Genomic DNA, 72,089 nt, shown 5'->3' with positions numbered 1-72,089 from the left:
TAATAAAGAAAAATAAGAAAAATGATTTCTATAGAGAGAAAGAGAACCTAGAAGATCAAGCCAAGAAAATGGTGGAGCAAGAGGCAACATACTGGCAGTAGAAGAAGGAAGTGGAATTGTAGCTAGCACAACTATATGGAATGAATGGATATTGAAGGATGCATAACACCAAAAGAGGGTTCCATATATAAGGATCATACCACCATCTATGTAGAAATGATAGATCGAGGTGAAAGAAGTCAAGAAGAGAAGAAACAAGAACATGAAAAAGCCTATGCATTTGTAAAAAAAATTGAAGACTACTTTTAAAGTAGCCCAAAAATAAAAATCACAAAGATAGATTAAATTGTGATTGCATTCAAGGATCGTTACCCCTATACGCTAGAGAAACATGAGATGGAATGCTTGAGGGCCATGAATGCTTGAGGGCAATGCTAAAGCTAAAGATAGCACAAGAATGGGAAATTTTGGAGATGACACATGCCAATTCAACTAGAAGTGGATATAAATTGCCTGATGATCCCACTGAACTGGTCATCAAGTACTTTTTGGAAGGGCAACCTAAGTTGAAGTGTTTTGGTTGCATCATTGACTATAAGAAAAATTATTGTGAATAAACCAACCCTAAAAAAATGGAGATGCAACCTACTATCCACCCAAAGGAAGCACATGGGCTGGCATGCCAATGATCCCAAATCACTTTGCCTTGGTGGAGAATTTTCCAAGGTTTTGTCCTCTCCATCCTTACAACCAAGTAGTTGAAGAATGGTTCGTGCAAGTGGACAAGGACATGTTAAGAATGCATTTGAAGGCCCTTGAGCTTGTAATCTAGCTCATGATGAATCTTCTTAGGGTCACCTTCCAATGTATTCACAAGAAAATATAGAGATAAACTTAATGCACCCATATCTTTTTTGGGTCAATTATAGATCTCAAGGATTGACATGTGAGCCCAATGACTTGTATGTGGATGAGAGAATAGTTCATGGTCTATACATGCATGCCCAAATCTTTCCAGATCACTACCTATTGGCACTTGAGGAGATGGTTCAAATAGAATTGTTCTAATACTTTAAGCATCATGATTTGTTCAATGTATTAGCTTAGCTAATGCATTGATTGGAAGCATTTCATCAAGCCATTAAATTATATCTAGGTTGGCAAGCAAACATATCTTGCTACAAAATGTATGAAGAACTAAACCAAGCCCAAGCTGCTTTGGAGCTAGCCCAAAAATTGCCCACAAGTTTCCAAAATGAATCAACCCTCCCTCTACAAAGTCCAGGTAAGGCTTGCCAATTGGCTTAACAACATGAACGTTAGAACTTGCACCATTAATCCCACCCTTTGCCACATGTAGCCCAAACCCAAGTCGTTGCTGCCCCACAACTTCATAGACCCTAAATCACCATGCTTCATCAAAACCCAATAGACTTTGATCCCTTGTGATAGATTTGTTTAGCCAAATCTAGTTAACTGCAACCCAATCCTTTATGCTTGGCTTTTAGTAGTGAAGGATTATCTATAGTCATGCAAAGACTCATCATGTATCATGTATATCATCTAATAGGGAAGGTCATAGGAAAATACCATTTGAACCAAGTGAAGGTGATTAGACTAGCTCTTAAGAAGTTTGGAAGCCCCAAAATGAAAAGACTTGGTTTATTTAACATAATGTGGTTGTAAAACTAGGGTTCTTATAAGCTCCAAATCCTGTTTCACCTCAAGGTTCTTTTGAATCTCAAAGAGAATATTAACACAAAGTAAATGATCCACTAGATTCTCCCAAATAGGTTTCACTACAAACACCTTTGAGGATGGAGAAATGTTAGAGCTCAAATTCCTATTCGGTGGTGCTCCAGTAACTCTCAAGAGCACATTAGGGAGTGAGGGATGTTCTGTTTCTATGTACAACTATATTTGAGGTTGAAGTACCTTTCTTAAGCAGTACATTCCACGGTGATGACCACCTATTAGGTTTTCATGAGGCGGGACCCCTGTTCCTAGGGTTTCCCCTGGTGAGAGTCTCAGAGTGTTCAACAGTTGTGCTACCAAATGTGTGTCACAAGTCACTTTAGTGTACATCTTTTTTAGAAATTTATTAGCCATTTATGGGATTGTGGGGTTTCCAAGATGGGTAGGGCATTTTTGGCATTTTCCCATATAGGCAACCCCCCCTTGTACTTTATTGCATATGTTCAGTGCTGCAGACTACTAGCATTTTGGGCCATCTTATCTCTCTAATTTTCTCTCTCTCTCTCTCTCTCTCTCTCTCTCTCTCTCTCTCTCTCTCTCTCTCTCTCTCTCTCCAAAAGCGTTTTCTTACAAACTTTCTCCAAGTTAAGACACAAAACACCATATATGCTCCTACTTCTTGAGTCGGGATCTCTTCCAATTGAGGTTATGGGCATGGAAAGGGTTGTGGAGTACATGATAAAGATGCGTCAAAACCCCTCACATCGACTTCCTACAATTGCATGGGAAGCAAGCAAAAAAGTTCAAAAGACGCATAAAAGCAAGATCTTGAGCACGGGATGGATGCAAGACATAAAGAAGTGGTTTGGGAGATGGGATGCATTACACTTGCTACATGATGCTTCAATTGACTCTCAAGTGAATGAAGATTTTCTACAATGCCAATGTATTACGGCTTGGGAGAAATCCGGTGGGTCACGCTTCATACATTACACCACCTATATTGCCCCCAACTACAAAACCATGTTCTTCGCTGAGAGAGGAAACCGTACTCACACTTACATGCTTGAGCCTATTCCCTTGTCCGCGATACGCACTATCGCAGCAATTCGGCTTAGCTCCCATTTCCTTCGATGCGAGATAGGGCATTGGGGCAATGGAGAAGAGTCAAATCGATTGTGCACATTATGCTCACTGCAAGTTCGAGAGTCTGAGTACCACACACTACTAGAGTGCTCAGCTTTTGATCACATCCGAACTTGCTTCTCTCACATTTTCAGCCATAACTTAGACCTACACACTTTCCTCTCCTAGCCAAAGTGTGGGCTCTCCATTGCGACTCTCATCACTACAATTTTGGAGCATCGAGAGTCACTCATCAACCGTACACATACTACATCACATGTAACTTTGGTCCCATAGGTCATATTTGAACTCCGAGGACGATAATAAAATCTATCTATCTATCTCTCTCTCTCTCTCTCTCTCTCTCTCTCTCATATTTCCTTCCGATCTCTCCTCTTGCTCTTGCACTTCCTTTCTCCTCTAATTCAATACCCACCACCAAAGGATCTTGCCTTTTGTGCAACAGAGCTCGTTTGGCCAAGGTGATACATGGTAGGAGGTCGATGATGAGGATATTTGATGTGATATATATGAGATTCATTACTTGCCTGGTCTCAAGAGGAGATTTTCTCCCGGTTGCAAATTAGATTATCACCTGATTCACCCTTTTCTCATGCACCTTTGACAAGAGTCACATTAGATTTATCTCTCTCTTGCTCTAGCACATCTCTTCTCCTCTCCTTGGATACCCTACATGGCAAGGAATCTTGATTTTGTGCACTTGAGCCCATTTGATGGGCGGTAAATGGTAGGAGGTCGATGACAAGGAGATCAGTCATGATAAATCAAAGATAATCTAGCTTCCTAGTCATGAGAGAAGGTTTGCTTGTGGATGAAGACAAGATCATCACCCGGTTCACCCTTTTTTGCTACACCTTTGACATGGTATCAGAGCCACATCGTGCTTTCGAATCAGATTGGTGATATGTGCGAGTTTTTGGTACTAAATTTTCACAAATGAAAGGAGATGGTTTGCTATTTTTTTTGCATTTCTCATTTATTTTGAGCTGATCTTGGAGGATTTTGACTGTAGTTGGAGGATTTGAAGGTTTCCCTTCCTCTACCTTGACCCAACCTCATCACATGCCCAAGTTCTCTCACGCAATGGAGAGGAGTGACGATTCTGACATGAACTTGGTGTGTGATGAAGCAGTATAACTTGAGATATCACTCAATGGTGGAGAATCACTTGTCAATGAGGATTGGGGAGATTGGTCCCAATTTTACTCCAATATAGGTGACCAACCAATCCGAAATTGAATGGTGACAACTATACTGTTTTAAAAGCTACCATGATGGTAGTATTTGAAGGCTTTGTTTTGAGAAACTCTCAAAAGCCAAAAGATCCTTCCAAAGTGAGGCGATGGGAGAGTGTCAATGCTTGAATCTAATCTTTCATAATCCTTAATAGTATACCATCTATATCACAAGCCACATCTGATTGATGAAGGACCCAAAGTTGATTTGGTATTAGCTTTCTTCTCTATTTGATTAAGTTTCTCCAATGAAGTGGATACACTTAGAGTTGTAGTTGAGGACCCTGGATGCAAAGCTCTCATCCACCATGAGGGATCACGTAAACAATATGCAGGAGCTTCAATAGGAGATACTTCATATGGGAAATTTTATCAGTTCAAAGGACATAGCCATCCAACTTTTGGCCTAGTTTCCCTCCTCAATATACCAATTTATATTCTTTGTTGGTTACTAGTGACCGGTTGAATATATTTCTCGAGAGACAGGATTTTTCCACTGGTGTTGGACCAGGTGGAGTGGTTCAATACCAGGCAAAAGCCAAGCTCCGAAGCCTTGGCCAATTATTCCAACAAAAACAACAACAAAAAGAAGCAAAATGGTAATAAGAAAAGCAACAAAAATTCAAAGAAGTTTAATGCCAAAAAGGATGCCTTGAAGGCAAATCAACATTGCAATAATTGAGAGGAAAAGGGGAATTATTGGTGGAAGTGTCCAAAGTGAGTTGGAGATGCTTTGACTTCTATGGTGGAAGTGGTGCAATCATCAATCTTTGTCCATTTAGAGATTCTACACTCCCAAGACTCTCCAAGGACATTGAAGGTTGACATGGCTCTTACAACTTGAGATGGTCGTGATCAAAATCTTGATAACGATACCTCACGGCACATGACACCTTCAAAAGATCTTTTGTTCAAAAAATTATGGTACTATAAAGGCTTACTAGATGTTGGGAGTAAGCATGGGAAATGCATTGCTTTCATTTGTGGGAAGCAACATAGAGAGGCTATTCAGAAGCACTCTACATGCCAAGTTACTTGACACCAACCTTTGTGGACCTATGCAGACTCCTTTCCTAGGTATAGTTCTTTACTTCATGTTGTTGGTGGATGATTTCAATAGCTTTTATTGGGTATATTTTTTAAAATATAAGCTAGAGGCATTATATTTTTTCAAGGATTGGCATGCTCTTGTGGAGAAGGATAGCAATGAAGTGTTGAAGAAAACTTGATCAAACAAAGATGGGGAGTTTACCTCCAAAGCATTCACTTATCTTTTACAGACCATGGCATCAAGTGCAAGGTTGCAAATACCGGATTTCCCTTAGATAATAAATTTGCAAAGCAAAAGAATAGGATAATGGTTGAGATGGCATGGACTATTCTTGAGTGTTGGACGGATACGCCGCGACGGACGTCAGCACAACAAGAACTCACCTAACAAGATTTGTCAGCTAGGGATGAAGCTCGACCCACAGGCGCGTGGAAGCAAGTATAAGGTGTCAACCTACACTCGACCGACTCCTAACTAATTCCTACAGAGGTCTCTACCCAATGTCTAAGTCACAGCCTTCAAGAGTGTATAAGAGGAAACTTCCTACAATGCTTTCTAGAGCTGAACACCCATCAAACAATCTCAAAACACCACAGAACTTGAAGGAGACCCTACTAACACCAATAGGTTGCTCTCCATAAGGTCTATGAACCAAAATCCCAACCCAAAACATCCGGTGCAAAATCACGTAGGATGTCTGGCCGAAATTTGCAGGTCTTCGTTTCCAAAATATAAAGTGCCTGTAGCTCTACTCAATGTGAACGCGTGTATATGCTGCAATGCAAAATCGGACAATGTATGCTCACCAAATCACCAGATGAAGCTCGTAGAAGGAGCTCGCAAAACCGGACCGTACGTGCGCAATGTAGGTATCAGCGCGTAGCTTTCATCGGGGGCAACACACTGCACTTCTCCGCACTCAATTCCGACCACCGGTGCACACGTAGCGTCAAGATGAAGCTCACACTCTCTCTCATACACAGTACGCTCACTCACAGACTTCAAAATTCCCTCCTTAAAAATGACAAAAGGGTTTTTTCATTAAGGTCAAAAAGTGGTATAAATACCTTACAATTCTCAAACCCTAAAGTTCCAAATCAACCATCTACTCAATCTAACTATCAAAACTAGGGTACAATCTGGAAACTTCTGTAAGCCCTAATATTTACAAGGTGAAATGTCGAGTTTTCTCAATAAATGAATAATTACAAAAAATGATAATCTGCCGAGAAGTCAGTTTTCGTAGAGTGTGTCCAGCTTCTAATACTCCCCCCTTCCTTGCTCATGTCGTCCCCGACATGGCCGTTGAGCTGCTTCTTCATCTTATGGTTTTGCGCATCTTGAGCAGCGACTCATATCTTGCATGTAAATCCAGCAGTGTTGGGCCAAATATATCAGTGTTTATGGTGAAGAATCCGGTGTAGAACGCTTCTTCAAAGGCCTGGAGGTGATAGGATGGCAGAAATATTATCCTTTGATACAATGCATGTATCACCTGCTTGGAAGGCTGACCAGACAGATCATATGCACACCTGTACGTATCTTGAAAGAAGAAGATATTGTCTGTCACCTGGCCCACTTTGAACGTCTCAAAAATTGCCAAAAGGGTTTTGCAGATCTTCCTCATCATTATGCAAGAAAGGTCAGGCGAGAGCCAGTGAACAATTTGATGGCACCCGTTAGGGTTTTCACCATGTATTAAACACTTATTCTCTCTCCTGCCTTCAAACCTGGCAGCTTCGGATAGTTCAGCCAAGTGGGTTGGCTTCTTTGTAGTATTTCCTGGGCCTTCCACGTCTGTATCCTTGGTAGAGGGCAGAAGCTTAGATTATCTCTGATGAGTTTGGGTGCCTCTACCAGATGGATAAGGTACTGTGGGTACTTAGTCAGCCATGCTTTTCTCCCCTGGGCAGGGAGTCGACTATTAACTTGGTCTCTTCAAGCTGGGAGATATCTGCTGTGTAGAGTGGCACTATTGGCTCTTCTCTTATCCTCTTGTTGATGGTTGCAGCTTCATATTTTAGCAAAGGATATGGGAGAGAGGGTTGTAGCCATTCACGACGGAGGTTGCTGGAGTAAATATTCTAAATGGTCATGGATTTAAAAACCCTCTGCTCCCATTCCAATGATTCCTTGGCCGTTTCTCTGATTTCTGCCTCTATGGCCTTGCGCAGCTTCTCTTCCTCTTCTTGCGTCAGATCTTGTGGCTCTTGAGAGGGTCCTACTAGGATGTCCTCTTGCATGGGTGTGTCCACAGGATCTGCCACATTCTCTAGGTCTATGCCTTCCATGGCTACCGGCCCTGTGCTTGCTTGCTCTTCTGCTTGCTGTCCTCTCGGCTCTTCTATCTGCTTTAGGAGAGTCTGTTTCTCCGCCTCGGCTTCTTCTCCCATTTTCACGAGGAGGTCATTCAATTCGGCGTTTACCTTTTCTGCCTCCTCGAGCTTTCTCTTGATAACTTCTAGCTCATCTTGCATTGCCTTTTGCTCTTCTTCCATGCGTGTTTGCATCACCACGGACCCTTCCGCCATCATCAACCTTTGCTTTTTCTCTAAATTTAACTCTTTCTGAAGCTCTTTCATCTGTTCTTCAAAGATTTTTCTTTTTGTAGTGGTGTGAGTCAAGCTAGTAGCTCTGACTCTGGCAGGAGATGCGCGTAGCCGCTGGATGGTTTCATCTTTAACTTTAAGCTGGTCCTTGAGCTCAAGGACCTCATCCTGGCTAGCCTCCTGGTCTATTTCTACCTTTTCCTTGGCATTTTTCATGGCCTCTACTTCCTTGGACTCCTCAGCAAGTTGTAGGGTTAGGTTATCCCTTTCCCTCTCTGCATCTGTCAATGACTTGCTGAGTTGTCTATACTCCTCTTCGGCTCCTTGCAGTCTTTGGGCTGTTGCCCTGATTTTCTCTTTCCATTTCCTGGCATCTTTGCAATGCCCTTGCCAGACTGGCTTGTAGCTCTGCTTCTCTCTCTATCTGCCTTTGGCTTTGCTTTTTTAAAGTGTCAACTTCCAGCTTTATTTGCACCTCAGTGGCTTTGAGAGTTGCCCTTTCACTTTTTGAGGCCATTGACTAGGCTCTAATCTCGGTAAGCTTTGTCATCACCACATCCCAATCATTGGTGAGCGGGTGTAGGTCCACTGTATCAGTGGCCATCTACTTTAGCTCTACTATCCGTATGCTTTGCATTTGCTCTTTGTTTCCCGTGCTTGCCAAGTCGAATGCGACTGTGGAAACCTCTTCTTTTGTGTATCCGGCCGCTAGCAGGTCTAGAAATGTGTTATATGACTCATTTGGCTCTGGTTGCCCACTTTTAGGCTTAGCTTTTTCCTTTGGTTCCTGCTCCTGGCTTTTCTCTTGCTTGGCCTCTTCTTGTTCTTCTGGTTTGTCTTGTTCCTCTTTGTCTTCTTGTGGAGGGCTAGAAGGAGGTGGTGAAGTTGGTGGGCTAGACTCAGGGCTGGCCGATGCAGTTGTTGGCTTTTTCTTGAAATCTCTGTCCGCCTTGGTCTTCCTTTCTCTCTCTTGGCCCTCCTGCTCTTCTTGCAGTTTCTGTCGGACTTGCTCCACTTCCTCTTCTGTAAAGGGCACATGTGGGATATTCTATGTTGTGGCATCAAGAATCTCAAAATTCTTAATGTAATCATCAAATTTGTCTCTTTGCACCCGTCGGGATGATCCCGACATTGCTTCTAGAGACGGCTTCCATAGCTCGTCTAAATCTCCTTTGAGGGCTCTTTCTGCCCTGAAGCTTTCCATCAGCCGCTCTAGTCGTGCAGCGTTCTATGATTTTGTTTCTTTTGCTGGCACTTGGGCAGATTCTTTCTTTCTTTTTTTCTGCTCTGGCTTCTCTTCTTACACGGTTTCTAACCGCCGTTTCAAACGGGTTGCCACCCTTGGTTCTTTTTGTTGCTCGTCTTCTTTATCTTCTTTGAGCCTCGGCCAATTGTTTTGTGATGGAGGGTCGGGCCATATTCCCTTGGCGTGCAATGCCCCATAAATCACCTTTGTGATTAGTTCACCCGGCATGATGTATGTGGGGTTCGTGTTGCCCATCTTCACCAAGTTATTATGTACATAAGCTGCATAGTTGATGATCTTCGGCTTGCTTTTCTGCATTGCCCATGTGAATGTTGTGGCAATTGCTGCAAGCGGCATCCTATACTTTTGTGGCCGCTTTGTACACATATGGAAATATTGATTGTATAGCTGGATCATGATTGCCACTTTGGGGTTGGCAATATCTTCAAAGTTATAGTTGGCTTTCTTTCATTGTACACCTTTACTTCGTCTCTTCTTTTGGTTACACTATCACCCTTGTTGGAGAGGTCTAGTGCAGTTGCCACCACTCTTTCTGTGATCAGAATCTCGGTGCCTAGCTTGCCCTACAGATCTGTTACTCTGGCCACTCCATCTTCTTTTATTGTTGTCACAAATTCCTAGACTCTTTTTATGTCAATACCCGCCGTCACTGCTTCAAAGTAATTGTGGATATCAATCTTCTCCAGATACTCTGTCATCTTGCTTCTGACAAACTCATTGAGTTCCCGCGGTAACATTGGTAGCTCTATCAAATTTCCATCGGTGTCTTTGAACACACCTTGGTAAATCTTTAGATCATTGGATTCCAGAACATCTTCTTGGATCCATGTGCTTGTTGGCTTTAGAGTTCCTTCTGGTATGACGAAGGGCTCTACCTCTTCTAGGTAATCTTTTATGGTCATTCTTTTCTTCTTTGCCGGTGACTTTGCAGCTGCCATAGATCCTGTTGCACTCAGTAGTCCGAAGTTAGCGTATTTCTCCATATTAGATGAGAAACTGAGTTTTATCTATCCAAATGACTTGAAAATTGAAAATAAAGCTTAAAAGGAACTTGTGAAACTATGCATGTGCTCACAGTGTAGTTTTGGCCAAAAATTTCCATTTAGACATCCTTCGCCTAGGATGTCTTTTTTCATCAAATCAGAGTGATACTTGACATGTTGGTAGTCCTTGGCCTATGGAACATGGCTATGTGCTTGGATATGGATTAGGGCCTCAAAATGTGGATTTTTTGGGCTGATTCAGGCTTTAGGTCACAAATTGGGTAGAAAGTCCATAATAGGTAGCAAGTGATGTCCAAATGGGTTGAAAATTGACATATGGGCTCATTGCACCATGGTATTGGCTCCCATGATGTCACTCTTTGTACAAAAGGCCTAAATTATACTGGAGACATCCTACGCGTAGGATGTTTATTTCATCAAAATGGCATGGGATTTGTTTTGTGGGTACTCCTTGGCCTATGGAACATGGCAATGCTCTTGGATTTTGATTTGGACAAGAATTGAAGTTGTAAGAGCCTATGTAGTGTTTTTGGGCTCAAAAAGTGTATCTTGAAGGTGTTGAGGGTCAAAAATGATTAGAATGGCTTCAACATTGGTATATGAGCTCTCGAAGATGATGTGATTGGATCTGGAATGGGCAAACATCCTATGTAGGCCAAAAATGTCAAATAGACATCCTACGCGTAGGATGTCTATTTCATCAATTTATGCTTGTGACCACACAGATTGGTTGGTTATGCGCTTGTGAATGTGTTGTGCAAGTTTCATGTGATTTGGACAAGATTTGGTAGGTCTATGGCCCATTATTGCCTCTATGCCCTAACTTTGTGTTTTTCATGCATATGAGGTCAATTTTGGTCCAAATGTGATGAAATTTGGTGGCTAGCATGTAAAGGTCTTTTAGAAAATGTATGTGATGAAAAATGTTGGGATCTGTGCCCAGAAATTTTCTTGAGACATCCTATGTGTAGGATGTCTCCTGATGATTTTTTAATGGATTTTGTCACTAGTGCCTACCCTTGGTCCCCCTGAGTCCCTTTTAAGCTTAATTTCAACAAAAAAGTCAAATGGATAGAAAGTAACTCCCTGTGTGGATTTCAGAGCCTCCGAGCCGTTTTCTGACTTTTGGAGTGCTTTTTGGTGATGAAATTTCTTGATGTTGGTCTCCATAGCTTCCTGATCCCTTGGGGATCCTTGCCGTATGGTTTTTGTCGACTTTGGCTTCACCGGAGCTTCATTTGGCAATTTGTCGCTCTAAAAGCACCCGTGGTTGCGTTTACATATCTTCGATGATTTGTCATGGTCTACCATCATAGGACTTGGTTGTTGATGGTCTAGGAAAGCCGCTCGTGAAGTTTGGTGGCAAACGGACATGCGGTTTGGCCGCGAGAGCTATTTGACGCTTTGTGTGTCTGATGCCGTTTCTGAAGTTTAGTGCCGCTTCGGGTCCCTTTTTGGTCATGTGGACCACATAGACTTGTCGAGCATGTCAAGATGCTTCTACCCATGAATTTTGGTAGCATTTGGGCGTCTTTTCGCCGATTTCCCATTTGGTGGCCTCTTGCGGGATTCTAGGAATTAGGGGTTTTTTCGATGGTTTTCTATTGCCTTTGGACATCCAAGAGTGGTCTCCTATGCTAGGGTAAGCTACCAATGAGGTCTCGTTGCTTTTGGGTTAGCCGTTAGGTGATTGCTTCTACTTGTAGGTCTCTACCGCTCGCTTTGTGTGTGAACCATACGCTAGTTTTCGTGACAAAATGAGAAACATGCGCGAAAAGCTCAAGCTGGTGAGCCTACCTCTCATGTCTAAAGCCCGTCGGATAGTCGTGCGTGTCGTAGAAGCTACTGGAAGTTCCGCTCGCTCTAGGTGGCAAGAGCTCTCTCTTAAATGTCAATAGTGAAAATGAGCTAAAAATGAGGTGAAAATTTCTTATAATGGAGGTCCCCGAACCATTTTTCATGAATTTTCCATGTGCTCCCAACTTCTTGCGAGATGCGGTTTAGGCTCAGAAATTTCTTGATTTGGACTCCATTTGCTCTGTTTACCAGAAATTTGGCATTTCGGTCAAAACCTGGCCAAAACACGCTTTCTGCTCTAGTCTCATAATTGCACCCCCATTGTACCATAGGTTGTCCTATAGTCACTGATCATCCCCATATTTTTTGTTTTTCATTACGATCGTTTTTCACCTGCTTTTTGTATTTTTGAAGTTTTTCTGCCGAAAATTAGCAAAATTAAAAGGAAAATAGAAAATCCAACCAAGAAAATCCCCAAAAATCATAATAAATCACAAACATCACCCCAAAACATTCTATACACTCACATGCAATTTTTATGGCCAGATTCGTCTATTTTACCAATATTTTGCCCGAAAAATGGCTATTTCTACTTATATACACACACCTAGGGGCTTGATTTGGCGTTTGGCCCCCTATACCTATAGATACCCTTAAAAAAGTCGAAAAGCATGCCCTTTTTTGCTCTTCCTGCTATTGGTTCCGCATTTGAGAATGCCTCCCCCCCTCCTAGCCGGAGTCCTCCCGGACGACCAGGTATCACCTCGGAGTATGTGTTGTGCATAGGTTGAAAAATTTGTGCTAATGCATGGCCGATTAATGTGGCCCTAATTGATGCATACTCGATCAATCCATGAAAAAAATTAATGCTGTGCAAGAAAAGGGAATAAGCAAGATGCTTATTGGCATTCGTCGTCGAGGCTTCCTATTTTCTTTGCAAGTAACAACTGTAACTCTACTGCTCTCTGTTTAATTGTCTTTTTTGCAAAAGGCAATCGCTTTGCCGCTACTCTTGATATAGCCGTAGTTGTTTCTGTGGAGAGGATTGGCTTGACCGGAATGGCCGTGGACTGTATTTCTTTTGCTTTCCATTGGTAGCTTGTTTTTGCCGGTTCTTGTAGGTGTTTTCCATTATCCTTTGTTGCCACTGTTTTGTTGCAGATTGGCATCCACATAAGTCGGTTGTCCTTTTTCAAATGCAGTTGTATGCCTTCCGTTGTTGCTTGTACTGAAGGGAGTTCCTTTTGCTTTTGTTTCGGTATCCAAATGCGAGTAACATTTGGATTATTACTGAGCATTTTCTTTGGGATCCATATCTGTTTTATGCCCTTGTTTTTTGGTTGAACTATCTGCTTCGGTTGAATTCTTTCGTTGCATTGTTTTTGGTCTGCCATGTCATTTCTATCCTTCCGCATCCATACTTGTTTCCCTTGTTTTGGTAACTTAGATATTTACACTGCGGTCAGTGACTTCGTATGTATGTAGTTAGCATGGTTGGCTTTTACTTGTTTGTTAGCCTTGGGTATCATGTTGTTCTTTGGTGGCATTCTCGCGTTTGGCTCTTTTTCAAGTGATTGCATTGCTAGCAGCTGATTATTCCGGTATTGCTGAGCAAAGGCTATTACCTATTGTTCTTGTGCATGCTGAATTTTGATTGCATTCGCATTCCAATATATCTGCACATTGTACTCCGAATGGAATTGATTCGCAATGGTGCTTCACCTTGTCGTTGTTGTCGTAGAAGTCTTCGTTTTGCAATGCGTTCTTTGGCTTCCGCTTGAGCGTCTTCTCGTACTCTCTGTTTCTCCTTCATTCGTTGTTTTCCTTGATGGATTTGTTGAAGCATCTTCTATGTGAGTGGTAAATGATATTTCTTCAATCGATATCCACTAATCCAATTGGGCATTTCTTTACCTGCTAATGTAGCAAGCTTGACAGCTCCGCTTTGTGATAGATCACTAATTACAAAGGGTCCCATCCCTCGCTATTTGATTTTCTTGGTATGTTGCTTCAAAGTATAAACAAGTACATAATCACCTGTTTTGAACTCTTTAGTGCGCACATGCTTGTCAAAAAACTCTTTTTGTCTTCTCTTTTTAGCATAGATTGAAGCTACAGCTCTCAAGTGGATTTCATCTAGCTTTTCAAGATCATCTATTCTTGAAGAGAGCTCATGCCCTGTCCATTCTAAGCGTTTCGCTACTCGTAGAGTTGGAATTAAAAACTCTATGGGTAGTATAGCATTTAGGCCAAACACCATGTTGTACGGTGTTGTTCCTATCGATGTTTTGTAAGCTACCCTGTATGCCCATAGTGTGGAGTGTAGCTGCTGATCCCTATCTGTTCTTGACTCTGACACAATTTTAGTGAAAACCGTGCATAGTGTTTTATTTGTGGCCTCAGCTTGTCCATTTGCCTATGGATGGTATGGAGCAGATTTCCTATGTATGACCATGAATTCTTCTAGCAGATATTCAATGAATTCATTAAGAAAATTTGTTCCACGATCATTGACAATTTCTATTGGTAAACCGTATCGTACAAAAACATTCTCATACAAAAATTGTGCAGTGGTCCGTGCATCTGCTTTTTGTGTTGCCTTGGCTTCTGTCCATTTTGTGAGATAATCTGTAGACACAATGATATATTGGGTATGGGTGCGATATGCAGGGGGTGAGATAGGTCCCACAAAATAAATGCCCCATTTTGCAAATTCTCTTGCTCCCATCATTGGCCGTAGTGGCATCTTGTCTCTCTTTATCGGCACCTTGGTGCGCTGACATGCGTCACAACACTTTACAAACTCTTCAGCATCCATATGCAATGTAGGCCACCATATTCCTGCGGTTAAGACAATTTTTTCCGTCTTATCGCTCGAAAAATGGCCTCCACTTATTCCACTGTGTGCATGTTCTAGAATCAGCAGGTATTCACTTTCACTTGCACAGATTCTAAGTTGATTGTCCTTTCCTCGCTTATAGAGTTGGTTCCCAATTAACTGAAAGTCGCGAGCTTCCAGCTCTATAGCCATTTTCTGTGCTCTTGTGATGTTCTCCGGAAACGTCCTGGTGGTTAAGAAATCAATGATATATTGACTTCATGCAGGTGCAATGTTTACCTGAAACAATGTCGCGTGATCCACTGGTCATTTGGCACTACATATCGTACAATTGGTAACATAAGAATGTGTGTCCGTATACATAGTTGGTCAATAAACCCCTAACTGTTTCAATCTTTGGTGTGTTTTCACTATTGAACAATGAAATGCACAATCGTGGACATGTGCTTCTTCAAGGTAGCACTCGAATTCTTCCGGATTTATACATAATCGTAGGATTTGGTCCGATCCTGGATGATACAGCTGTCGTGCTATCAATTGGAAGTTTTTTGTTTGTCGAATTGTTTGTTGTTTGGATCTGTATTCCGTATTATCAAACCTCCTTCCAAAAGAAAGAATGCTAAAAATTTCCTGAGACCATTTGGGTATCATTTCAATATTGAAAAGATAAGCATCTGGTATGTCATCATCTACTCCTTCAGGAGCTTCCCTGTTGTGTATCCTTGAAAGATGGTCCGCTCGTAGATGGGTTTTATCCTTTTTGACCACCACTGTGAAATCAAACTCTAGACATATAATAAACCAACGTACAATTCTCCCTGTATTGCATGGTTTATTTACCAGATACAAAAGAGCTTGATGATCTGTGAAGAACACAAATTTGTTTGCGAGCAAATAATGCCGAAATTTCTTTACAGTATAAATCATTCCTAATCCTTCTCGTTCAGTGGTTATGTAGTTCTTTTCCGCACTGTTTAACTATCTTATTGCATAACAAACTGAAAAATCCATTGTTCTGTCTCCAGGTTGAGCCAAAATACTCCCAATTGCATATGCAGAAGCATCAATGTGAACATGCAATATCTTTTCCTAATCTGGTGCTTTAAGTACAGGTGCTGATATAAGGTTTTCCTTCAGCTTTTGGAACTAAGTTTCACACTCCTTGGTCCAATCAAAATTGACTAGAAAATGGTACAGAGGTTGTGCGATGACCGCATACATGTATATGAATCTTCGATAATATCCGCAGTGTCCCATGAAGGATTGCACTTGTTTCGCATTAGTAGGCCTGGGTAGGTCTACTATGACTTTGACTTTGTCTAGGTCAGTGATTATGCCATTTCTTAAAACAATGTGTCCTAAGATGCGGCCTTGCTTAACCATAAAATACTCTCCCCTGTTAAGACAGATTCGATAGGTCGTGCATTTTTCAAATACCTTTTGCAAATGGTCAATATGTTCCTCTCTTAGAAGAGAGTGTACACAAAGATCATCCATGTATATTTCTAAGAATATTCTCAGGTATTCTTTGAACGCGTGCGTCATTAACCTTTGGAAGGTAGCTGGGGCATTAGTTAAGCCAAACGGCATAACTCGATACACATAAATTCCCCATTTTGTGGCAAACACTGTTTTGTGTTCATCCTCCCTTGCAATTGCCAGTTGATTATATCTTGAAAACCCATCCAGAAAGGAATAAGCCCGTTCCCCGGCCACCCGCTCAAGTACATGTTTTGTGATGGGCAAGGGATAATTATCCCTTATGGTGGCTGCATTTACCTTTTTGAGGTTTACACACACTCGTAGTTTTCCGTTCTTTTTGGGAACTAGCACAATGGGTGACACCCAATCTGTATGTTCAATTTAATAGATGAATTCAGCTTCCATCAGCTTGTCAATCTCCTCTTTGATTCGTTTAGCAAATGTGTCATTATATATATAAGGACGTTGTTTGCTAGGTTTTGCATCCGATTTCAAAGGAATTGTATGTTGGCATATCGATGGATCAACTCCCTTGAGGTCTTTATAGGACCATGCAAACACATCTTTATATTTCTTGAGAAGTCATCTTAGCCATTCTTCTTCTTCAGGCTCTAAATCGTTTGCTATATAGACCGGCTGAGGCTTTTCACCAGGTTCCATGATGTCTATCCTTTTTGCATTTTCAGGCCCATCGTAAGATTCTAGGTTGGTTCTTTCCCTGACTGGTGGTGTCATGATGATTTTTCTGTCTTGGATGGTAAATTTCTGATAGTGTGATGGTACATTCATGTTTTCCTTCTCTGACTCCCCTTTACCATCACTATCTTCTTCAGTAGTCCATATCTCACGTAAAGACCGTTTCAGTTCTTGGTATTTTTGTTTACGCTCCAGTTAGGTCCACTCTTGGTCTTTTGTTGTTCCTTTGTTTGATTTTTGTGATTTTGTTTCTATTTTAGCTTTTCGTATTTTTTTTATTTCTTCTCGTGTTCTTTCCCTTCGATCTTTTGAGAATCTTCCTGATATTTGATCTTTTACACAATCCTCTGCTTTTACAAGCATCAAATAGTGAGTCTTACCGTTTATCCTAGGCATTAGATTCTCTCTCACTTTGTTTCCTGCTCGTTTCCTCCTATAGCGCTCCTGGCGTCTAGGGTGCTGATTAGCAAAATCATAAAACTTGCTATTCTTTGTTTCCCCCCCACGCTCACTTGAGTTGTCTGAACACTCATTATCTGCATCATTATTTACTTCTAGATGTTCAGAGGAGTTATAAAACTCTTCTCCTTCCGGTGGTTCTATCGTCTCATCTCCTCCTGGTATAATGCTTACCATGTAGTAGGGTAGCACATCATAGCCATCCTTATCGCAAAATTTTGTTGTTGGACTATCTGTAATGGTACAGACATCCAATGTTGCTAGTATGTGTTCCCATTCTAGAGGTTCCAAGGCATCTTCAGGGAAAGGTTCCGGAATATACTCCTTGTCCTCAATCTCTCTTTCTAAGACGCATTCCTCCCTTCTTAAGCTTCCACAATGTGAAGCTTCGCACATCCATAGCTCTTTTTGTTGCCCTAACCATGCCGGGAGTCCCAATCCTGCTATTGTACCTGAATCACACTCTTCCACAGGCGTTTGGTTCACATCTTTGTAACTATGGTCTTTCAGCTGTATTTTAGTTGTTGTCTCGCCATTTCTGAGGTATATGTGGTCGTAACCCCAATCTTGGACCATATTCAATTATCGCATGAATGGTCTTCCCAAGATTATCTCATAATTGTTCTTTTTGTCGAAATCGACTATTGCAAATGTATGCTCATACTCGATTCCACACGAAGTGACAATCACTTTTTCTAAGAGTCCTAGAGGCTTCTCCATGAACCCATCTGCCAATTGCAATTTCATTCTGGTAGCTCTTAGACCTGGTTTTCCTCATTTTTTCCAGATTTCCTTGGTGGCGATAGCAACTCCCTCTCCACTGTCAAGAATAGCTTTGGAAACCACTCCTTGGAATTCTACTGGTAGCGTGGTGTTTCCATCTTCTCCCTCGCAATACTCTCCAACCTTGTTTAATGGTACTAGCCTAGTGTTTAGTTGAGACCTGTCCAACTCTCTGATCCCTTCCTGTAGCCTCAAGGTGGGGTCTTTCACTCCAAATTTTTCTAGGCATTTACTTACTGTGGTCCACATGTTTGGTCGTAACCTTAGGAGTTCGGCTAATGTGATTGTGCATGCCACCGGGGTGGACAATAACTCAATCAATCCTTGTGAATCCATCACTTTGTTAGAAGAAAGTCTTTGAGATGGAATTTCTCTCACTTCAGACTTGGTTAGAGGGTAAAGTTTTCAGCGAGTCTGGTTGGCTGTGCCCCGAACTAATTGATCCCTGGTCTCCCCCTTGTGAATGTATCTCAAAGTTCATTTGTGACCTTGACTCAAATTCTTCAATAAGAGGTAAGCTCACATTCTTCTCTTCTATCGTGCTATTCATGTGGTTACTCATCCTGTTAGCCTCGTTGGCCTCACGGATTTGCTTCCATAGGCCATCTAGACCGTTATAGTCCTTACCCATTTCTGTCAATGTTTTAGGCTGGAACCCGTCACTTGCCTCAGCTGTTGTATTTGGCACTATGATAGGCTCTCCTCTGGACTCATAGGCATTCGTGGGTCTTTCCTTTGTTTCTACTTGTTCCTCTAAAGTTGGTTGGATAGGGGTTGGAGCTGGTGCTTCATGACAATTTGCAGGTTTACTCAGCAGGTCTTCCATCAATGATTGAGCTATTTCAATCATCTTTTTACAAATTTTCAACCTTTGTTTTTCTATTTCAGCATATGGATAAGACATCCACCTTTGTTCCTGGGTTTTGGTTCTTTTTTAGTCTGGCTTCATAAGCTTTTAGAAGCGCATCCAACTGCTCATCTACCTTGTCTGCCAGTATAGATCCTCCTGATCCTGCACTTTTGGGCTCTGCTATTTCCTTGGGTGCTATGGCTACCGTGGTCATAAGGAAAAGTTTGGGCTCAAAAATGGGCCTTGTAAGAATTATTGATGTGGCATAGCTTTCAAAAAGTGGGGATCGGTAAATTTTTTGCAAATAAGATCCACACTTGTCGAAGGTTGGATATTTAGAATCTACTCTTCAAATGCTATCGATTGATATATAGCATGCATGTATCGAACATTGCCTTCATGTAGATCTAGAAAAAGGTGATTTTAGATTACCGTAACGGTAACAAAACCTGGCTAATTGAAAAAAAATGGCATAACTTTCAAAGAAGTCATCCAAACTTTTCGGACCTTGGCTCTTTAGAATCCATTTTTCAAGAACTTTCCAATGATAGGTCATATCATGGGGTTTTAAGCAATATTTAGAGGGGTCTACCGGGTTGCTTTCTTTTGTACAACTTTGATGATGTGGCACTCTTAAAAGGCCAAAAAATGAGTTCAAGATTTTCCTAATGGTGTGAACTTAAGCTAGCTAGATCCTCTAACCGCTCTAATCTATCCTTTGTATGTTTTAACTCCTCGGATAGAGGTGTTTGCTCTCGTTCTTTCCTGGCTTTCATACGCGCCTTTCTAGCTTTCCAAGTGCTTCTCTGATTTTTCATTTCTGAACTTTGGACATCAGTTTTTGGCTCTTCCATTATGGGTTAGTTCGTCATTCTTTGAGCTTGGGCTCGTGTCACCGCCTAAATAGGTATGATTGTTTCATTTTCTGACCCTCCACTGGAAGGTACTGTTTCTAGCTTGTTCAAGGTGGTTTTTGCTTCTTTGCTTGGGTTTTTAGGTCAATCGGGAATCAAATGAGTAACTCCACACTCGGTGCAATATGCGTTGACTCTAATGATTTCATCATGAGGATAGTCTCTTAGCCAATGGTCTCCACCACACTTGTAGCAGGGTCCCTTGGGTTGTTGAGGTGCTTCTTGAGCTCCCCTTTGTTGGTATGCATGTCTCTGTCCGCCCATGCCTCCATTGGCTATGAACAACAATGTTCATTCATCTAAGCTATATTTTCCTTCTCCTGCTTCATGTGCAGCTATTCGTGGTCCTATACTTCCTATCATGCTCCATGGTTCTGGTGTCGAGGGTTCTTCCGGTGGATAATAGGCAGAGTTTTCTGCATATCCATTGGGATCTTCATAATATGCATGCATAGGCACCAAAGCCTTATCCTCTGATTCGATTACGGTTGGTGTGTATCTTATACCGACTAGTCATAATCCTGGTAGGGGTGGTTGTTGCCCCAATACCGGTTGTGGTCTTTCTACACCTACAGGTCCTGATAGGTTGCCTCCTTGATACCTAGGCATGGGTGAAACTTGAGGAGAATCTACCTGAGCTTGGGGAGCGTAAGGTCTCTCTCTCACATATCCCTTGTTATAATAACATTCCTCGGTCCCATGGTTTGTCCATTTTTGTTAAATAGCACACCACTTGGGCTGTTTAGCCTGGGGTTTGGCGTACAAGTTAATCTTTTTTAGCACTTCATCTACAAGCAGCTCTTGGTTTACAGCTACTTCTTCTTTCGGTGCTGTCTTAGAAGACTTGCTTCCACTTTGTTGTGAAGATGAATCGTCATCAAGGTCCTTGAACTCCCCCTCTTTGTAGACCGCACAATTGTCCACAAGGTAAAGAGCCTCCTCGGTCAACTCATTCAACGTCGTGATCCTCTTCATATGTAAGTCTTTCTGGAGATCTGCATTCCTTAGTCCTTGGATGAATATAAGCATAAGTCTGGACTGAGTTGGCAGTTCTTCCCCAGGACAGAACTTAACATATCATTTTAGTCTTAGGGCTGCCTTTCGTACAGATTCCCCATATTTCTGTTTGAATTTATGGATTTGTGAGATGGTATTATGAGCTATCCCCCTTTGTGAGAATTCCTCGATAAACTCGTCAAACACTTCCTCCATAGACTCAAAGTCTCTACGCTCTACATAGTCAAACCAAGTAGCAGCGTCATCCTCTAGGTAGGGTTAGTCCAAATCCTGCCAATTGGGTAGGGAAGTCTAACACCTCTTCAGCTCTAATTACATGCACAAAGGCTGCTACATGATCTCTTGGGTCTCTGTTTCTTGTGTATTTCTTGTTTACCCATTTTTGTACTTGAGAAGGTCTAATTCTACAATGGTCTACAAACCTCATCATTGGATCTCCACGTCCTAATCAATATACCTCCTCAGGTCTTCTGTAGTAGGCTCGTTCCTCTCCCACTGGTGCTCCTAAGTCATAATTTCTAACAGTTCTCGCCAGGGATGGTTCATCTCTTCGAACTTGTTCTATGGGTGGTCCTCCAGGCTCTGTTGACCCTTGAGTCTTTGGATTACTCTCTCTTTGATACCTTGAATAGAGTGGTGGTTCTTGCAAATCCCTTAGCCCTCGTGCGGCTTGATAACCATCTCGGTTTCGGTCTTGTTCCAATGTTGCACTCTGTCGAAGCCATGCCTGCAATGATGGCTGAGTTGCTAGTTGGTTTTGATTGTTGAACGTCTGCGGTCGGGTAGAATGTGAGGTGGCGTCATAATATTCTGAAAAGGGATTCGTCGACTTGCTAGGGGTGTAGGTGGCTCTTGGCACTTCGTCTGGGGCGTATGTTGATGCTCTTGGAACTGTCGCCTTTTCTACCTCTTCTGGGAGAATACGTTGGTATTCTTGCCCGTATCTATCAACAAAAACTATACCCTTCCCCATAGCAGTTTCATAAGAGAATAAGTAAAGAAACTTGTCTTTGCTCAATTCGTTTAAGTATGGTTCTTTGCTGCGAAAGTAAGCGACTATACCCTCACTCTCATGCTTGTAGATTCCCACGTTCTCATTATAAGTTAGAACCCTGGTTTTTTTCTTATCATACATAAAAATAGCTCCAGGCCGATCAATGTTTGGTGGCGGTTCTTGAGCTTCTAAAACCATTTTCCCTTTCGCCACGTTATCTCCATATCTGTTGTAATCTTCAGGGTTACTGACTATCAGATAGTGGTTTCCCTTTTTGTCTCGGAATCTATCTCCATCATCATAGACTCGAATTATCTCCAATCTCTGAGCTGGCCTTTCTTCAATACAAATGCACTTGTGTCCTTGATAGTCAGAATAGTCTAGGGCTCCCCTCGAGTTTGTTCCCTCTAAGAAGATCACAGTGAGCTTGGAATCATTCAAAGGATTTAGGGAGGTGCTTCCTCCTGGCATTGGTCTGTCATAGGTGAAACCTCCTGGCTGTTGACTACCCATCATGAAGAAAGATTTTTCTGATGAAGTATCAGTATCACTACCTTCCTCAATAATCAGTGCTAGTGGATCTAGCCTTGCCTGAGTTACACTCTCCTCGGTGGACACTAAGCTACCTTGGTCACCTGCCACCTTCTGATCTCTAAAAATGTAACTTCCTGATCTTAAATTCATCAAACTTATCAATGCAATTTACCACAAATCCAACCACTCACCTGGCAAAGGATCAGTCTCCGCACAACTTTTTGATTTGCTGTCTGCTGAATATACCTGTACACAAGCGTTTAATTTCGGCACAATCGAATCAAAATATTTATCTGCTAGAGGTTATCTTAGTAATGATTGATATAACTGGAGAGTTAATCTCAACCACTACTGTATTTTATACACTGCTGATGTTCTGGATTAGGTCTTCTAATCTAGAACTGTACTTCCCTCGGATGTTGCTCAATTTACGTGAAAAAGTCTGAATTCAGTCTTTGCTGCGTCAAATGGACAAATAAGGTCCAAATTCACTTCTGAAAGAAGTTCTGGAACCGTTAAGCCAAATGGAATCTCACTGTCTAAGCCCAGTCAAATTTTATCTTCAATAGGCCTCGATAGACATCCTACGCGTAAGATGTCTCCTGCTTTGTTTTGCCTGGATTTTTGCACTATGGATTCCCTTTGATGTGCTAAGTCCACAACTGTTTTTACTTTTTGATTTGGACACCTATAAGCTGGTCAATGGATCAAAAATCTATTCCAATAGCCTGTTTCTAATCTTGATCAGTCTAATCAACTCCAATTTGGACCAAAATTGACTAGGAGGCTTGCCTCAGGCTATACAACACCTTGCTATGCCCACTGTCAGTATTCGGCTTCAATTTCTTGCTTTAGACATACTACGCGTAGGATGTCTTTTTCATTAGAATAGCTTCAAATCCAAAACACAGGCTTCCCTTGAGTTTCTGATCACTTTGGTATGCTCAAATCTGGATTTGGAGTGAAAAATCACACAAAAGACATACTATGTGTAGGATGTCTTTTTGGCCTGTTTGGCCCTAGACTTGACCCACAGCTTCCCTTTGATGTCACCAACCCAATGGTATGCTTAGATTTTGGTTTGGATTTCAAAAGTCACCAATTTTAGCTGTTCTTTCCTTTTTTCAGTCAAAAGTGCTAAAGTACGCTTTGGACCCAAATTTTCTCACCCAAATGAGATGAAACCCCTCTCAGTCACTCAACATACCATGCAAGTCATGCTCATGCAGCCATCTTATGGTTTTAGTCTTAGAATAATGCTTTGGCACAATTTGGGTAGGATGTCTGGCAATTTCAGTCTATCTGACCTTATCCTATCAAGATATGGTCAAATTTTCACTTTTCAGTTGAAAATATGGTAAACCCCACCTTCTGGACACAGTGGTCAACTCAAAATCCCAAAATTCCCACTAGATTAGTCTGTAGACATCCTACGCTAGGATGTCTCGAGGCTTGAAATTAATTTTTTTCCTGACAGAAATGCTCCTGATGCTCTGCAACTCTATCAGAAACACTCACAGGAAATTTTGGACTTCACTTCAGCTTTCAAACACACTTTTGTGTCTTTAAAAACTTGTGATGAATTTACCAAGCAAGTATACATGCATGAAGTGCTCTAGATCCTGAATCATGATATCCTACTTACTCTACTCCTACTCATCATGTGAAATGGTGATAATGGTGTTTTGGTTGCTTTCTGGCCTCTCCGGAATCTCAAGCTCTCCGCTCACCACTTCTACCACTCCAATTCCTACTCAAGAACTCAACTAACACCTAAAACTATCTTAGTCTACCTAAATCTACCTAAGTCAAAGGATCTAGGCCAGACACTCGCTTCCTAGACTCCCTCTAAGACCTAGAGAGTCCTCCACCCTCTGGTCCTATCTAAATGTAAACGAGACTCTTGGAAAGCCAAAAATCCCTATCCTCATGGACTAGTCTCGGTCACCTACCTAAGGTTTTCGTCCCCGGCAGCGGCGCCAATGTTGGACGGATACGCCGTGACGGACATCATCACAGCGAGAACCTACCTAACAAGATTTGCTAGCTAAGGACGAAGTTCGACTCGCAGGCACGTGGAAGCAAGTATAAGGTGTCAACCTACACTCGACCGACTCCTAACTAATTCCTACAGAGGTCTCTACCCAATGTCTAAGTCACAGCCTTCAAGAGTGCATAAGAGGAAACTTCCCACAACGCTTTCTAGAGCCGAACACCCATCAAACAATCTTGAAACACCATAGAACTTGAAGGAGACCCTACTAACACCAATAGGTCGCTCTCCCTAAGGTCTATGAACCAAAATCCCAACCCAAAACATCCGGTGCAAAATCACGTAGGATGTCTGGCTGAAATTTGCAGGTCTTCGTTTTCGAAATCTGAAGTGCCTAATGTGTAGCTCTATTCAGTGTGAACGCGTGGATATGTTGCAATGCAAAATCGGACAACGTATGCTCACCAAATCACCAGATGAAGCTCGTAGAAGAAGCTCGCAAAACCGAACCGTATGCGCGCAATGTAGGTGTCAGCGCGTAGCTCTCATCAGGGGCAACACGCTACACTTCTTCGCACTCGATTCCGACCACCGGTGCACACATAGCGTCAAGATGAAGCTCACACACTCTCTCGTACACAGTACGCTCACTCAGAGGCTTCAAAACTCCCTCCTTAAAAATGACAAAAGGTTTTTTTCATTAAGGTCAAAAAGTGGTATAAATACCTTACAATTCTCAAACCCTAAAGCTCCAAATCAACCATCTACTCAATCTAACTATCAAAACTGGGGTACAATCTGGAAACTTATGTAAGCCCCAATATTTACAAGGTGAAATGTCGAGTTTTCTCAATAAATGAATAATTACAAAAAAATGATAATCTGCCAAGAAATCAGTTTCCGTAGAGTGTGTCCAGCTTCTAACATTGAGCATTGAGACCTACAAAATTCTTTATGGACAAGGGTAGTTGCAATGATATTTCATATCATAAACCGATCTTCTACCTCTTCAATTCTAGGTAAGACCATGTTTGAGGCTTACAATGTATCTCATTTTTTAATATTTGGGAGTGATGCATATGTCTATGTACTAAAGGAGCAAAGGGATGCTTAAGTCCTTGTAATGAAGGAGAGGAGGGGGAAGTTTGACCCCAAGTCTAGAAGATTGCTTATTTTTTTCTACAATATTCTTTTTGAGGGATATCAACTTTATGATCTAGTGAAGAAGGATATTGTACTCAGCGGTGATATCATGTTGATCATCATGTTCCTTCACAGATGGACCTCCACTCCCAAGTCTTCCAGAACAACCCAATATTTTCTAATACTTGGAGATCTCAATGATTTTTCTCTTGAGGTCAAGGAACCCTGTTCTCCTATCCCTATCCCTTAGGCTCCACAGGATAATGCAACCATTTAGATGATGCAGGTAATAGAGGTTTTCACGATGGTGCAAAGGTAGAGACAAATGTACTAGTAGCTCCTCCCATGGGAAGCAAGCTAGATGAGTTTCCATTGTAGACCATGCGCGATACATATACTTTAAAATTTTCACCAGAGTAGTGTGATGCCAATATGACCAGACATTCTCAATGACATTGGGTTGCTAAAAAAGATAAGACTCTATTATTGATGAACTATGCTTTGATCTCGAAGGGATCACTATGTATATATTGTGTATATTGCATCTGCTCAAGGGCTATTTTTAAAACTCCTTATCTATGAATTTTCAACAAATAAAATACACCCTTTTTCTATTCAATCTGTAAATATATTTTCCAATTCCATTTTATGGTACCCTTTTGTATTTGAAAATGTGAGAAAAAGTAAAATTTAATAACCCCTTCTGCTACACTCATGTGATAGTCAAAAAATTATTAAGTGCCCCCCCCCCCCCCCCCCCCCCCCCGCCAAGGCTTTGATGTCGATAGTGATCAAGGACAAAGATCCTCGGACTATTGAAGAGGTACTTGCCCAACCAAAGTGAAAGTTTTCCATGAAGAAAGAGCTTGCTTTCATCAAGAAGAATAACACTTGGGAGTTGGTTACATGGCCTACCAAGCAGAAGGTGATTGGTGTCAAATGGATCTACAAGACCAAATAAAAATCTAATGGTTCTTTGGATAAGCACCAGGCACGACTTATTGCAAAGGTATTTTCTCAGAGAGACAGGGTGTGGACTATGACAAGAGCTTTGCATCAAATGCAAGGATGGAAACCATTTGGATAGCTCTTGCCCTTGCTACCTTTTTTGAATGGCCTCTTCAGATGGATGTAGTTATGACTTTTCTCAATGGCGACATAGAGGAGGAGGTGTATGTGGAGCAACCTCTAGGGTTCTTGGATCTAGATTTCAGTGACATGGTCCGTAGGTTGCTTTAATGCTCTCTATGGCCTAAAGCAAGTCCCTCAAGCGTGGTACCAGAAGATAGACTCTTTCTTCCTACGACACTCCTTTTGACATTCTTTTGTAGACCTAGATTTGTATATTTGTAATGAGGGAGGATTGGTGACTCTTATCATCCTCTATGTGGACTATCTCGTGATTATAAGTAGCCATGTTGGGCACGTCTGCAATATCGTGGAGACCTTGGCTAAGGAGTCTGAGATAACAAATCTTGACTTGCTTCATTACTTTCTTAGGTTGCAGATATGACAGACATAGGGGGGAATCTTTCTTTCTCATGAGCGCTCTGTCCAAGAGTTTCTAGAAGCAGTCTTTATGAGAGAGAGCTTTGAATTTTCAAAGACTTGGACATGGACACAACCCTTGGAATGCTAGAAACCCAATTCATTAGCAATAGATCAATCATCCACATTTCTGAAAAATAATTGGTCAAAGTGAAAAGTGCATATGGAGTTAAAGCAACCAAAGAACAACGTTTAAGGAAAAGAGGACTAGATTTGGAGAGGAAGATAAAAGAGCTTCAAAGGAAAAGGGAGAAGTTGGAAAAGGATTTGCACAAATTTTGCACCCGATCCATGCAGATATCGCATCTCACATTTCACAAGACAATCAAAATCAACATATAATATAGAATCTAGAAAAAGTGACCGAAGAGAAATGGAAACAATAAACACAACTAGCAACAACCTACAACTGAGTTAAATCCACCTTATCGGCACCTTTTCTAAATCCGATGTTGTGAGATTCAACGGCCACTCCCTCAAGCTCATCACGTGATGTAGAGTTGGCAAGGCTAAACCAAAAAGCGCAAAGGAAGCTTTTGGTTAGTGGAATCATAAACTAGAACTACTTAAAATGCATAGATAATCAAAGAAATGAAAGAGCAATTAGCCAAGGAAAAAGCAAAAATGGTAAAGCATAAAAGAGAGATGGAAGACAAAAATGATCATATCTATGCCAAAAACATTCTAGTTAGAGATTAGAAAGTATCTCAAAGACCTCGACAATATAGTTTTTTTTCTACAAAGCCATTAGAATTTCCCAAGGCCTAGTCATATATATCAAGCACCTTTCAACGAGAAGCTTCTCTTTATCAAGAATCATAGCCTAAGGAGACATGAATTCATGCAAAGGAGGAAATGACAAAGTGGATCGAAGACATGCTAATGGGAACAACCAAACAATACATGAAGTGGGAGCTGAAGGTTATGTTTTCAGCTCCATTAGAATTCATAAACCCAAATCAACAAGTTAAAAACCCTAGTCATGAGGTGCTTCCAATGCCTCTACTCAAACATGAAGTGTGTTTATGGAGAAAGAAGATGTTGCCAATCCTTGAACCCAGTGCACAAGGAGATTATGAAAGGTTGCGTAATAGAGCTAAACATGTAACACTAATCTTGGATAATTAACCTCTATGGAGAAAAATGTGGCAAGAGAAAATTATTGCACACAAAACATATTACAAAGCCACACCTCAACATATAGAAATTGACCCCACCTCTTGCTCAAATTCTTAGAGAAGAACATGGAAAGATTTTGCTATATGGAGGGATCATAGAAAATAGTGCTTAAGTATCTTGTATTGGTGATTCTCCTTGAAAATCAAAACTTTTTTAAAGCATGCATGGTGTAGTCCTTGAAGGCAACGATCACTCTGCCAAAGGATATTCCAGATCTAGTATGTTAGATATTGTGTAAAATTGCCAAAATAATCATCAAAACAGGGATCACTCCATAAAAGAATATAGTCTTAGGAACTAAGTATTAATGGTTGAGATTTGTTTTGATAGTCCTAGCTTAGCATCTCCTTGAATTTTGAAGCATTACAAGCTCATAGATTGCAAAAACATCAAGCGATTAGTTGATGTGAGGATTGAAAGTTGTATGCTTGATGATTGATTTGTTACTTGTTGATTCGTGATTGCCTTTGGGTTTCTTCCTATGTAGGTTCACTCCATTGTGACTAACAGTCCAATGTGTCTCCGTGCTCCATCTGGGTCGAGTCCCCGAGTATTGACATTGTATATGTTAATGCTTGATAGCTACGCTATAGAGTTTGTCGGGGCAATCCGTTAACACCCCCACAAACAACATAGGTTGTATACACTCTTCTCCAAAGACAATCAAAATGAACAAGAGACATAGACTCAACCATAGACAACAAATGTAGACAATTGGGGTGGTCGTCCCTCCTATATAAGCATGGGTAATGTTTGGAACCTGTACAATTTATTGACGATGAATTCCTAAGTTTTAACTCAAACTGAAAGTGACACAGTTTTATTGACTCCTAACTCATAAGATATGACTGCTTGCAATGAGCTTCTTTAGGAAAAATTTCAAATGAGTCACCATGATTTGTAAAGACTCTTACAAAATAGATTCATAAAATCCATTGTTTTCTTCAACTTTGAGGCAAGCATACATGCAATCTTCCAAGTCCAAGCACAATCAAAATGAATTCTTTGAAATTTTGGAGCCTCCTCCACCAAGAACTTTGGGAATTCTGATTATGAACATTTTGCACATTTTGCTAAGAAATTGAATTAAAAAGAAGCCAACTTAGAGATTCATAACACCGTTGGTGATTTGGAGGTGTCAAAAGTAGTAAATCAATTTTATCAAGCATGAACCACCTCTTGAACATTTTAAAAATGGGTTGCCCGAATCTAAAAGCTTCCAATGTGAAAAAAGTTCAAAATCAGAATTCCCAAAGTTCTTGGCAGTGCCAAATGCACAAAGCGAGGTTGATTCGTCTCATTGCACATTGGAGAGGATGAATTCAACGTTCATGGTTTGTCCAAATTTGTCTAAAATGGCAAAGTGATGGCTTGGATGGTATTCTTGAGTGGTTTGGAGTAGACTAAAATCCTCTCCTTCCTCCATATAAGAGGTGTTGCCCATGGCTTAAATCGATTACGGTTATTTTCTTAAGGTCCTTTCTACTCATAATTTGTTACAAGTCAAGTCCCTATAAGGTTAATTAGTGATACAGAATGCTGCATCTACCTTTTTGGCACTTGAAATTCCCAACAACATTGTTTTAGTGGTCATTTTGAGAATTTTCCTTGGTTTGGCATAATCATTTCCACGAGTCAAACGTAGATGTTGATAACATAGGAGCACCACAAAGACCAAGTGCTCCTATTGTATTCACATGGTGGGATGGTGTGAGGGAGAATGGAGGCTACTATGTTTGATGTGAGTTTGCAAAAAGAAGGAAAATTTTCCTATGAAAGAGATGGAAGCATCTAGATGGAAATGAGGGTCTCTTTCATGGCTTGTAGAAATTTCAAGGTTTAGGAAATAGAGCCATGATTACCTTGCGAAGGTAGGTACTACCACTTTCAAAGAGTTTGTCTAGTGGTGAAATATGGTAAGCACGTCCTCATTCTTTACCAACAGTTTTTTTCAGAAAGGTATAGTTGCTTGCATGTTGTCATTGCTAATGTTGTAAGAGCAAAACCCAGAGTCCGCAAAGATCTTTGCAGTGCATTGAAGACTAGTACAATGCCGGTATTCGAACGCCATGTACAAAGCTCAAATCAATGGTAAGATGATTGCACAAAAATGTGGGAATTGTGTGCCCAAAGGGGATAGCCAATGAATCAGAAGGGGCTGAGCCATGGTTTAAGCGAGAAGCAATAGAAGTGTGAAGGTTTGGAGATCTTCATTTAAGGGGGTAGGAAGAGGGAAAGTTAGTGTGGGGGCAGTCAAGGCAAATATGCAGAAACGTTAGGACTTGTGACGCGGGCGGGAGGATGGACATTCAGGTGGTTGGCGGGCAGTACGTGAAGAGCCGTGGCAACGCTATCTGGTCTGGCTTTGTGGTGTCGAGGGCAAACATCAGGAGCCTGCCTCTGTCGTGGGCCTTGAGCACCATGCTAGTGGTTGTGCTTTTTTTAGTGGCGGCTGCTAAGTTGGCTTGCTGCTATCGCGCCAGCCATAGCAGGCGACGACCAGGCGCTCCACGTCAACCAGCCTCTGCTACAAACGGCAGTACCTCTGAGCTCAACCCCTCCAAGAAGCAAGTCGAGCTGGTACTAAAAATGCTATTTTCATCTCTATGCACCCTTCAATTTTCATTGGCCTACATTTAATCAAGGGCAAATCACCAAAATACCTTTGAAATTTGTGGAAATTTCCAATTTACCCTATACCCTTGTGTCATGTTTGGATGGAGTACCCCATTTTTTTGCATAATCTAGTATTTTTGACAATAGAGAACTAACTCATCATCATAAGACAAAACTATTCACCGCTAAGCTTTCAAATAAAGGCATTGCTGGGTCAGAATAATGAATGATTTCACCTTAAGAGCTTACAATACCATCTAGAATTTGAAAATTGGAGGATTTTGAAATTTGAGGGGTATTTTGAGAATTTCCACAAGTTTAAGGGGTATTTGGGTATTTATCCCTTTAATTATTTTTACTCTCCGTAATGCCTCTCACTAACTTTTCTGGAAGGGTGTGATCTTTTCTGTTTGACTTGTCTTTCTATTTGGTGGATAGTTACTTTTTTGGTTGTTCAAGGGAGTACTTAACTGTAACATTTAATGGTCTAGTAACTTGTGTGTAGCAGAAAATAGCATGCACATAGTGAGCATTTCATTAGAATAGCTTCCTAATGAGAATAACAACCATGCTTGGGTGGAGACAGCAACAAAAAGCATAACACCTAGTTAGATAGCATGAACAATACTTCAAAACAGAGAGAAATTAAGCAATTGACAACAGTTGAGGACCGGATTTACATGGAGCCGGTCCCCCCTCCAAAAGACTTTGTATTATGGTTTTTCCCATCAAGAGAGACATTTTACAATACAATTCTTTGTGTTCCTTCAATACTAGCTAGTGCAATGAAGATGGAAACTTCATGCACTAAGCAAAACACTTATCAAACACAACATCAATTCCCTCACGGTTTCAGACCCAAGACCTCACACACCTTCGAAGATGGTGAGAGCTAGCGGGGTATGAGAGTAGATTGAGAGGAAGGAGTATTCTTACGAGAAAGATGTACATCTCCTCACATGATCATTCATATTAGCATAGCTTAGCTTAGCAATTAGCATGGTAGAGGAGATGAGCATGCATTGAAGCTTGGCTCTTGGTTGGATTTGCATCACAAAGCCAAGAGTTGTTGGTGTAGGCCTCCCTTCTCACAAGCTTGGAGTAGGTGGTAAGCTTTCCATTAAAGCTTGAGAAGGACAAAGAGTCTTCTTTGCTTCACACATGAGATTGTGTGAGTGTGTGTGTGATAATGCCTTCCAAAAATCAGCCCCCTCTGTCTCTTTATCGACCCCCCTTGCTAATTACTCATGCTACAACCCTATTGGACCTTCTCAGGCTCAGCCAATGGAAATTAAGTAGCATAAGTGATAGCCTTCTGACATGTGTCCCCCTTTTCCCTTTTGTGAGAGCTTTAGGTAGTTAATAAATGCAATTAAACTCTCATTGGACCCCTTTGCCTCCTGGCTAATAGGAATCAAGCAAGCCATTGGGTTGGTGAATGCTCATTGGTCCCCTTGGGAGACTGTCCAATAGTCTTCTAGAGAGATTAATTCTTATTGGTTCTTTTATTAAGTGTTTTTAAATTAATTGAACTAGATTTACTCTAGCCTAATTCTCATTAGTCCACCTCCATGGCCATCCAATAGGATTTGAGTACACCTTGTGGGCATCTGGCCTAGGGAGCTGACATGTGTCCCTCTTTCCCCTTGTGTACAAATGAACCTTGTGTGTGTAGGTGTTTCTCTCTCATCCCTTACTTCTTGGGCTCGCCCCCTCCTATGTAGGGCTTAACAAAGACTTTTTGGGACACACACAAAGCATCCAATTCCCCTAATGTTTGACCTTTGGACACAAGCTTTGAATTTTGGAACCTTAGCATTTTAGAAGTCTTAATGGGCTGAACCTTAGGGTATTTTGAGCCCATTATTGCACATAGATATTTTGCAGATGGCCCCCCTTTTGGATCCCTATTTTTCCTCCTTTGAATCCCTACTTTGGCCGCTCTGCTAGCTTAACCAATATTCTAGCTTTTTCTCCCTTGGCACTTCCCCATATTAAATGATCAGTTTAACATGAGAAAATCATTTAGGAGAATTAGATATTGATTAGTATGACATTACCTCTCTCTTGAAATCATAGTCTTCCTCGACTATGGGGTAGAGAGGATAAATCATATTCATTAGTCCTTTTTCCTAGCGGATAGAGGATCCTATGTTACCCTACAACATCATTCCAGAATGGATGACTAGTCCATTTGGCACTTGAGAGCCTAAGCTACCGCAAGCATGTTTGCACGTTAGTCCTATCAATATTCCATAGTAGAGTGACAAGGTCTACTTGGTGTTCGGGAGACATCGTCTCCACAAACTTGATCTAAGCATGCATACTACTTCATTTTTGTGCACAATAAAGAAAAAGAGAGCCTTATAAAGACAAAAACTTTGTTCATTTTTAACATTTGTTCATTTGCTTACTCTAGGGAAGCATTGTAAGCATTGACAAGGTTTAGGTTATCCTTTAATTGTATGCCTTGCATCCATCTAGCATCTTCAAAAGGATAATTCTTAAACTTAATAAGATATCGTCAGATAGTCTTACCGCCTCTTAGTACCTTGTCTTCATGTCGGAGAATGGACTCGGGCTGCATCACCTCTTCTTGTTCCTCGATCTCCGGTGGGTCTTCAATAGTTGGTTCTTGAAGTGTCTCTCCTTTGTAAGGCTTTAATAGGCTCACATGGAAAGCATTGTGTATGAGCCAATGGTTGGGCAACTTGAGTTGATAGGCTATCTCATTGATTGGCCTAAGAATTTGGAAGGGACCATAGTACCTTTTTGCTAACTTAGCATAGTACTTTTGGTGTCCCATAGGATTCTCGCCTATTGTGTGCCTTAATCGAGCCTTGGGAAATTTGAGTAAGACCCAATCATTTAGTCTTGGGCTCTTCTCTGCTTGCAGCAGAAACAACAACCTTTTTCCTTTGCTGTGAGATAGAGATAGCATCCTTAATCTTTTGGAAAGATTCTTGTAGGTCTCGACTATCCTCATCTGCAGCGAAGATCTTTCCGTGTACCTTAAGTAGCAAGGGACTTTTTGATCTTCCCTCAATTACCTCAAAAGGTGCTTTCCCTGTGGAATATGTATAGAGTTATTGTAGCCATACTCCACTAAGGGTAAATACTTCTCCCATTAGGATCTTTGATCTACTTCCGCTACATAGTCTTGTAGTAGATCAAGGATTGTTAGGTTAGCTATTTCACTTTGTCCATCCGTTTGTGGGTGATAGGCCGAAGAGAAGTTTAGCCTTGTTCCTAAATTCTGAAAGAGACCCTTCCAGAAATTACTGGTCATTCTAGGATCTCTATCCGACACTATGGACATTGGCAAGCCATGCATGGTACTTGAAGATTTTTGAAATGAAGAGGGTTGCCATTTGATGGGCTCTGATAGTCTTTTTGATAGGTATAAAATGAGCTTGTTTACTGAACCTATCTACTATTGTCCATATTCCCGTATTCCCATGGATAGACTTAGGCAATCCAAAGATAAAATCCATGGATATGCTCTCCCATGGAGAATTAGGGATTGGCAAAGGTTGAAGCAATCCAAGTTGCTTCCCTCTATCAAACTTCGTCTTTTGGCATACCACACATTTAGGAACATACTCTTGTATGTTTGCTTTCATGGTAGGCCAATAGAAATATGTTTCAATCCCCTTTAGGGTAGATTGAATCCCTCTATGCCCTGCATAAGGAGGAGCATGATATTCATACATTACCTTCTCACATAGTGAGCTAGTAACGCATAGTCTATTGCCGTAGAGAAGATAACCATCTTGTAAAGTAAATGGTTCCTCTTTCTTCCCTAGTGCAAGGGCTGAAATCACATCTCTAAAATTGTGATCAATAGCATACTAATCTATCATAGAAGATAGATCATTGTGAGTTGCTATGGAAACCACATTCACTCTCGACCGTCTTGAGAGTGCGTCAACTACTTGATTATGCTTGCCAGCAATGTGAGCAATATGAAAATGAAATTGCGAAAGGATATTTGCCCACCTCATTTGTTTGTGGGAGAGCTTGGTCTGCGTCATGAAGTACTTAAGACTTTGGTGATCCGTTCGCAGAATGAAAGGAGTCCCCAATAAATAGTGCTTCCATGAGTCGAAGGCATATAGAACTGCAAGGAGTTCCTTTTCATATATGCCTAGAGCTTGCTCAACAGGGTCAATCCTTTGACTTTCATAGCCTATGGCATGCCCTTCTTGAAGCAAAACAGCTACAAGGAAATCACCACAAGCATCACATTGGACCTCAAATGGCTTTGAGAGATCTGGTAGTGTAAGCACAGGTTGAGAGATAAGCTTTTCAAAAGCATTGTTCTCCTTGGAAGACCATGTGTACCTAACATTTTTCTTTGTCAGGTCATGTAATGGTCCTGCCATTAGTGAGAACTTTTCTATGAAGCATCTATAGTATGCGCACATGCCTATAAAGCTTCTTATCTCATGAAGATTCCTTGGTTTAGGCCATCCTTTTATTACCTCTAGCTTTGATGGATCCATTTGGATGCCATCTTGAGAGATAATGTGACCTAAATACTGAATCTCTTGTAAGAAAATTCCCTTTTATTTCGATTAACATAAAGTTTATTCTCTCTTAGAACTTGAAATATTACCTGGAGGTGTTGCTTGTGTTCGTCTAATGAATTAGAGTAGATGATGATATCATCAAAGAACACTCCAGTAAAGGTTTGGTGAGGCCTGAAGAGCTTCTCCATCAAGCGATTGAATGTGGCTAGTGCATTGGTCAAGCCAAAAGGCATGACAATGTATTCATAAAGACCAAACGTAGTGCGAAATGCCGTCTTTACAATGTCTTGATCAACTATCCTTATTTGATGATAGCCACTTTTTAGGTCAATCCTACTGAAGTAGGTGGACCCTTGTAGCTTATCAAATAGGTCTTCTATCCGTGGAACGGGAAACCTATTCTTGATAGTGATCCTATTTAGTGCTGTATAGTCAACACACATACGATATGTGCCATCTTTCTTTTGCACCAGTAGCACAAGAGAACAAAATGGAGATGAGCTAGGCCTAACCATGCCCTTCTCAACTAACTCATGCACTTGCCGTATAATCTCCTCTTGTTGAGCTTAAGAAACTCTATAAGGAGGTTTGTTAGGCCGTGAACTTCCTGGAAGAAGCTCAATTGCATGGTCATCATTACCTCATTTAGGAGGTAGCTCACAAGGGATGTCGTCAATAAAGACATCCTGAAACCCCTTGAGAAAATTGGATAACTCTAATTCCTTTTGATTGTGTATATTTTCTTTTTCTAAAACATTAGGTTGATTTTGAGAATCTTTAACAAAAATCATGTACACGGAAATAGAGCTCTTTATTGACTTGTTGAAAGCTTGTGTATGTACAATGGGTATAGTCTTACCCATTTCCTTAGCATCTATATACATATTTTTTTTCTTCAACTTAAAGGAGATTCTCCTTTTAAGGAATTTAACATTGGCAGTCATGCAATCAAACCATGGCGCCCCTAGGATTACATCCTCATGCTTGAGCGGAGAGATAAAGAAGTCCACTTTGTCCACATAGCTTTGGACATGGAGCCTCAATTCCCGATTAAGGGAGTGACTGAAGCTTCTTGCCCCTTGAAAGCACCGTCTGCGGGTAGGACATCTCCCATCTCGTAGGCTTGTATGCCTAGCTCGGTGGCCAACTCTATATATATAAAATTGTGAGTAGAACCAAGGTCAAAGAGAATACAAGCATCATGTTCTCTTACTTTTCCCCAAGCATGGCATAGAGGAGATCCTTTGTGGTGAATTTCCTTCTCTTGGATTTTGACCAAGTAGCTCTAGGAGGTTCATGGTGGGTGTTCTTTTGGGGACAAGCGCGATACGCATGCCCTTGCTCACCACACTTGAAACAACTGTAATCCTTGCGATAATGCTCAAGATATTCAGGAGAGAGTTTATTTTTGCCTTTATAAACTCCCTTCTCTTTAGCTTTGTTGGGGTTTCCCTTAGGAGACTTTTGGATGTTGTCCTTCCCCTTAGGCTCATTGGAACTCTTGTTTTCCGTGGGCTTAGAATTTCTTTTAGCCCCGTTTGGAAATTGACTCGAGAGGCCACCATAGTATGCTGTATAACCACCGATATGGTGCGTGGCCTTTGGGAGTTTACATACTCCACCATTTTTTCACTTAAGCCCGCAAAAAATTGTTGCTTTTTGCTCTCCAAAATCCAACTTTTTGAAGACAGTGGCTTTGAGTTGTAGGTCCCAAAACTTGTCTACATATCTGTGAATGGATTTGTAAGGAGAGAGCTTTAAGCTTCACCATTCGGTGAGTACTTTGTCTTTGGCATAGGTGGCCAAAAACTGCTTCAAAATGGAAGATCTTAAAGCTTTCCATGTTCGTGGAGCTTCACCGTTGGCCCGTAGGCTAGACCACCATTGCCTGGTGGACTTTTGAAAGTGTATAGCTGCATGGCGTAGTTAGAGGACTCCGTGAAGCCCTCATCTCCAAATGCCGCATTGAATTGTTGGATAAAGGCCAAGACTTTGTCGGTAGCACCAAAAGTTCCATCGTAGGTAAGGAAAGAGATGCTCTTCCCTCCCTCTTTGAACTTCTTGAGCTTGGATGACCTCTTCCACGTGGCATAGGATTTCCTATGGCCTCTTCTTTTTTATGGTTCAAAGGTTGCACCATCACTTTCTTCAAGAGATGAAGAATTTGAGGAAGATGGAGAAGAGGGTGACCTCTTTCTCGCCTTTTTCTTGCCTTGATCTTCATTGTCTTCACCATCACTTTTATAAGAGGAAGAGGATGAATAAGATGAAAAAGAGGGTGTCCTCTTTCTCGCCTTTTTCTTCTCTTGCTTTTTTTTCATCCCTCTTTGAAGTATGGTGTGGAGAAGTATGTGATGGTCTTCTCCATTTTGGAGGCGATGGAGAGTGTTTAGCCCGCTGTCTTCGTGGAGCCATATCCGTCGAGGTGGCGGGAGACTCACTTCTTTCTCATTCCTTTGGTGGAGGCTCTTGAATTCTCCTTTGAGAAGGAGATGCATCATCAAAGAGAAATTTTCTGAGCCCTTCATATGGATCCTTTTCTTCTTCCCGAATCCAAGAGAGGCCTCTTTTGGAAGTCTCACAAGGAGGCTCCCTAGGTGCTCTCTCGTCATGGTGGGGAGCTTGGAGAATCCCATGAGCACGAAGATGCCGTTGCACTTCACTTAGAAGGGATGGATTGCCCATGGCTTGTTAAAGCCTAGAAAAAAGATAGTTAACAAGAATTGGGACATCATTAGTATCTTGTTCATTAGCAAAATCAAAGTTATCAACATTAATTTTACTCTCTTTACTATTGTCCTCCAATCTAGAAACTTTTTAGTGTAAACTTTTTAGGTGTACTTTGGCACTTCAAGCCCTAGTTGCTACTCCTCTTTACCCCTTCATACAAAGCACTCAAGCTGTTGTATCCGTGGCTCAAATAACATTAATTGCAAGGAATAGAAGAGAGGGTCATTCAACACCAAAACAACACCGGCTCCTGTCAAGCTTCTAACAGCTCAATAGTGGTTAAGCCATAGGCAAGCCCCGTAGGACTCCACTATTAAGACCATAAATCTCGACGGTAATGCCCCGTTAACTACACAAAGGCAGACGCACTAAAAGGCTAAAAAATCCCTATTCTACTTACTCACATGCAATTAATAGTACCAACCATTTATAGCTAGCTTTAGAACCTCCCTTCTTGAGCAAGAAAAGAGAAACCTTGTCCTCTGATACCAATGTAACATTTAATGGTCTAGTAACTTGTGTGTAGTGGAAAATAGCATGAACATAGTGAGCATTTCATTAGAATAGCTTCCTAATGAGAATAACAAGACTGCTTGGGTGGAGAGAGTAGCAAAAAGCATAACACCTAGTTAGATAGCATGAACAATACTTCAAAAGAGAGGAAATTAACTAATTGACAACAGTTGAGGACAGGATTTGCATGGAGTTGGTCCCCCCTCCAAAAGTCTTTGTATTATGGTTTCTCCGATCAAGAGAGACATTTTACAATGCAATTCTTTGTGTTCCTTCAATACTAGCTAGTGCAATGAAGATGGAAACTTCATGCACTAAGCAAAACACTTGTCAAACACAACATCAATTCCCTCATTGTCTCATACCCAAGACCTCACACACCTTCGAAGATGGTGAGAGCTAGGGGGGTATGAGAATAGATTGAGAGGAAGAAGGAGTATTCTTACGAGAAAGATGTACATCTCCTCACATAATCACTCATATTAGCATAGCTTAGCTTAGTAATTAGCATGTTAGAGGAGATGAGCATGCATTGAATCTTAGCTCTTGGTTGGATTTTCATCACAAAGCCAAGAGTTGTTGGTGTAGGCCTCCCTTCTCACAAGCTTGGAGTAGGTGGTAAGCTTTCCATTAAAGCTTGGGAAGGAGAGAGATTATTTTTTGCTTCACACATGAGATTGTGTGAGTGTGTGTGTGATAATACCTTCCAAAAGTGAGCCCCTTGTCTCTCTTGGTCAACCCCCCTTGCTAATTACTCATGCTACAGCCCTATTGGACCTTCCCAGCCTCATCCAATGGAAATTAAGCAGCATAAGTGATAGCCTTCTGACATGTGTCTTCCTTTTCCCTTTTTTGAGAGCTTTAGGTAATTAATAAATGAAACTAAAATCTCATTGGACCCCTTTGCCTCCTGGCCAATAGGAATCAGGAAAGCCATTGGGCTGTTGAATGCTCATTGGTCCCCTTGGGAGACTGTCCAATAGTCTTCTAGAGAGATTAATTCTTATTGGTTCTTTTATTAAGTGTTCTTAAATTAATTGAACTAGATTTACTCTAGCCTAATTCTCATTAGTCCACCTCCATGGCCATCCAATAGGATTTGAGTACACCTTGTGGGCATCTGGCCTAGGGAGCTGACATGTGTCCCTCTTTTCCCTTGTGTACAAATGAAGCTTGTGAGTGTGTGGGTGTTTCTCTCTCATCCCCTACTTCTTGGGCTCGTCCCCCCCTATGTAGGGCTTCACAAAGACTTTTTGGGACACACACAAAGCATCCAGTTCCCCTAATGTTTGACCTTTGGACACAAGCTTTGAATTTTGGAACCTTAGCATTTTGGAAGTCTTAATGGGCTGAACCTTAGGGTCTTTTGAGCCCATTGTTGCACATAGCTCTTTTGCAGATGCCCCCCCTTTTTAATCCTATTTCCCCTCCTTTGGATCCCTACTGTGGCCGATCTACTAGCTTAACCAATATTCTAGATTTTTCTCCCCTGGCACTTCCCCATATTAAATGATCAGTTTAACATGAGAAAATCATTTAGGAGAATTAGATATTGATCATTATGACACTAAACCAGATTTTTAAACACATATTAGGGTGCATGTTTGCTCCACCTAGATGATGATGATTAATCAACATGTGATTCATCAAAAAGCTTAAAATCCCCGCATGTGTTAAGACATGCTAGGGTGCTAACCTATATACATGCACGTGTATATATGAGACCAAGGAAAGTCTGAACCTTTACTCTTTGCCCATCCACTGCCTTGTATAGGCACCTACGAGCTGTTCAGACTAGCCCTCCTAGCCTGTGGCCCTTGGTATGTCATTACTCCCACCTTGGAGAGCTTTTTCGTCCTCAAAAACAAATGTGAAAAATTGTTGCGCCAAAAAAATCACTAATGTGTTCCCTAAGTGGCATCATCTTCAGGCTGTCTTTCCACTTGACTGATACTTTTTTACATACATGATAATGCATACGCAAATCATGTTAGTGAAAATACGCTTAGGTTCATGCGGTTGGGTTGGAGGTCTAATGAGATCAATCCAAATCTACTAGTTGATGACATTGTTGCCCGTATGCAAGCGCTTATATAAACAACTTACGTGAAATATCGATGAATGCGAGAGTGCACAAATAATGAGAATTTGTAAGCAATTTTTTCCACTCACTAGAGTAATATAAGGGCCTACAAAATCTTAGAGATATTTTAGGTTTCCATCTAATCTTTAGAGTACTTCTTGAATGCCCTCGCACACATAAAAATATATCGTCTCCTTCCATGAAGGTAACTTGCCGATATTTCTCATCACCATACTATTGTACAGATTCCATGCTTGTTGAGCAAGGGTCAACATATTCATGTGTTCTTGAAAGAATTCCTTGACCTTCCAAACTTCTCAATTGCCAACGTGATGATCTAGGTTGCAAACTATACACAAGCATGAATAGACTTGAACCAATCGCCATATGCTTGTCATTATTGTAAGCAAACCCCAACCTAGAGAAATAACCTTTCCCCTTGGATTTCTTCTCTCTAACGAATGTCCTCGACATCGTCTTTAGCATTAGTTAATACTTGTAAACTAATTATCCTTTCTCGATGACTAAAAATAATGAGGCGTGTGTCCCCACCGTCTAGAGATAGTTGTCCAAAACGGCTGGTAAATAGGGATCGCCACTCCTTGTAAATAAGTCAACTTGGATAACTTGAGAGATTGGAAAAGTGAATTAAATAAAATGTACAAAGCTTATTCAACTTATCTACAACCACCTAAAACGAGCCATAATCTCTATCAGTGATTGATAGATCCACAATTAATCTCATAGAGATATTACACAAATAGTGTGAAATTCTTTAGAAGCTACTTTTGTCATGAACGTGCATGCCTCTCCATACGAGCCTTTGTTAGACACTAGGGCCCATAGCACCTATTGTGCATGCATTTAGAAAAAACAAATCCGAACTTGCATATCCATGACCATACTTACCAATACTTATGGTTAATGTTATGCTCACAGCTCACATGGAAAGAACTAAATACTTTCCATGTGAAAGCCGCGCTAAAATATTTGGACCATAATAGAATTTGAAATTTGATCATACCTAGGTACCAAAAGAAACATGTTTATTAATATAACATGACTTTTCTACATGTGTAAACAACCATCCAATGAAGTTGCTTAACCATACTTGTAACTTTAAAAACATTTGGCCACTAAAATTGTTTATGATATAACGTGCTCAAAATGGTCTAGCAAAAGGGTTTCACCATCACGTAGGGACTCTATCTCGCCCCATAATTGAAATAACGGGCATTAGTGTCAGTCCCAAAGACTCATATTCTCCACATGTATGATATGTCTCATATAAGGATATCCCAAAAAATGGCATTCTTCAAGTATATGTCTCATATAAGGATATCTAGAAAAATGACATCCTTCAAAAGTATGAGATGTACTTGTGTGTGGAGATAACTGTAAACACTGAGCAACATGAGTGAGAGGGGCCCTCATAAACTTTTTGCCACGCTCGCTAAATTGAACTCGATGAGTTCTTAGACCATGTTGCTCCTCTTGTGACAAAATGTTTCAAATGAAACCCTACCATATAGGTTCATCAGTACATAATGTTTTAGTTAGGGTTGCACGGAAACACACACAACTTGGAGAAGACAAAGTGAGCTCAAGGTACACAGTAGTGAGTGTATTACTTAGTGTATTACTTAGTGTGCAATGGGGTTATACAATGCACGGGGGAAAAAACCTCCTAGTAGTGAGAGAAAAAACGCCCTTGTGGTCCTAAGTATGTTCACAAACATCACTACCACATGTATATGGTAACAAATCTCCCCTAGGAGTGATGTGGAGAACCAGAGCTGGTATATAAAGTATAGGGAAGTGCCATGCCTTGAGGACATGATCAATCAACAAAGGGGAGTAAGACCAAAGATTTGTGGAAAGGTATACGAGGTTCTCCTATGTTGGCACATAAGCCAAGCTATTCTCTCCTCCTGAGAGTCTCTCCCTGACATAGTGGTAATGGACCTCAATGTGCTTTGTGAGAGCATGAAAAATTGGAATTTTCACAACTACCAATTCACTTTGACTATCAGTGTATATGATGTTGGCAGTGTCTTTTTCAACACCCAAATCAGCCATAAGGCGTTTAAGCCATACACACTCGACCATACCTGTGAATATTGCTCAATACTAAGACTCACAACTAGAAGTGTCCATGGTATGTTGTTTCTTTCTCAACCAAGATATGCATCAGATGCCAAGCAAGAAACAAAAAACACGTGTGAACGAGTACTTGCGTGTCAAAGCAACTAGACCAATTTGAGTTTGAAAAAGTATGTAAATTTGGTGGCAATGAACCCCCCTTGTGATAAAACAAGCCAAGATATAAAGTATTACTCAAGTAGCAAAAGATCCACCTGACAGATTTCCAATGCTTAAACTTCGGGCTATGCATAAATCTACTGACCTCCTATGAGATTTCAAACCAAATATTTGGCCTTTTGCAAACAAAGGCATCCAACCCCATTTTGGTAAAGAGTGACATCAACAGGATCATCACCATCATAAAGAATCAATTTCAAACCTATTTCCATGGGAGTGGCAATAGGTTTGCAATCCTCAAGTCCAAACTTAGCAATGTCTCTATGTAACTTGTCTGACACAAGGCAATACCACCATCACACCGCTTAAACAATATGCCCAAGCAATGATGCAACAATCCCAAATCTTTCATCTTGATATTAGCATTCAAATCAGGCTTAAATTCAAAAATATGTGTCTCATTTGGACCAGTGATAAGAAAATCATCCACATATATAACAACAATGAGAAGTACATCGCCCTCACTCTTTACATACAAAGTGATTTTTGTTGGACTATTACGAAAGCCTCGTTTCACCAAATGAGTGTCATCTTTCTCTTACAAATCACAAGGATATTGCTTCAACCCATACAAAGATTTCTTACATTTGCACACTTTATCCTCATTTCCTTTCTTGAAAAAATGGTGAGGCTGCATTACATAAACTTCCTCAGATATGCCACCATTCAAGAAATCAATAACAATGTCTGATTGTTGTACATCCCAACTGAAATGAGATGCCAATGCACATAGAAAACACACAGTAACTATGCCTTTCTGTTGTGCATAGCCTTTTGCAACAAGTCGAGCCTTATAGCAATCAATCTCACCATCTGGCTTGCATTTCAACTTGTAAACCCACTTTGTACCAATGGACTTTTTTCTGGAGGCAAATCACATAAAGTCCATGTGTCATTTTCTGTAAGTGCATCACATTCTAATTACATGGCAGCCATCCAATTTTTTTGCTTCGTCAAAGGACAGAGGTTCCTCAACATCACATAAAATGGAAATAGCCAAAGCATAGAAATTTGATGCATAAGATGCATGACAAGGACTTGAACAAGTATCATTAGACAAATGTGCATCCAATTCAATGTCACGCAAAGTGTGCACCATCCATTTTGGCATATCTCTAGCCTACTCATCCGTAGCCCTTTCCTCATGAAGTACATCATGTACATCTTGTACATTTTCCTTATTGGAATTTACATTCAAACTTGAACCACTAAAAAGAGGAAATACACTGCCATAAATATCCTGTGAGTTACATTATTATCCCTAGTACATGACAATAAGGGCTGAACAGAATCTTCTACAAACACAACATCTTGTGAAACCAAGATACACTTTGTTTGCGGATGGTACAACTTGTAGCCTTATCATCCAATTTTTGTGCACTGCATTTGTGGCACCAAAGAATAAGACAAACACCCAAAAACGCGCATGTGATCAATAGATGACTTTCTATCATGCCATGCTTCATATTGAGTCATAGACTGCAAACCTTTCACAGGACACCTGTTGAGTACATAAGTGGCATACATGATGTCCTCAAGTCAAAACAAATGTGGCAAAGCTTGACTTTTGACCATAAATCTTTCCATCTTCGGTAGTGACCTGCTCTTCCTTTCAACAACACCATTTTGTTGAGACGTAAATGGCAGTGCACATTGGAATTTTATCCCACAACTAGCCACAAATTTATTAAATTCATGAGACATATACTCCCCCCCTCGATCGAAATAGAGGGTACCCATAGTACATTTAGAGACATTTTCAACCATAACAAGAAATTGCTTGAAGCACATAAACGCTTTGGACTTTTCCTTAAGTGGATACACCCGACTTTTCCTTAAGCGGATACACCCATGCATGCCTGGAGTTATCATCAATGAAAGTTATGAAGTAAAGGTAATTTCCCAAGGATGGAGTTTGCATGGGTCCACAAACATCACTATGCACAAGTTGCAACCTGCATGTAGCCCTAACTAAACCATCCTTTGGAAACTTCAAACGTTGCATCTTACCCAAAATACAACCCTTACAAACATGCTTAACAGGTGCTTCAAGAGGTAGCAAAGAAGCAACCATATCAAATTTATGCAAACGCGACAAACTTGCAAATTTTAGATGTCCAAAACGTGCATGCCAAATTTTTGCATCTGAAATAGCCTAAGAAACCACAATTGCATTTCCAAAACTCTCCCCACACTTGTCATACAAAGTGAGCTTATATAGCCCACAACATAAAATGCTTGATGCAACAACCTCATCATCAAAATTGAGATCATGAGCTGTATACCTATCATCCACAAATTTTACAATGAGACCAACTCCAACAAGTGCAGATACAGACAAAAGGTTCTTCTTGATCCCAGGTACATAAAGTGCATCAACAAATGTAAAAGAACTACCATTCGCAACAGTCAACAAAATCTTTCCAAATCTCTTGACCAAATAAGAGGCATTGTTGGGGCAAGTGATTTGAATTCCCATGAGGGACATCCTTGAGAGAGGTAAACAAGTCACAACGAGAGGTAAAGTTCTTTGTAGCACCACTCTCAAAGTACCACACATGAGCATCTGCAAAAATTGACATACATGCACATAAGTGCACTTTGTACTAAAAGCCCATTCTGCATCAACATCAACATCATAATCTCCTTTCACAAAAGACTCAACAATAGATGCATTTGTAGTGGAACCAGCCTCTTTCTTCTTAGCTTATTTTCCCTTCAACTTAGGACACTGCTTGGTCAAGTGATCATTAGCTTTACAATAATGGCAACGCATCTTCTTTTTGCCCTTTTCACCAAAATTTCAGGATGAATTGTTACCTGCAAAAGCATTAGGAATATGTGATTTACCACTCACAGAAGAACTATGAGAAGTGTCTACATCGCTATTACCATTATTTGTTTGAGTAGAAATAAGGGCATGCTCATGTACACACTGCTTAGCCCTTTTTTTTTTGTAAAGTGACCCTTGCAACAACAATGTGCATAATGCATCAAACTTGACAACTTCTGGATTTCCTTGGGTCATAAGTCTCCAAGTATTAGCAAAAGTCTGGTAAGAATCTAGCAAAGCATGAAGAACAATCTACACAAGGAAACTATTAAAAATGAATTCGCCTACAAAAATAAGTTGCTCACATTAATATCCTTAATATCATGAAAAGAGTGTCCATTTTATCTTCCTCATGCATAATCTTTGACTCCAGCTCTTTAGGTTACCGCGCAGCTTCGCTCCCATGCTAAGAAAGAAAGGCTAGGCCGCCCATTTGAGGCAAAAGCCGATCGCCCATAATTAAAAGGGTACAAAAGTGTGAAGAGGAAAAAAAATAGGGGATTGAGGGTGTCGACGATAGGGTGACATCATAGGGAATGGAACGATGGGCATACAATCTTGCATTAGAAAGGGAAGATGCTCGGCAGGCCATGGCGACCCCACTCGGCATCGATTTTGCTGGGTTTGGTGTTGTTCAAAGAGTCAAGCTGCCACATCAGCTAGAGAGGTTTTTAATGCTCCCTAGCAAACGACGATGCCATTGTTACTTAGGGAGGCAAAAAGGGATTCTATTTTGGGATTTTTTGGTTAAGGGCTCAAGAAGAGCTAATGACCAAGGCAAGGAGATAGGAGGAGAACATAGGCAAGAGGAAGGCTATGGTAGGAAGGCATGAAGGGAGGAGGCCGCTCTCTCTCTCCCTCTCTCTCTCTCTCTCTCTCTCTCTCTCTCTCTCTCTCTCTCTCTCTCTCTCTCTCTCTCTCTCTCTCTCTCTCTCTCTCTCTCTCTTTGAGCTTAATCAAGGAAATCTCTCTCTCAACCGTGATTTGGGAAGATTAAAGAAAGTAAGTATGATACAAAGATTATTTAGAGAAATTGAAGGAAGCAACAAAAGGTGCAGAGAGATCCTGAAAGCAGTTAAAGCAAGAAAAGCAACAAGAGAAAATTTCCATCATCGTCATCAGTCATAAGATTGATTAATCATCTTATTAAGCCCCAGTGCTGTTAACATCATGATTAATCATATAAAATGGGATCTTAAACTCCTACTTATCAGATGATCCAAGTGACGGTGTTGTTGACAGGCCGCCTTTGCTAAGTATTAAGTTGTACTCAAAGTTTGACTCGATTAATTGAAGTTTACAGTGATTTCCATAGCCATTTGCACTTGTTGTACTTATTCTCTTTCACAGCTCTCACAGCTAGAGGCCCGATGCCTTCCCATCTCATGTTTTGAACACATATACTCTGACAAATTTGGTGAACCTGACGTGAAACCGAGTCGGGGTGCGAGGTTAAGATGGAGTGCCAAAATAGTTGATGAAGTTTATTGAAGATTTCAATTCCAATGGATTTGATAAAAATCTAGGAGTTGCAGTTTGCCAAAAATGCTGGATTTAGTTCAGGGATGTCTGCAAGAAGCGAAAGCCCTGTAGATAAAAAACCAGATTGATGATGTAGTAGAGATGGCACTTGATGTTGTATGGGAGCAAGGATATGGTCTAGAAGGTTTTATTGCATGTTAAGAAGTGGAGATGAAGAGCCAAAATGTTCCAAAAAATCGGATGATTGTAGCTTTTGAAGAGGTTGTAAACTTAGATTTCAAAAAGCAGGTTCAAGAATTGGCAGAAGCATATCCCACACGGTGGGACTATTTTACAAAAGAATTTATTCACAAAAGCTCAAGGATTCTAGATTTGGAAATACAGGAGATTACTGAACGAAGCCAAATTATTTTCACTAAAGGTGAAGGGGATCAGATGCAGTTCCTTAATTACGATCAATTGTGGGAGCATATTTTGGAAAGAAGCAAAGACAAAGCAAATGCAGAGTTGGAAGTAGCAGATTCAGTTCTAGAGGAGTATATTTTGAGCAACATAGAAAAGGTAAATGATGAATTTAATTTTGAAATAGGATTATATGAATTTTTTTCAAAAAGTACTCGCATGGATGCTACCTCCAATAATGGTCCCAATGAAGACGTAGATTGTACAACAAGTGGTTCACAAGCTGCTGACTCTTACATGGGTTATTCTGAAGGAGTTCATCAAGCAGATCAGCCTCTACAGGTTACTAATGAAACTATTAGCACTATAGCCTAGCGGGATAACATGTTTGTTGCAGATGATTTCATAGATAAAGCTATTATATACACAATAGCTGATGAAGTGACCAAGATTGTGGACCCAACACAGGATGAGCCTAAGAATTCCAATGAGCTTCTGATTGTTGCTAACACTATGTTTGCAAATGCTGTTATCACAGAAGAAGATGTCAAAATTGATGATTTCTTGACTAGATCTGAAGGAGATGGTTTTAATAGTATAGAAGAGCTTTTTGATGTGGGTACCTCTTCAAAGGGGGTGCCAGATGAGCCTTTATAGTGCTTTGATGGATTGCTAAGTAACATGGATGTAGATGAGGAAGCAGAGGATGATATTGATGAGTATGAAGATTGCCTAGATCATGTTGATTGTGAACAGGTTATCGACATGCATTTAACATCTATGCTTGTACATGGGCTGCATGAGGAGATAACTCCTACAGTTTTGATGAATGTGGATACTTCCAAGGGTGATTTTTGAGAGGATGCTATGGATGAAGATCTATAGGATAAAGCTGTTTTTCATGATCAAGCTAAAACCCCCAACTGTTGAAAATTCCACTCATGATACAAGTCAAGAGACTCCTAAGATTTTTCGTGATGTCTATAAAGCTAGAGGGGGTGATGATGCTAAATTATTCGTGATACTGCAAAAAGTGCACATGGTTTTTCATTTCCTTGGACAATGTGCCAAATGTGGCTCGATTTGGATGTTACTCCTATTGATGATTATGTCAATGATGTCTTGGCTACCAGTAAAAGGGAGTCAGAATTATTTAATGCTTTTTGATAACGAGCATAGTTGCCAAAAGTCTACGGGATATGGGTGTTGCATTGTGCTTCAAGAGAAGCTCTAGTATATTGTGGAGCCCATCAATGCTATGTGATCTCAATGGTGTTTGATCCACAAAATTCAATATGGATGGATATTGTTAAGTATGCATAGTAATTGCATGCTATTTGAACTAGGGGTAGCATATTTACACCAAAAATTCTTGATGTTGATTGATACAGGAAATGTATGCTATGTGGATATTATGTTGCTCCAGTATTTGGGCAATTTCTTATTATTCCCTATGATCCTGGAGGATGGTGCAATTTTTTTAAAAGGAATTCTCATAGTGGGGCAAATGATTGGTTTCCCATTTGATCCTGGGGGCTACTTAACTGCAAGTTTCAAATTCAAAGGATATCAGTCGTTTCTTGTAGTAGGTTGCATGGTACAAGGTTTTGTTTTTAGATTTATGCTAAGTGGGAAAAGTTTTTGTTTATGCGATCAATAAGCTTACATGGCTAGCTTCTACTTGACTTCTTTGGACAATTGATGAAGTATTCTCACATCTTTTGAGTTGGTTCTGCTACCAGAACTTGCAGTAAAAGGACTTGATGGCCATTCCATGTGCAGCCTCAGAGTAAGACATACTTGAGCTTGACAGGGTTCCCTAAAGCGAGCTTGATGGTCAATCCATGTGCATCATTAACTAGAGCACTTGAGTCTTGCGGGGTTCACTAAACAGGTTTTCCATGATTGAATGCTTTAGAGATACGGCAAATACAGCTCAAATATTTTTGATGGGCAGTTACTTAATGAGTAAGCTAGAACATTGATGATAGGGTATAAGCCTTATATTATTTTCCATATGTTAACAATTACGTGAGTCTGATGATGGAAAAGAGCTTAAGGTACCTATAGCAGATGCAGATTGAAGTGTAGTTGGCACAGACCGGAGGTGGTGCAGGTTCAGAGGGACCGGATGTCGTGTAGCTCCACTCCCATGCTAAGAAAGAAAGGCTAGGCCGCCAAATTGAGGCAAATGCCAACCACCCATAATTAAAAGGGTAAATAAGTGTGAAGAGGGAAAAAAATAGGGGATGGAGGGCGTCAGCTAGCAGGCGGTAGTGTAGGAAATGGAAGGATGGGCTCGTGTTGAGCGGTAGAAGCGTTAGACAAGCTTGCATTAGAAAGGGAAGATGCTCGGTAGGCCATGGAGACCCCGTTCGGCACAGGTTTTGCTTGGTTTGGCGTTGTTAAAAGATTCAAGAAACCACATCAGATAGAGAGGTTTTTTACTCTCCCTAGAAAACGACGACATCGTTGTTGCTTAGAGAGGCAAAAAAGGACGCTATTTTGGGAGTTTTGGGGTAAGGGCTCAAGAAGCACTGTCATGCAATTCCGCTGCCACAAAGAGAATAAGAGCAAAGAAATGCAAGTTAAGCTTCTTTGAAGCCTACACATTTAGTGAGCAGTGATCAGTGCTTGTTAACAGGCCAAGTTTAATGATTAATGTATGCCAGATGTGGCTTTAACACTAGGTTGGTAATGGGACACTTTTATGTCCTGGGACACTTTTATGTCCTGTTAAGTGACCATTTTCCTTGAATTATGTCAAGAGTTTCAAAATGGATTTGGAGGTGCTATCTATCTAGAAAGTTGTCTCATGAGCTGAAAAAAACTTGACATTTTTTTGGAATATCAATTCCATCTTTAACCTTGTCCTTGCACAACATTTCACAACCTAAACTGTGTGAAAAAACGGGTCCTGTTTTTGGCTTTTTTCAACTTTTTGCAGTTATACCACTCTAGAATTCATTTTTGTGAGGTCTATAATGCTAGAGAACTATCTTTAGTAGTCCTCAACATGTCCTGATGCTTCTAGGGAGAAATAAATATTAAAGTTGTAAGTTATGACCAAATTACAAAAATTGTCAAATCCTTTTTTTAGCCAATTTTAGCCCTTCTATGATTTTTTTGGTGGATTTCATGATATCCAAATGCATTTTTTATTTTCTATGTCGCATATTGTAACATAAAGCTAATATTCCTTGAGTTTTGGGGCACCTAATACCCTATTTTGCATAGTATACAACGATGGTTGATTTTTTCAATTATAGAAGAAAACTAAACATTCTAGTATATCAAGTATAGCTTTTTCAATATTGTTAGTTTCTTGTGACAACTACATGCATTTTGTAGGTAGTAACCATATCTAGTCATAAGGATCAAATTTCGCTAGATATTGAATAGTTTCTATGGGATTCTACAACTCATAATGTTGAACCCAGTTTTTTCATGTTTGCTGTATTTAGCACTTCATCTTTGTCCCCAAGATTCCCCTTGGTAAGAGATGTATTATTCTTTTGACATGCTCCATGGCTCCTTATGAACATAAAGGACAATAGGGAACTAAGAAAACATGTATATATTATTTGTATTGAGCGTGGCTATAGAAACTTTGATGATAGGTTTGCAAAATGGTAAATATTCAACTTTTTTGTACCTATTTATTTTGGAAAAACAAAAAATAGTGAGTGAGAAGAAATCATATGTTCTGATCACCAACCCATTGAAGTTAACTAGGGAATTTATCTCAAGTCCTACAAAAATCCCTAATCTTATTTTTATGCAACAAAACGCAAGAAATTACTGTTTTGATGAAAATGCACTGGTCCATCAACTTTGGAGGCTTGGTGTGACCAAAAGATGAGAAATTTTACAAGTTTCTTATTTTTTCCATGTGTAGTAGGCCTTGAACTATAACCTCATGAAAGGATTGTACAAAATGAGTGGATCTACTATGGTTTTGGAGGTTTTTTTCAAAACCTTGAAAGGACACTTTTATGTCCTGTTAGGTTACCAACCTAGTGTTAAAGGGCCAACTGATGTCTTAATGATGCAAAAAAGGAGTATGATTGAAGTGAGCATAGATGTGAGTTTATGATCTAGAACTTCAGTGCTTGAAGTGCTCTAACGGCCTGTCTTTACAGCTCGTCGATTGGAGCTACGGTGAAGAAGTTATGGCAGTTTGAAGTTTAAGACGATTGCAGATCCATACCGAATTGGGCAACTACAGCTGACGAGATAGAGATGAAATGAATGCACGGGCCTAGAGTTCTCACTTTGTGGAGCATGTTGGTCTTTTCAGATCAATGATCGGAGTTACGGTCGCCAAGATATTGGTCTTTCATGATTCACCTGGGCCAGTTCCGTACCAGTCCAGTCCGCTCGGTCGGTGTGCCATCTAGGAATGTTGGTCTTTAACCAGGGAATTTTGGAATGCGGGAGCACTAATAGCTTGAGGAGTCTCATGTCAGGGATGCCATTTCATGCAATGCTTGGCCGGCAATAGTCGTGATTGGCAATACTTGACTAGCAGGAACAAAAGTCTGACACTTTTTATCGAATGTGATGGGAAGGCCTTACTTCAAATGCAATCAATCATACAGGCTTGTGGCACTATTCAAGATTATTTACGGGCACAAAATTCACGGTGATATTACTAGTCAGGGGATGTTGGAAAATGATGTCATGCGAGGCATTGCATTGGTCGATATGTATACCAAATGTGGTGCCGTTACGAAAGCACAAAAAGATCTTGGTGAGATTATTGTCCGAAATGAAGTCTTGTAGAGTGCATTGAGTGTAGAGGATGTTAAAATTTCCAATGCCTTGGTAAATTTGTATGCCAAACGTGATGCCCTTCATAAGGCTGCCCATAAGCCCATAACCTAAAAGGCTGCCTGGCCATTGCCTAAAGAGGGGTGGCCACCCAATTAAAGCAATAGAGTGTGAAGCCAAGCAAGGAAAAAGGAGTTGATGGCGTGAAAATTGTGAGCAGGTAGCGCATGGGAGGGGAATCTGCTCACTGCAACCGTAGTGATCTGCAGATCACGACTTCCATGAAGCGAAAACTGATAAGCATCTCTCGGAAACCCAATTCGGTGCAAGTTCTGTTGCGTTTGATGTTGTTCGGAAGTCGGGCTGCCACGTCATCAAGACTGCTCCCACGCCACGTCAATCACGGCATCGTGACTACGTTGTGGGGAAAAAAATGGGGATTTTAAGCGTGGTGGGGGGCTATTATAAGGGCATGAACTAGAGTTGAAGAAGCAGAGAAAGAACAAGCCGGAAATGGAAGGAAGGAAACAAGATACAGTCTCTCTCGTTCTCGTGTTGGAGAGGAGGCAAAGCAAAGGGCTCTGAGAGTCGGCACAAGAGGCAAGCATCGAAGAAATATCTCTTACTCGCTCTCCAACCGAGGCATAAAGAAGAACAGGGGAATAAGGGTTACAAAGAGGGGAAGATAACGAGGAGGGATGGCAACGAAGGCTATGAAGGAGGAGGAGAGAGTCGAAGGTAAGAAGGAGGAAGAGGACTCGGAGAGGCAAAGCTCTCTCTCTCTCTCTCTCTCTCTGTCTCTCATCCTCGGAGCATAGCAACGCTCTAAGAAAACAAAAATCTTGAAGTAAGCAAAAGCAAGCTTGAGAAGAAGCTTATCGGGGTAGAAGGCAAGCAAGCTTGAGAAGGCGACCTAGGTCGAAGCATGAGAAGCACTCTTGGTCTTGAACCAAAGCAAGAGAAGGAAGCACGAGAAGGCGTGCACGATAAACAAAGCAAGGTAAGAAGTAAGAGGAAAGCACGAGGCAGGCCAATCAGGGGTTAAGGGACTCGGAGCAAGTCGAGTAGAGGTGAAGATAAAACTCGTGAACGGTAGAGCCAGTCCAAAGTGCATAAAGCAGGAAGTTACATGATAATTGGTAATAATTGAAGCTTGGTGATCGAGGCAATGAACTGAATTGAAGCTTACAGAATCCGTGAGGTATTTAAAGCAGATAATGCGGCAGAGGAAAATTTCCATCACTGTCATCCGTTAGAGATTGAATTAGCATTTTGTTAAGTTTGGTGTCATTAACGGCCTGATTAATCCTATAAATGGAAGCTTAAACTCCTAGTTAGCAAATGATCCAAGTGACGGTGCTGTTAACAGCCCGCCTTGGCTAAGGACTAAATTGTACTCAAAGTAATATTCAATTAATTGATGATTGTGGTGATTTCCAAAGCTATCAGTGTCTCTTGTTCTCTCTCTTTCACACCTCCCACAGCCAAAGGCCCGGCGCCTGCCCGGCTCACGTAGCGAAGCAACAATCCCCCGACAGCGCTGACGACCAAGGCAAGGAGATAGGAGGAGAACATAGGCAAGTGGAAGGCTATGGCATGAAGGCAGGAGGCCTCTCTCTCTCTCTCTCTCTCTCTCTCTCTCTCTCTCTCTCTCTCTCTCTCTCTCTCTCTCTCTCTCTCTAATGTGGAGAGCAAGATCAAGGCTTGAAGCCGGTGAAGCATAAAGCAAGGGAGAGAAAAATCTCTCAAGATAAAAACACACTCTCTCGAGCATAAGCGAGGAGAGTTTGGCACGACAAAGGAAGGAATTTGAAGAAGGAAGGGACTTGACAGAAGTAAAGAAGTATTGCATGAGCAAGGTCTCTCTCTCTCTCTCTCTCTCTCTCTCTCTCTCTCTCTCTCTTTGATCTAAATCAAGAAGAAATCTTTCTCTTGACCTTGATTTGGGAAGATTAAAGAAGGTACGTACAATACGGAGATTATTTAGAGAAATTGTAGGAAGCAGCAGAAGGTGCAGAGAGCTCCTGAAATCAGTTGAAGTAAGAGAAGTAAGAGAAGAAAATTTCCATCACCGTCATCGGTTCGAAGCTTGATTATTCATCGGTGTTATTAATGGCCCGATTAATTCTATAAAATGGGAGCTTAAACTCCTAGTTATCAGATGATCCAAGTGACGATATTGTTAACAGTCCGCCTTGGCTAAGGATTAAGTTGTACTCAAAGTTTGACTCGATTAATTGAAGTTTACGGTGATTGCCATAGCCATTTGCACCTTTTGTTCTTATTCTCTTTCACATCTCTCACATCCAAAGGCCCGGCGTGTTCTCAGGTCATGTTTTGAACACATATCCCCCGAAAATGCATCAATGCAATTTTAGCCTCATTGTGACTTGCATAAAGACAAGACAAAATATCCCAATCTTGTTTTGCAAATTTTGCGGAACGAATATAAGAAGTGATAGTGCACTTCACTGACAATGCAATCAATGCATAAGCCTGCGCATCTCGTACATCCCAATGAGCTTTCTCTGCCATACGCAAAATAGCTTTGGAAACAACAACCCCACCACTAAAACTTGCAACATCCTCAACATTGCCTACATCCTCAGAATCAGGATGTACATCAATGCCCTACACAATATTCCAAATTCCCTTTGACACAATTATATATGTAGATTTATTTATCTATTTATATATACACACATACATATATATATATTAATGAGCAAACCATGGTAAAGAGAAGAAAAACAGATGCAATGATGTCCAGATTTAGTTCAAAAATCTTACAAATTTCAAAAATATTGCTAGTACTTTTGTTTTACTTCTTTGCAAGGAGGACAATAGATCTCTTAATAAAAGAGACATTCCCGAACACTGCTTCACCTTATATAATTCAATTTAAACTCAACCTTATGATTTTATCACTTTTCTATTGGTTTTAGAAAGTCATCGTGACCCTTTCACTTGTTTCTAATGTTTTTGGGGTATATTATAACCTAAATAGTTTATTGTTACATTTTTTCAAAAAAACATAATTTTTTATTGTTTTAAAAAGTTAGCATCACTTTCTTGTTTCCTCTCACAAAGAAACTTTTATTATTAAACTCTTTTCACAACAGGCCATTGTGAACTGTCACCTTGTTTTGGCTTAACTAAGGGAGGGTTAAATTTTTGGCCTTGTTAAAGTGTGCCATACAAGAAAAGGGAGAAAAGCATACAAATTTTTGAATGTATTTTTTTGGCTTTTGTTAGGCATACGTATGAATGATTGACCTTTTTTTTAATATTTTAGTTTGTCAACGAGTCCTTTAGACGTTCTTTTCAGGAGCATTATATGAATTGGTTGCACTGAATTGTTTTAAAATGCCAACGTGATCCTTAACCTTGTTTGAGTTTTTAAATGGGCTCCCTTGTTTTCATGACTTTGTTTCATCTTTATTTCTAAACTGGCATTTTTAGAAAACTTCTTCATTTAAGACCTCATGAATTTGTTTTCAAATTTATATTTTATATATGCCCAAAAATGATGATGAGTTTTCGCTATGAGTTGAGAAATTAATGATTAATTGCCTTGCTTTTTGGCTTTGGCTAAAACAATTTTTGCTTTATTTTGATTTGACATAAGAGAGTGGACAATGAATATGGAAGTGATGGAAAGAATGGATGCTCTTTTTTCCACAATCTTTAATATTTTTCTTTATTTTTTTTGGTAAAAATATATCATTGATTGAGAAAATCTTATGCATTGTCATTTAAAATCTTATCATTTGCTGGATCTTAAAAGAGTATCTTACCTTTTGAAAACTAATTGATTGATGATTAAGATGGAACCATTCATGAAATAGTACACCATGTCAAAAATTCAAGCTCAATTTTGAAAATTAAAAGATTAGGATATCCTTAGAAATGAAAGCATCGTGACTTCATTGTTTTTCACATTGTTGTGTCCACTCATGAAAATAAAAGGAAACCGCCACTTTTATTTAATATATATGACAAGATTATAGGACGCAAAGAACTCCACTCTAAAATAACCAAAGGTGCAATCCTTCCACGTTCATAATTTCTCTACTTCCTAATCAAGAAAAATTGCATTGATTTAAGATGGGCCATTTGATTTATTAATTAGCTTGTCTTACATGTATGTATCAAATAATCATGCCTTGTTTAATTGCATATATCTAATGTGTTTGTGTTTCATATAGCAATTACCACCTCCTCAACATGTGGTGCTCATGCCCGGAAAAGAAATGCCCACCTTCTTGGCCTTACCCTTGCACGGGTAAGAGCTAGGTTGCAACCAATGGCATTGGGGGGAGGATGAAAATTTCATCGCACAATGTAAAATGTATGGAAAGAGAGAAATAGGCTATGGGCTCTTAGCAACAAGATTAAAGCCTCGAGAGCTCCTTATTGAGGAAGATAGCATCCCTACCTTCTTCTTAATGCAACGCTCTTCTATGTATTCAAGACTCAATGAAACATTTTTTAGCTCTCAAAAATGAAGGAATTTTTCTTTCTTCAAATGCTTGCATAGGTCTTGGTGCGACTCATGCTTACCTTGATATTGTCACATTGAGAGCTAAATTTACCAAGAGGGATACTATTTGATGTAAGTAGTCTTTCTTGGTGGGAGTTACTATATAACTTCTACAAAATATAACATGACATATGCAAATTGACATCAAGCATTTAGCACTAAAGGAAACAAGACCGTCATTGAGATATTATTATGTTTATGCGAATTAACAGAGATTGTAGGGATGATTTTTGAGAGATTTAGTTGAGTTTTAAAGACAAGTATATAGATTTTAAAATGTTATTATGTTTATGGGAAGACACAAAGTTAAGTGCATTAATTTCAAACCATGACCTAGCATATGAACAATGAACTCGTTTCAATCTGGTTGCAATTTGTTCCTTGGCTTCTTGACACTTAGTTGCAGTCTTGTAGGCCTTGAGAACTTCATACTGACACTTAATACGGGGGAAACAAGGACATATATAGTATGGCATCGATTTGTTAGAGCTAAAGTAAAGATGCACAAGGTGCATTCACTACTCTAATACACCACATGTATTGAGCATGCATTCACTACTTGTGCATTGACTATTGTAATACACCACATGCATTGGCTAGCAACCATATGCAAAGAGTTTCATGTCAAATTAACAAGTGCAAATGTTGAACGACGTCGAGTGTATAGTTTTGAGAATAACATCCAAGTTAACCAAACAAAAGGAAGTAGTGTGCAAAATTCAAAAACAAGCAAATGGATAAAGCATCAATAGGCTGCAGCAAGAAATGAACGCTTTACTGATCTGCAATGTTGTATTGGTGCTTTTTGATTATCCAATCTACATTTTGATATTTGATTTAAGCTACAAAAAAGTACTGTGAATAGTTAAGCATACTGTCTTGCAATGAAATGTCATAGACTAAAACTGCAAAGTATACAATGCACATCATGTGCGGAGGTGTCATACAAAAGTATGGTGGAGAGTTGGCATTGTGGTCTCTCCAAATGTTATAAGAAACAAAAGCCGTGCCTTGCCACATAGCGTTTATATGTTGCCCCAAGAAAACGCATAGGCATGGGAAATTGGATGCAGATAAGTCGTCTTCTAAAGAAGTTAGAATGATACCAAAAGCTTGTTCGTCTTTCCTTTGTTTCTCGGCACATAATGCTCTGGTAACTACAGTGGATGTACCAGATTCGTCGGCGGCTGATAGTGGCTTGACAACGTTCCACAATTTTTTTTGCATCAAATAGCCCTTTACTTTAATTTGCCAAGTGTGGAAGCCGGTTCCGTTGAATTTATCCACCTTTGAAGCCATATTCAATATGTCACGGATAGCTTGGTCATGTTTGCTATGCTTGCAAATAATGATCGTGGGTGGTTAATAGAAATTTGAATTGTTTTTTAGCATATCACTAGATCCGTAGCACAACCAAATCAATAAGCTCTTGAGTACCAAACTGTCGATTATAATTATTTTTTGGTCCGATAAGAGGTTGAAAGCCTACAGAAATTGCATCCATAATAAAGCTCAACTGATCCTCCATACAAAATCTGCCTGCGAAACCCTGTCTATCTGCTACGACCGAGCATCGAAAGATGTGGTAGCTCTTGCGAGGTGTGAATGAGGGCCAAGAGGAGATTAAGAAAAAACTTTAGCTGAGTATATTAAAGAAAAACAGTCTACACTGGCCGAAATAGTGCGCGCTGGCTTAGCCGGCTTATAGCGTGCTGTAGAGACCGAACAAGCAGATGACCAAGCATTGAGAGCTCATCAGCATCACAAGGTGCAGGTGGTTTTGTGGAATTTCAGATAGGTCAAACCCATCCCTGCTTTCCTGGATTTCTCTTCGCAAGCGACCTTTCTCACGGCCCTTGAGCAAGCTCTGATACCATTTGATGGGCTGCGAGCGGCTATCGAGGTTATTGCTCTGTAGAGCTCATGGCGAGCAAGGCAAAGTGTGATGCAGAGAACGAGGGTGAGAGAGAGAGAGGTCGACACGTTGAGAAGACAGAAAATAACACGCTTTTTTATATTAACCTTTGATTAAATATATATTGAAGAGATCTTTCCCATGCAAAGTCCAAATAACTGCAGTGTAATTGCATGGATTTCAAAAAAACTGTTTCCACGAGTTAGACCACATGGACAAAGGGCTTGTAAAAACTAACAAGGAGGATGCACTCGAGTCTAAAGGGCAAAGAGTCCTAGCAATGTGAACACTAGTGAGCACAAGGGGTCCCTCTAGAGTGAGACCCAACATGGATTTGAACCCACAATTCATAGGTTGAGAGTCCAAAGCCTTATCATTCAGACCAACTCTTTGGGGACATGCATAAGTAATCTTAGTTACATGCAATTTCTTAAACACTATTAAGTTGGCTAACCTTTGACTTTGACCTATAGAAGTGAATTGATACCTTATTGCTTGTCAATTGATGATCTTCATGTAGCCATTTGTCACATTCCAATGAGATTTGTCTCAACTAGTATTCTCCAACAACCATATAGTCTAATAATGTCATCTTCTTTGAAAAGTTCTGGCTATAAGATGTAGGAATTCTAATTGACATTGCAATTCCTAGGATAGGAGTTAGCTCCCCCCTTCCTAGAGAGATCACTAATGTTTTCACCAAGGGCAAGATGCAATTCCAATGAGCTCTATAATGTTTGACTCTGGTTATATTTTTAGATTCACTCACGTATGTCATTTATCTCTATTGAGTATGGGAAACAAGGTTATTTTCCTCAAAGATAAACCATCCTTTTTGATTTAGCATAGGACATAATTCTATGAGCTGATATATAGGCCTCTCAAGTATCAATCACTTCTTTTTGTGCAGTTTTCCATCTCATTCCACTCAATGTGCATAGAAATTATGTGTACCATATAATTCCCAAGCCCTATTTTGCTAGAACCATCACATTCACCCTTTTCTCCAATACTCTCTCTCCACTTTCACTTCATTACAGCACCAAGCAAGCTCCTTTCCTTCTCTCTCACTACCATCTCCCATTTCCTCATGAAGCAAGGTCGTCCTCCTTCTCCTATCTCCATTGTGGAACCAACCGATCTCCCCCCCTTCTCTCTCCCTCCTACCTCCCATTTGCACCCCAAGCAAGCTCATTCCCATTCCCACACCTGCATTATAGCACCAAGAAATTCCCTCCTCCTCCTCCTCCTCCTAATTTCCTTTTAACTCACATATGGTACTCTCTACTCCACAAAGGTGGCCAAAGGATGAGGTCACTGGACTTGTATGCCACATTACAAGAGTTCTAGATGGTGATTGAGTGTCTCGAGATTTCACCAAAGGTGCTTGGGTATACATGTTGTTGTTTACTATTGGCCCTCACCATGTTCAAAATTGTGGAAATTTGGACCATCATTGGAAAGGAAAGCTCCTTGGCTTCCAAAATTGCAAGGACAAGGGGACCATAGCCATTGTGCAACATGTTTTTTCAATGTCAAGCATGCAATTTCATCCTGCTTGATTCCCACCACTTTGTGAGTACTTGGTTTGAGAATATGGATTTGGGTGTGAATCCACATTATGTGTTTTTTTGCTTTTGCAGTCATATTTACATCTACATTGTTGGAGGAATAGCCACTTCATAGCCTCTCCAACACATTTAAAGCAATACTTTTTAGAATCTTCTTCTAGTCACACTCATATATTGTCCCTACTACTATGCAAGGTTATGGGAAGCTTGAACCCATCAGGGTCACAACTAGATTTATGGTCGGTAGCATATTTCAAGCAAAATATGGTATCAAATGTCCAAAACTCCTTGAAATATATTGAAGCTTCTAGGTCTATGGGCTTGAGTTTGTGTTTTCCTGTTGATTTTTTGTGCATAGAATTAAAGAGTTTGCACTTGTGGAGGCTACCACAATGTCTGTATGCAAAGATGTGCCCTATGAGGATTTGAGGAGGGTGTTAGAAGAGAAGTGGGGTTTTGTGGAGGGCAGGCACAATGGAGATAGGAATGTTATATCAAGTATTTCGATGTGATATTTAAATTCCCACATCTCCTTGTACGTACAATTTTACTATGATTATTGGATGCACAATCTTGGAGTGTGGATCCCTTATAGTGGGGAACTATTTCAATCTTTGACATTACGGTGAGGAAGCCCAATGACATTTTGGAAGTTGTCCAAGTAAAAGAAGCTATTGGAATTAGGGTTGCAGGAAAACACACACAGCTTGGATAAGATGAAGGACGATCAAGGCACACAACAGAGAGTATATTACTTAGTGTTCAATGGAAAGATAGATAGCCCTAGAATGATGGGTGTATATACAATGCACGGGGTGAAAAAGCTCCTAGTGAGGGAAAAAATACCATGGCCATCCTAAGTGTGTTCACACACATCACTACCACATGTATGATAGTAACACATCCCCCCTGGATTGATGCGGTGATCAAGAGATGGCACATATAGTAAAGGGAGTTGCCATGCCCTGAGGACATGATCAGTCCATAAAGGGGAGTAAGCCCAAAGATTTTCAGAAAGATTCAAACTTCTCATGAGACAATGCCTTTGTGAAAAGATCTGCAAGGTTGTCCTGTGTTGGCACATAAGCCAAACTGATATCTCCTAATAAGAGACTCGGGCCCTAACATAGTGGTAATGCACCTCAATGTGCCTTGTGCAAGCATTAAAAACTAGGTTTCTTGCAACTGCCAATGTGCTCTAATTGTCATTGTAGATAGTGTTGGTAGTGTCTTGTCCAACACCCAAATCATCCATAAGGCGGCTGAGCCATACACACTCAACCGTAGCTGTGAGAAGACTACCCTATCCTGAGCCTCATAACTAGAAGTGGCCATAGTAGGCTGCTTCTTGCTCAACCATGATATGCATGAACTGCCAAGCATGAAAAAAAAAACACTTATGGACACTCACATGTCAAAACAATCAGCCCAATCTTAGTTCAAAAAAGCATGTAAGTTTGGAAGCAATGATCCCCCCTTGGGATAAAACAAGACACTATGTAAAGTGACACTCAAGTAGTCAAAAATCCTCTTGATATCCTACCAATGATTAGACCCTAGACTATGCATACATTTGATGACCTGTGAGATGGAAAATTAAATATCCACCCTCGTGCTGCATACATAAATGAGTCATCCATTGTTAAAGAGTGACATTTGCAGGATTACCAGTATCATGAAGACTCAATTTCAAACCTGTTTCTAGACTCCTTTTCTCAGTGTCGAGAATACAATCTGGTTGGAGTTCAAGAATTCCCTGCTTCTGCATCACAATCTGTTCGTCATCAAGAGTGTGATTGGGATTTGGGATGTAGGGTTTTAGAAGACTGATATGGAATACATTATGGACCTTGAGGTGCTCAGGTAGTTTAGTTTGTAAGCTTGATCACTGATTACTTTAATCACTTCATAAGGTCCACAATATCTGGGGCTTAGTTTTTTGTATTTTCCCAAGGATAAATTGCTTCTCTTTGGCCGTACCCTAAGGAATACTTTATCCCCTTGTTTGAAAAACCGATCAGACCGTTTATGATCAGCATATTGTTTTTGGCGGTCCTTGGCTGCCTGAATGTCTTGTCTTATGGCTTTGGTTTGGGCATCCATCTCCTCCAACATTTGCTTTGAAGCTTCTACTCTTGTAGTAGGGTCAGAAAAGTTTAGGGGTGATATACATTCATGCCCATAAAGAGCATTAAATGGCGACATCCAAACGCTTTTATGAAAGGATGAGTTATAGGCGAATTCCATCAGAGGAAGAAATTGGATCCATTTCCGGGGTTCTCTACTACATTAGTCTCTAAGGATGTCTTCAATAACTTGATTCACTCTTTCCGTCTGGCCGTCTGTCTAAGGGTGATAGGATTTACTGAAACATAGCTAGGTACCTAAGGATTCAAATAAAGCTTTCCAGAATTTTGAAGTGAATTTTGCATCTCTGTCACTGACCATGTAATTTGAAGATCTCTTTGATAAAGATATGGCTTATGTCTGAAGCATTGTAAGTTGTTTTTACAGGCATCAAAAGGGATACTTTAGTCAGCATATCCACTACCACCATAATGGAGTCGTAACCCCCTTGAACAGTGGGAAGGCCTGTTATTTACAAAGTCCATGCTAATGAGTTCCCACTTCATTTGAGGAATGTCCAGAGGTTGAAGTTTTCCTGGCACCATTACTCGTTCAGCCTTAATCCTTTGACATGAAATACATTGTCTGATGTAGCGAAGTATATCTCCTTTCATTCCTAGCCAGAAATAGCTCTTCCTTATGGCATTAAGGGTCTTTGCATACCCAGGATGGCCGACAACCGGGGTGTTGTGTCCTTCATAAAGGATTAACTCCTTTAATGTTGGATTCTTAGGAATTTAAAGCCGATACTTATAATAGAGAAGCCCATCCTCAAGTGAATAATCCTTGATTCTGTCTTTCTCTTTCTCTTTTAGGTCCTGTTGATTAATAACCTGTAGAATTTTTTGATAATCCTTATCTTCCACAGAAGCTTCCTTAACCTTGTTTAGGATTGGATTGTCGACTGTGGAAATAGCCCCAAGAAAAACCTTATGGCTAAGAGCATCAGCAACCACATTCTCTTCTTACCATATACATGTGGTAGTGATGTGTGTGAACACACTAGGACCGTTGGGGCATTTTTTTCCTCTTTAGGAGGTTTTTTCCCCCGTGCATTGTATATACGCCCATCACTCTAAGGCTATCCATCTTTCCATTGCACACTAAGTAACGCACTCTCTATTGTGTGCCTTGAGCTTTCTTCGTCTTCTCCAAGCTGTGTGCATTTCTCTGCAACCCTAATTCCAACAATTAGTATCAGAGCAGGTTTCATCCTCCCAGGCTTAGTCGCCAGCTGCTCCAACACACGCCTGCTCACTTTTTTCGATTTCAGTGAGGTCTGCTCAGATTCTTGATTCGGGCTCATTTCGGCCTCCATTTTCACTACAGATAGTGCTGCACAGGCTATTTTGTCATTTTGTGCAGAGTTTTTGTCAGTGTTGTTTTCTGCATAATAGGTGACTTACGGTCTTCTACGGTTTGTGCTATATAGCACGTGTTGTTCCCGCTCCGTTTCTCCTATGTTCGAGCAGTTTTCACATCAGGTGCAGCATTTACGATGGCTAACAACAACAACACAGATGTGTTCAAGATGTTTGTTGTTGAGGACAGGTTGGATGGGGACAATTACCCTATGTGGGCTTATATGATGTAACACATTCTTGTGTCAAAGGGCATCTGGAATATTGTGCAGAGCATTGATGTATGTCCTGGTTCTGAGGATGTAGGCAATGTTGAGGATGTTGCAGGTCTTGCTGCAAGGATTGCTGCTGTTAGAGTTGTTTTGTGTATGGCAGAACAAGCTCGTTGGGATGTTAAGGATGCACAGGCTCATGCATTGTTTGCATTTTCTGTGAAGCGCACCATTGTTCCTCACATCCGTTCAGCAAAATCTGCAAAATAGGCTTGGGATATTTTGGCTGGTCTTTATGCAAGCCACAATGAGGCTAAAATTGCTTTGCTGCGTAAAGAGCTAGAGTCGAAGATTATGCATGAGGAAGATGATATGGACAATTTCCTTGCTAGTGTCAAGGATATCAATGAGCAACTTATTTCTGCAGGTGAAGTCATTTCAGACAGTTCCCTTGTACACACTGTTCTTGATGCCTTACCAGATTCCTACCAGACTTTTGCTAGTATTTGGAGACTGATGACCCAAGGAAATCCTGAAGTTGTCAAGTTTGATGCATTATGCACATTGTTGTTGCAAGAGTCACTTTCTAGAAAAAATAGGACTAGACATCGTGCAGTTGAACAGGCTTTTGTTTCTTCTCAAAGAAAGGGTGGTAACAGCAATGCAGCCACTTCTTATGGTTCTGCTGCGAGTGGCAAAACTTCTGTTCCTAATTCTTTTGCTGGCAGCAATTCGTTGAGCAATTCTGGTGACAAGGGCAAAAAGAAGATGCGTTGCCATTATTGTAAAGCTAATGATCACTTGATCAAGTCGTGTCCTAAGTTGAAGGCCAAAGAGGCTACGAAGAAAGAGGGTGGTTTAACTGCAAATGCTGGTTCCACTACAAATGCAGCCATTGTTGAGTCTTCTGTGAAAGGAGACTGTGATGTTGATGTTGATGCAAAATGGGCTTTTAGCGCAGAGTGCACTTATAATCCTACTGTCCATGATGCATGCTTGTCAGCTGCTCTGCAGATTCACATGTGCGGTATTTCGACAGTGGTGCTACAAAGCACATTACCTCATATCATGAATTGTTTACCTCTCTCAAGTCTGTCCCTCATGGGAATTCAGTCACTTGTGCCAACAATGCCTCTTATCCAGTTCAGGGAGTTGGAAAGATTGTGCTTACTGCTGCTAATGGCAGTTCTTTCACACTTGTTGATGCACTTTATGTACCTGGGATCAAGAAGAATCTTTTGTCTGTATCCGCACTTGCTAGACTTGGACTTGTAGTCAAATTTGTGGATGACAGATGTACAGTTCATGATCTCAGTTTTGGTGATGAAATTGTTGCATCTGGACTTTTGTGCCGTGGGCTGTATAGGCTCAGTTTGTATGACAAGTGTTGACAAAATTTTGCAAATGTTGTTGCAGATTCAAGGGCTATTTCAGATGCAAAACTTTGGCATGCACGTTTTGGTCATCTGAATTTTGCCAGTTTCCTGCATTTACAGAGATTTGATATGGTTGCTTCTTGTTGGGGTATAAAGCCCAATGTGGTCGCCCAGGTAAGTGGGCGGGCCGCCAGGTATGTACACATATTCTTTTGTAAAAACCTAATAAGAACTCACTATGCTCTACACATTACAGTAGAGCAAGTTCACCATATCGTCGTGCTCTTCTTCTCGCACTCTCTCGCGTCGCACTTCCGCTCGTACTCCTTCAACTGGTATCAGAGCTCAGATCGAGGCTCGAGGCAGCATTTGCAGGTAGCCAGAGTCACCTGCTCATATTGGAGTGAGATTCGACAGGCGAAGACATCGCCCAAATTCCTGTGGGAGAACGTGAGGGGCTCGGTCTCAGAATTTCATTTTGAGATCATCTCGGCCACCGTTCGGCTTCGACAAAGTTCTGCGCAAGCCATTTTCGACTACGTGGTCTTGGCGGGTGCAGATACGACTCTGCAAATTTGGGGTTTTCGGCCTATGACTGCAGGTGCTGAGGATATCGGCACTCCCAGAGTGTTGATTTGTGTCTGTCTACACATCGAAGGACGACTCACAGTTCTTGGAGGCGTGTCACATACGACACGGACGCATCTACACACAGACTGTAGGCGACATCCACTAGTTCATCAGGTAGCTTGTGTTTGTTGCTTGATATTCCATATTTCATCCTGACATTGCAGGTACTTCCACATGGGATGTATTGTCAGAGATGATGTATGTCTATTGAGGGTTTGTTGGCTGTGAGTCACGCAGCAAACAACCGCCGCAGCGGTTATAGCATACAGTGGGAAATTTGTGGATGTATGACTTTGTGGGAAGTCTATGTATTGTCAGATTTACTATAGCCTTTGTTGAGGGTCGAGTGAGGTTTTATTGAGCTGGGGGATTCTCGAATGTTGAGATCCTTTCGGTGATACAGGTCTTGGAGCGATCCCTCGAGCACCCTTAGATAGGCAGCTAGGATGTATTGACTGTGAGTTAGACAGTTGGGATTGCATCTTTGCTTTACTGCCGTTGAGGCATTGTCGCAGTCTATGCTTACAGGACAGTGACAGGACAGTGAGAGACAATACAGGTGCAGGACAGGTTTACCCACAGCTTACAGTGTTAGAGAGATAGTGGTTTTTTGAGCTGTTTTTGGTCTGTTTTTTAGTACACCAGAGCCATTTTACAAAGGAGACTCTGCCAAAATTTCTGTAGAATCTGAAGCTTTCTTGGTTCATTTGACAGGTTGATATTGGTTCAGAGGTCAGTTTACAGGGGAAACTCTGCCGAATTTTTCCCAGGAAAGTAAACTACTGTGAAGCGTAGCTATGGCTGGATCACAGGACACTGCTCTTTACAATATCAAGAAACTGGATGGAACCAATTTTCCATTGTGGAAGAAGCAGATTTGGCATGTGTTGGTACAAAAGAAGCACATAAAACCTATAAAGCTCAAGGGGATAAAACTAGAAGATATGGAAGAAGATGAATGGAGAGAAATGGATGAATTGGCACTTTCTACCATTATGCTAACTTTGGCAGAAAGCGTTTACTTCAATGTAGCAGACGAGATGTCGGCTTATCAAGCATGGTTAAAGCTAAGTGATCTTTATGAGAAGCAGAGTGCAGCTTCACAGGTTAGTGGCTTAAGAAGCTTGTTGACTTGAAGATGAAAGAAGGGACACCTATGTCCAATCATCTGAATGAATTCAACACAATCTATAGTCAGTTGTCAGCTCAAGGTGTCAAGTTTGATGAACCTGTTAGAGCTATGTTCCTGTTGATCACATTTCCGGAAAGTTGGGACACTTTTTGCACAGCTTTGAGTAATTCTGCACCTCCAGATGGTTTGAACATAGCAGGTGTAGAAGGAAGTCGGCTTACTGAAGAAACCAATAGAAAGACAATGGAAAAAGGCAAAGGAACAGCCTTAGTTGTCAGGGGAAGGACCAAAGAAAATTACAAAGGTGGAAAGAGGAATCAGTCTCGTAGCAAGTCCCGCAGTGCTAAAGGCAAGAGTGACATAGAATGCTACCATTGTGGCAAGAAGGGTACATGAAAAGAGACTGCAGAGAATGGAAAGCAGAAAAAGGCAAAGAGAAAGCTGAAGAACATGGTGAGAAGAACAAGTCCTCAGTGAAGATTCAAGAAATAAATGTGACAAACACTGTTGCAGAGGATGACAGTCTAGTGTCAGGAGACATCTACTTCTTGAAGAATACAATGGACTCAGCTCTTCTTACAGCATATGATGGAAATGCATTGAGTGACTAGATTATAGACTCAGAGGCATCACTTCATGTGTCTCCAAACAAGGAGTGGTTTACCTCTTATGTGACCACTAAAGATCATGTTCGGCTAGGGAATGGGCAGACATGTGAGATCTTAGGTGTTGGAGATGTTCAATTGAAGTTTCAGAATGGCTCTTCTTTCACGCTGAAGAATGTGAGACATGTTCCCACAATTACAAAGAGCTTGATCAGCACAGGTTTACTTGATGATGTTGGCTACGTCACCACTTTTGGACAGAACATGTGGAAGATATCCAAGGGTTCTATGACAGTAGCACATGGAGTAAAGTCTGGAGGACTTTACATGATTTATGTATCAAATGTCTCTAAAAATGTAATCAATGTAACCGAGCAGCCGAATGTTTCTTTGTGGCATAGCCGGTTAGGACATATGTCCAAGAAGGGAATGGAAATTTTGTCTCATTCTGGTTATTTGCCTGGCTTGTCATTTAATAATTTTGAATTCTGTGAACATTGTCTGTATGGTAAGCAAACACAGCAGCCACATAAGCATAGAAGCAGTAGAAGAGATACACAACTGTCTCTTTCTCATAGTGATTTGTGTGGACCTATGCCTAACCTATCTCTAGGGGGAGCTTCTTACTTTATGACATTTATAGATGATTACTCGAGGAAAGTATGGGTTTACTTTCTCAAGCACAAGGATGAAGCGTTTAGTGTTTTCAAAAAGTTTTTGACACTTGTGGAGAATCAGAGTGGCAAGAAGCTTAAATGCTTACGCATTGACAATGGTGGAGAGTATGTTTCAAAGGCCTTTCAGGACTTTTGTGAGTCAAAAGGTATAAAACATGAACTTATTGCTCCTTACAATCCTCCTCAAAATGGTGTTACTGAGAGGATGAATAGGACCATACAAGAGAAGGTCAGAAGTATGTTGTCTAATGCACAGCTGCCAAATGGGTTTTGGTCTGAAGCTGTATCAACAGTTGTTCATCTTATAAATAGATCTCCTAGCAAGGTTTTGCAGAAGGATTTAGTGGCAGAGATGGTATGGTTAGGCAAGGTGCCCTCATACAAGCATCTCAGAGTCTTTGGCTGTGAGGCATATACTCACGTTGCAAAGGAATTTAGGAACAAACTTGAGCCAAAGACTCTGAGATCTGGACGTATCACGCGACCTCCTGATAGGTTTGTTCCATCTATGAACTATGTCATGTTGACCGATTGCAATGAGCCTTCATGTTACAAGGAAGCAGTGCAAATGAATGACTCCGGGAATTGGCAATTGGCCATGCAGTCAGAGATGACAGCTCTGCATAAAAACCAGACATGGAAGCTAGTTAAATTACCACATGGCAAAAAGGCTCTACCTTGTAAATGGGTTTACAGGTATAAGATCACCGCTCATGATAGTCAGCCAAAGTATAAAGCAAGGATTGTTGCCAAGGGCTTTAAGCAAGAACAAGGCATTGACTTTGATGAAGTCTTCTCTCCGGTGGTCAAGATGACTACATTGAGATTCTTTCTTGCATTGGTTTCCATATTAGATTTGGTGTTGCACCAAATGGATGTCAAGACAACGTTCTTGCATGGTGATTTAGATGTGGAAATTTACATGCAGCAGCCAGAAGGGTTTGTTGAGAAAGGCAAGGAAGATTGGGTATGCCAGTTGTTAAAGAGTCTTTATGGCTTAAAACAATCACCGAGGGCATGGTACCATAAATTCCACAAGTTTATGCTTTCTCAAGGCTACAAACGTAGTGAGTTCGATCACTGTCTATATACAAAGAAGGCTAAGGATGGTAGTTGGCTGATCCTTATTTTGTATGTGGATGACATGTTGATTGCTGGCAAGCACTTGGAAGAAATTTTAGCTTTGAAGTCAAAGATGGCAAAATCGTTTGACATGAAAGACATGGGTGAGGCAAGTCATATACTTGGTATGCGCATTGAGAGAGACAGATCAAAGAAGTTGATTTGGTTATCTCAAATAGAGTATATTGACAAGGTTTTGCAACGTTTCAATATGGAGAAGGGAAAGGCATTGAGTGTTCCATTGCCACCATATGTGAAACTTAGCAAACAAGATTGTCCTGTGTCTGAGGACGAACAGGCTGAAATGGATAAGATTCCATATGCTGAGGCATTCCGGGGCGGGCAACAAGAGAGGCGACCTCTAAACACCCCTCAAGGCTCCCGTGCTGCTCAATTGGGGATGGGGCAACCACAAGCACAACACAACAACAAACCCACAGCCAAACCCAAACAAGATAGGGGCACCACCTAGTTATGGTATGCGAACTAGGACGCAAGAGAGATTTTGGCACAACCAAGAAGATGCACCACACAACACACACACAAGCAACCTCACACCAAGACACACACAAAATGGACCAGAGAGAGCTAGAGCAAAGGGAAGAGAGAGAGAAAAGGATCTTGCGTAATACCTTATTTGTGACTTGCAAATGGAGATGGTTCGTTATGATGCTATCGTAGAACTTGTACAAAACTCACTGAATGCTTAGTGATTGCTAAACATTGCCAAAACACACACACACTGTCTTAGGGTGTGGGAGACCTCTCACCACAATACCCTCTTACAATGGACAAAAAACTGGCAATGAAAAACACACTAAAACGCTTTCTAAAATCAAGATCAACCGATAAAAACTCAAAATACACAATTCACCTTGAATTCACCAAACCGTATTGCACAAATGGAAGGACGAAGATTTGAATGTCGAATCACACCTTTGATGCACCAAACCTCAATTTATTGATGATGAAGGAGCATATACAATAGTGGTTTTGAGATTTGTGGAACTCACGCTCTCTCACTTGCAATGTGTAGCTTGAAGGCTTCTCTCACACCAAGAGTGAAGCTCACAAGTGGTTGCTACACCTAAGTCTCTCCTCACGCATAGAGTGTTGGGGTGTTATGTGAGATGTTGGAGGTTGTTTTACAAGAAGGAGAGGGGCCTATTTATAGGTTGGAGACCCCTCATAAAGATTATTGGAAATCCTAATTTACAAGCTAACAAATCAGGATTATGATTTTTTTGAATATCAAAACATTGCGGGCCTTCTTTGTCTGCTTGAGTCATGGGTGTGGGCTCAAAAGAGAGCATTATTGATGGTGAATAAGGTGAAAGTAGAGTTTTAAGGAAAAGGAGAGAGAGAGAGAGAGAGAGTTACTTTGTACATGTCTTGAGGTGAGGTGTCTTTTATGGTTAGGTCAATGCTATTTTGTGTTAGTATGTTAGTGGTTAGTGTTAGTAATCACTAGAAAGTTAATGTTACATTTACAATGGGTAGAGTGAGGTGGATGGTTGAAGTAAGATGGTTGAATGAAGTGAGAAAATCCTTGTGATGGTGAAGCTTGAAGAAGTTTTGGACTTACTTGTGTAGGTTCTCAAAATGACTATCGATCTTCTTCTTCGTCTTCCCTTCTTTACGCCACCGCCGCCAAGGTTGATTATCGTGATGAAAATGGTAATTCCGTTGATGAGATCTCTTGATTTGCAGAGGTTACGCATGGTACACATGCTGAATTTATGTATATATATAAGGGTTAAGATGGAATTGTACTTTGGAGATAATAGAGAGAGGCATAGAGATGGTGTATGTACATGGAGAGCTCATATGAGATCTATGGGAGTAAGTGGGGAGGTTAATGGTGAAGAAGGTGAGAGAAACCATTGAAGGTGCAGGTTTGAGTGAGGGATTGAGAGGAATGTGTGTGTGTGTGTGTGTGTGTGTGTGTAGAAGTGTGGAAAGAGGTGAGAGAAAACTATGGGCTACTTGTGAGAAAAGTGGGCAGACTGGGGTCCACTCAAAAAAATCATATCTCACCGCTGGTAGCTCCAAAAATCATGAAAAATTTGAGGTGATTATTCAGAGCGTGGGCTACATTTTCTCTTTTGACCACCACTCCAAATTCGGAGTGGAGATGGATATTAAAAATCCCACCAAAAGACCTGTTTTTTCTTCACAAAAAGTCTTCAGTGGCCCCCTCCTTTGTTGAATTTGTACAATGCATCCTAGAGTGAGCCCCTCCTTTGTCATATCATAATACAAAGCATCCAAGTTGCCCTTGACACATGCATGGAGGAGGATTATTTGTGAATAAAGAAATATATACATGGTGGGACTAGTGTATGGACTATTCATGG

At 40.7% G+C, this 72,089-nt stretch overlaps 1 protein-coding gene across 1 annotated transcript; it reads left to right on the top strand.

Moving 5' to 3' along the window:
- The first annotated feature begins 30,428 nt into the window (after positions 1-30,428).
- On the top strand, positions 30,429-57,141 carry LOC147454189 (uncharacterized). The gene is made up of 2 exons (XM_086517289.1): positions 30,429-30,755; positions 56,670-57,141. Exons 1-2 carry the CDS (start codon positions 30,477-30,479, stop codon positions 56,748-56,750), a joined length of 360 nt encoding a protein of 119 aa, XP_086373415.1. The 5' UTR covers positions 30,429-30,476; the 3' UTR covers positions 56,751-57,141.
- The last annotated feature ends 14,948 nt before the right edge of the window (positions 57,142-72,089 follow it).

Source organism: Adiantum capillus-veneris, chromosome 7 (assembly GCF_014529385.1).
Source record: "Adiantum capillus-veneris isolate H3 chromosome 7, ASM1452938v2, whole genome shotgun sequence".
Taxonomy (NCBI): Eukaryota; Viridiplantae; Streptophyta; class Polypodiopsida; order Polypodiales; family Pteridaceae; genus Adiantum; species Adiantum capillus-veneris.
The sequence above is the reverse complement of the archived record's forward strand: the minus strand, read 5'-3'. Positions and strand labels throughout refer to the sequence as shown.

Excerpts from the sequence above, each read along its gene's own strand:
- LOC147454189 (XM_086517289.1), top strand. The coding sequence starts at position 30,477 with ATGGACATTCAGGTGGTTGGCGGGCAGTACGTGAAGAGCCGTGGCAAC. Across the intron at positions 30,756-56,669 it reads CCAAGAAGCAAGTCGAGCTG|CAATTACCACCTCCTCAACA; the intron begins GTACTAAAAATG and ends TGTTTCATATAG.